Source organism: Manihot esculenta, chromosome 14 (genome assembly GCF_001659605.2).
Source record: "Manihot esculenta cultivar AM560-2 chromosome 14, M.esculenta_v8, whole genome shotgun sequence".
Classification (NCBI taxonomy): domain Eukaryota; kingdom Viridiplantae; phylum Streptophyta; class Magnoliopsida; order Malpighiales; family Euphorbiaceae; genus Manihot; species Manihot esculenta.
The window spans coordinates 23,382,249-23,454,337 of record NC_035174.2 but is presented as its reverse complement, the minus strand read 5'-3'; the positions used below and the strand labels follow the sequence as shown (position 1 = coordinate 23,454,337).

The window sequence follows — 72,089 nt, the reverse complement described above, 5'->3', positions numbered from 1 at the left end:
TTTGGAGGCACTTTAGGCTTCCGAAGGTGGCCTGGCCAGACCCTATAAGAAGCTCCATGGCCGAAAATGGGCGAGTTTCTTCCCCATTTCCGGCCAGAGGTGAGTCCATGCTCTCCCATGGTTGGTTTTGTTGATTTTCCTCAAATCTTTCAAGTTTTAACAAGTTTTAACTTGGTTTTGAAGATTTGTGAGCTTAGAACGAGTTTTGGAGACCTAAGGAGTTAGATCTCTCCCATCTCCGAGTTGGATCGCCTCTCTCTCGATCTTCAAGAGGTAAGAGTCGATTTTTAGCTCATTTCATGTTTTAAACAAGTTTTATGAAAGTTTATGGGGTAGAAATGCATGTTTAGGTTTATTTTGAGTTTTTGGTTAATGTTGAGTATATGGACAATGTGTGTTGTATATGCATGTTTGATGTGTTTTGATTGGGATTTAGGATAGTTTGAGGCCCCTATGAGCTTATGTATATGTGTATGCATGTTGTAGAATAGCTAAATGTATGATTGGAAAGTTTGGGAGGCTTTTGTGCATAAGGAGGCTGAGTTCTGCCATTTCTGGAAGAACTCAGGTTCGGCAGCCGAAGGGACTTTCGGCCGCCGAACCTACCTGTGGAGGCATGCTTTTGGCTGCCGAACCCTGCCCCTGAAAGTTGGACTTTCGGCTCTGGAGGGGAGTTTCGGCCGCCGAAGGTGCCGCCGAACATGCATGAGTTTCGTCTCTGGAAGGAACTTTCAGCCGCCGAAGGTGCCGCTGAAAGTGACTGAGTTTCGGCTCTGGAGGGACTTTCGGCCGCCGAACCTGCCGCCGAAAGTGCCCTGTTCAGCCTTCCTTTGCATGTTTTCTATGATTGTTTTAAGGTGTTTTAGGGAGTTTTTGGGGAGTAGTTTAGAGTCTTGTTCATGTATGTTTGGTCCCTCATTTGAGTCCACCTGTGTAAGTTCGGACCCGAGGAACCGAGGACCCCAGCAGTGAGTTAGTTGACTCAGTGTCTTTCAGAGCTAACTTAAGGTGAGTAGAATGACTCCTTATGTTGTAAAGTAAATTAATGAAAGTTTTAGCATGATTCACGCATCATGAATGCCATGAGATATATTAGGTTGTTTGCATTAGAATTCACGAATATGTTGCATTGCATAATTTGATGATGATGTGGATGGATGTTGGATGATCCTTTAGTCCTCGTATGATATGCTATGATGATGATACGATATGGAAGACCAGTGAGGCACATTCTACGCCCCTGGCACAGTTGGACTGTTATGTTATGTTATGCTATGTAAGAGAAAGACCAGTGAGGCCCATTCTACGCCCCTGGCACAATGTAAGAGAAAGACCAGTGAGGCCCATTCTATGCCCCTAGCACAGTTGGACTGTTATGTTATATTATGCTATGTAAGAGAAAGACCAGTGAGGCCCATTCTATGCCCCTGGCACAGTTGGACTATGTAGAGGGCTATTGGTGACAAGTTCATCCTTGATGTGATTTGTTTGTGATGTGATGCATTCCATACTATCATATGTTTTAAATGTTTTTATTATTCTGCTCACTAGGCTCTAGTAGCTCACCCCATTCTCTTAATCCCTCAGGTTTGCAGGTACGAGGCAGTCCGGGAAGTCAGCTAGAGTAGAAAGTTTGATGTATGTAATAGCTAATAAGTGGACATGAGAAAGAATATAATGTAATGATGTTGATTGAGGATTAGAGTTGTGCTTGACCCTAGTATATATGGTTAATCCCTTTGTATATACATGATCCATGTAATGTTTTAATGATGTTTTTGTAAACCAAGCTTAATGTATGTTATGATACCCCATTAGAGCATTTGATGAGGGCTCCAGTGTGAGGTTTATGTTTATGAGTTGTGCATGCACAGGATAAGCTTGGTAAAATGAAAGAAAAAGTTTACAGTTTTATGTTTATGTATGATCATGTATGGGATTAAACAGGTATACAGGATGTATATTAGGCTTGCTACGGGTCCCGGTGACCTTAAGTCGATCTGGATCCTAGCGCCGGTAGCAGTCCGATTTTCGGGTCGTTACAGGGAGCACGTGATTGATAAGGTAGAGGAGGTGAATGAGGCTATTTTGAAAGTTGTAGAGGAGAATGGATCACATCCACAGGATCTTTCTATGACTAATATTTTTATGCCTAGTTCATTTGTTCTTGATGTGCATGTTGTTGATGAAAACATCCATGACGAAAGTTTTATGCTATTTCTACCTATTCAAGAGGAGGTCTTTGAAGATGCATTGGTTCCTAAAGCTTCCCTTCCTGACATAAATATCAGCAAGATTCGATGATGAATCTTTTTTAAAAAAGGAGGGAATGATACAGATCCAATAGGGCAAATTTCTAACAATAGTGTGGAGCAAACTTATATCATTCAAATGGATCTAAAAGAAGTTCAAAATCATATTCATATGATCCATATATATTTGGGGCGTGCTTCAACTCATATGGGGCAGATTTGGTGCAACACTTGCAATCATAGGCTTAGGGAGCCTAATCAAACCTATGGGCCAAAACTACACAAAGGGAAGCCAAAGTGAAAATCAAGAAAGGTTTTTGTGAAGATTCAGCTTTTTCATGATGGGCTTGCTATGTTTTATTATTTAAACACTTGTTTTATTTTGATTTTGTTTGGGCTTGTACTCTGGCCATATTTTATCTTTTAAGTTTTAGAGTGTTGGGCCATGTTTTGGGCTTATGTTTTAATACTTATGAGTTTGAAGTGTTATTTTAGTGTGTGATTGGGTTTGGGCCTTATGTGTGATTCGGCCAGGCCTAATAAGAGTGTCTTAGAGTTTTATTTGTTTTCTCTTTACTATATAAAGATAAAAAACACTTGTAAGAGGCAGCTTTGAATTAAATTTTAGAATTCTTTTTCATACCTTTGGCATGTATTGCTTTGAGTGAGAGTGAGGATTTGCTTTCATCAATTGCAACAAGAATCTTGGCTAACTTATCAACTATTCGTTGTTGCGTTTGTCAGATTCTCAATTAAATCCTTCGATCATTGGTGTTTCAGCTTTTCTAAGTGTGGAGTGCCATTGGAGGTGGGTTTATTAAATCTTTGGATTCCATATCTACTTGTGTGTGTGGGTTTGATGCTTGTGCCATAGGGTTCCATGTCATGATACGAGCAATAAAATAATACGATGCTTCAGAAATTTAAAATGTGAAACTCCAAATTATGACAACTCAAGTTACTACTGCTTAATTCAAGACTTACGAGATGAGAATTATATTTGGAAAGTATGAGAGAAAAAGGAAACAAGTCACACTCTCTTCAACACATGTGGACGCACAACACAATTTCAGATCGCGTAATTCATGTATGGCCAAATTGCATTTAGGCCAGTTTTATTATTTTAGTATTTTAGTATTTTGTGGGATTTATTTTAAATTAATTTGGCATATATTAGAAGTCAAATTCGTGCAGCCCATTTAAGAAGGAGATTTCTCCAACATAATTTAGGAAAATGATCTTTAATGTAATCCAGGTTTTACTATTTGACTATATACCTTTCCTATATTGTAATTACACCTTCCTACAATAGAATTAGGGTTTTGAAGGCTATAAAAACACACTTAAGGTGACATTCACATGAGGCCAAAGAATAAAGATGATGTTATGAACAATATTTAGTTCTTCTCCATTATTTAGCAACTTATCAAGATTTAACCTTGTGGCATTCTAATATGAATCTCCTCCATGCTTAGTTAACTTATCAAGAATTTCTTGTAGTGTTCTCGAAGCTGGAATCGCTTGATTATCTATGTTTCTAATCACATTGGTTGGTTAGGGGTGTAATAGTGCAACCTTCTGGAAGATATCTTTGTTTTATTCTTTGTCAAGTTGTGTGATGGGGTTTTTTATCACATGTTGGTCCTGGGTTCCGCATCAGGTTAGCTCACAAGTTGGGTTCATATTAGTAAGTTCAGGCTGTAAGACATTCAAATTTACAGCAAGCAGAGTTATAACATGACCAAGAACTAGTGGACAATGATGTGCAAGAGTGCTGGACATCTGGCTTGCAATCTAGAACCCCAAATTTAGTTTGTGGTGATGCACCATACTCCACAGGATATGCAATTATGCTTTGGGGAGTATGCTGGGTGCATCTTTTCTCCCAGACAGTGTATAAGCAAGAAATTTGTGTATGTATTTTAAACATGGGTTGCTTAAATACAAGTCTTTTGATTTGGAAAAATATGCCTCATGAGGGTTGCTGCATAATTCCAGGTATACAGCAGCAGCATCAAAATTGCTGTAATAGTCACAATTACCCTAACACTTGCCTCACAAAGATAATCTAACGCACCTAGCTTTGGCTAGCCATGCTTCGATGATCGATGCCTTGACAAGTTTTGATTTAGAAAAGTAATTTGTATTGACTTAATTTTTAGGGATTGTTTGAAAAAGACAGCTTACATGGCAAAACATATATCCATACATTCACACATGCATAAGTACAAAGCGTAAAAGTAAACATGTCACTCATGGGCTACTGTACCTATAACTAAAAACTAATACCTATTACAAAATAGTCTTCTTCTTCGAGTTGGGCCAAAATGAATTAGCTCACAATTATTGGACCAATACAAGTTAGCTCTCCAACTTGGGCTCCGTCTTCAAATTTTATACTATAAAATTTAACATATATTACAAAATTGATAAACGACATGTAGGCCATATTTAATTTACAAAACCAAAATAAGTCCATGAGTGCACCATACAATGACATTCATCATACATAGCAATAATAATCATAGCATTTTCGATTTTATTTTTAGTTTAAGCCCATTAAGGAAATTATGTGTTTAGCCTTTTAGAATTATCCCGGTGAAGTATTTGGGCCTAAGCCCATTAGGTCAACCATTGACTAACTCATCTTATGAGTCATTCTTAAAACCTAGAAACCCAAAGCAACTTTGATTAATGCCATTAATCAAACAGCCCAATTTCTGATTTACATGTTTAGTGGTTTAACATTTAAAGCATAAACATATAATTTGCATATACCAAAAACATAAAATAAACAATTTAAATATATAATTGTATGAAATAGCATTCGCCATTAAAAGAGCAAAATTGATAAAATTCAGTCATGGCAAAACAAAACAATCGGCATACATATACAACATGCAAAAGTGTATATTATGAAGATGTTTCATTAAACATGTTAAGATTAACTATTGATTACTAAAATCATGTTTATCATTTAATTAAAATAATCATTTTAGATCTAATATAAATAATATTTGAATACCCTAAGTGGATTTAAACCTTACTAATCATATTAGAAAAGAAAATCCTAGCCGATTATGAAAAACCTCTTTTAGCTGATTATGTTCTTCATTATAGGGGCAGTTCTGAAAATATAATAATTCTGTCCAGATTTATTTTAGATCAAATAAACACCTAAATAATTTATAAAATACCTCCTATAAATCATAGAGAGTGTTTCTCTAACTCATATAAGTGAAAACATACAATGCAAAAAATTTCAGATTTGTTGTCTACACGTCTAGGTGAGTGTTTAAGCATGCAAACCATTTTAATACCATTATTAATCATGCAACCTGGTTCTGATACCATTATTGAAATCTTATGAGCTTAATATCAGATTGGTGCAACAGAAAAAAAAAATAATTTTAAGCCATAAGAACAAACAAGAGTCGATGCATGCAACAATAACATTAAAGGTGCAAAAGTTATCTTTACTGAATTGTTTGCAAGACTAGACTAAAATGAAACAAATCAAAATCATCTTTTTGATCTCCTCTCTAGTAGCAAAACGTGACCAAGGGACTGCCCAATGGTGACTCCCCTCTACGATTTCACACACTGAAATTTTTTGTCAAAGGAAGTGTGTTAGCACCTTGAATGTTTGCCTCTTCCTTTCGGTTTTGTGAATTTGTTTTAGGTAGAGGATTGAAAATCTGATCTCTTTCAATCCCTGATGTGTTTAGTGCCAAAAACTTAAGAGCAAGTAACAAAAAAATCTCTTCTTTTCTCTAAGAGGTTCGGCCAAAGAGAGGAGGTAGAAGAACTTAAAGTGTTTTCTCACTTATGTAGCCGCATCTTCTAAGATACCAATTAGAGTTTTTATTTTTCCTTTTATAGTCACTCAAATTTGATCTCAATGAGAAGAAAACCAGGACATAAAGTTTGATTTAATTTGAATACTAATCCAATTAGATATTGACATTTAATTCAAAATAAAATTGCTTAAAACAAACCCTAATCCTATTAGGACTCTCTGCTGCTTCAGTCATTGTCAGTAGAGCTTCGGCCAGAGGTGAGTAGAATAAACCTTTACGATTTAAAGCAAATAAATTATAAAGTTTTTAGCATGTTCATGCATCATGAATGCCATGTGATGAATTAAGTTGTTTGCATTAGAATTCACGAATATGTTGCATTGCATGTATGATGTTGATGTGGATTGGTTATTGGATGATCCTTTAGTCCTCATATGGTATGATGATGTTACGGCATGATATGGTATGGAAGTCCAGGTTGTACCCATTCTACGTCCCTGGCACTATGTAAGAGAAAGTCCAGGTTGTACCCATTCTACGTCCCTGGCACATTAGAATGTTACGATATGTTATGTTAAGAGAAAGACCGGTTGTACCCATTCTGCGTCCCAGCACTTTGGAATGTAGAGGACTATTGGTGACAATACCATCCGAGATGTGATTTGTTGTGATGTGTTGCATTACATGATGGCATGCGAATTTAAATGTTTTTTTTCATTATTATGCTCACTGGGCTCTTGTAGCTCACCCCTTTTCCCTAATCCCCCAGGATTGCAGGTACGGGCTAGACAGAGAAGTCAAGAAGAGTAAAGTCATGTATTTGTAATAGATAGAAAGTGGACATGATAAATTGTAAGATGATGTAAAGTTTGAATAGTCATGTTATGTATAATGATATTGAGGATTAGAAGTTGTGCTTGACCCTATGGATGTTGTTATCCCTTTTAATACATGATCTTAGATATTTTATGATGTTTATGTAAACCAACTCAACACATGTTATGCCACCCATTGGGGGCATTTATGAGATCCCACAGAGGGGTCAAGGTTATGGTTATGTTTATGTTTAGTGCATGCACAGGTTGAGATTGGTACATGAGAAAATGAATGAAAGAAAAGTTTTAATTTTTATGTATATTGTTGATCATGTATGGGATTAAACAGGTTTACAGGTTATGTTAGGCTTGCTACGGGTCCCGGCGGCCCTAAGTCGACCTGGATCCTAGCGCCGGTAGCGGTCCGATTTTCGGGTCGTTACATTAAGACCATTGATGATCTAGATAAATCAATTGCTTAAAGAAAAAAAGTTAGGTCTTCCTCAAAATACTCTATTTCTAAATTTCTCTCTTATGATTATTTGTCTCCATCCTATAGAGACTTTGTCTTGTCTATTTCCTTTGTGTCTATCTCACAGGATTGGAAGGAAGCTCTCAAAGATTCTAATTGGAAAGGAGTAATGATTGAAGAAATGAAAGCCTTGGCTAAAAATGAGATCTAGGACTTAGTATCTCTTCCACTTGGAAAACAACTAGTTGGCTACAAATGGATGTTCACTTTGAAACACAAATCAGATGGATCAATTAAAAGACTCAAGGCTAGACTAGTTTCCAAAGGATACACTCAAACCTATAAAGTGGATTACAAGGAGACATCTGCCCCTATTGCCAAAATGAATTCAATTAGAGTTTTGCTATCTTGTGATGCCAATCTTGACTAGGACTTAAAACAATTTGATGTGAAAAATGCATTCCTTCACAGAGACTTAGAGGAGAAAGTGTATATGGAAATCCCTTCTGGATTTGCAGATCAAAAAATATAAGGAAGGGTGTGCAGGCTAAAGAAGGCTTTGTATGGATTGAAGCAATCACCCAGAGCTTGGTTTGATCGATTTAGTAGACCTATGATTTTCTTGGCTATCAATAGAGAAATGCTGACCATACTATATTTATCAAACATCACAAGGGTAAAATTACTCTTCTCATAGTCTATGTTGATGACATAGTAGTGATAGGGGATGATACTGAAGAGATGACTTGGCTGAAAAAGCTTTTGGCTTAGGAGTTCAAAATTAAAGATCTAGAAAAGTTTCAATATTTCCTGAGAATCGAGGTTGCCAGATCAATGAAGGAAATTTTTATTTCTTAGAGGAAATACATTCTGAATTTTTTGAAAGAAAATTATACATTAGATTGCAAACCAGCAAAAACTTCCATTGAGAGAAATCACATTCTACAAGCAGGGATTGGTGAATCAATGGATATTGATAGATATCAGAGGTTGGTAGGCAGACTGATTTATCTTTCGCATACTCGACCAAACATAGAATATGCAGTCAGCTTAGTCATTTAGTTTATGCACGATCCTCGTGAGCCTCACATGCATTTAGTTTTTTGTATTTTGCGATACTTGAAGTCTGCTCTTAGAAAATGTCTCCCATTCTCTAAACACAATCATCTCCGCATACACGCATTCACAAATGTAGATTGCGATGGATCCCTTGGTGATTAGAGGTTGACTAGTGGTTATTGTACACTTATGGAAGGAAATCTTATCACTTGGAGAAGTAAGAAGCAAAGTGTTGTTGTTTGATCAAGTGCTAAAGCGAAATATAGAGCGATGGCATAAGGTATTTGTGAACTCCTATGGTTACAAAGATTGTTGGAGAAACTGAAATTGTTGGAGAGGGATAAACTTTTTTGTACTATGACAACAAAGCTGCCATTAGTATAGCTCACAATCTGATTCAACTTGACTGAATGAAGCACATAGAGATTGATCGATACTTCATTAAAAAGAAGTTACTAAATGGTGTCTTAAATTTAGATTATGTGACTTACGATGAACAACTAGTTGATGTGTTTACCAAAAGGCTCAACAACAAGACCTATCACTCCTTGGTTTGCAAGTTGAGTACGTGTGATATCTATGCACCAACTTGAGAGGGAGTGGTGACCAACATAGAAGATTCTTAAATAGGAGGATTCAGATCTTTAAGATTTGAATTAGGCTTGGTTATAGAGATTTTATTTTTAATATAAATATTTCTAATTAGGTTGATTATTTGTGTATAAATACTCAAATCTTGTAAAGATCAATTCAATTAGAATAGAATTAAAAATTACTCACAAAATTCTTCAAGAGAAACTCACGACCCATCCATTTACACAATATATTTTATATTTTATGTAGTTTTATTTTATGGCAAAAATGATAGAATAGAATTCCAAACATAAGCCATCTGATCCATCCACACGAACTAACAGTCCAACAAGTTGACCATCTTTTATAGAATCTCCACAATCTCCTAAATCCCTTTTATGAACAATTATAGGGAGATTATATATTGGATTCCTCACAAGATTTAGTAGGATGAGCAAATTGAGTTATCACATAACTCATTGCAATAAAAAGAAAGGTTTCTCTTAAGAAATTATGAAGAATATAATGAAAAGGAAGAGGAGGATGACCTATCTAATTTAAGGGTATGACAAAAATGTAAGACATTTAACTTAACCCCTAAATTGGGCTCCTTATATAGTGCCATTTAGGGGTTATTTACGAGTTGGAGATTTAGCATTTTCTAACACTTAAATTACTCCTAAAATCTCCTTAAATGGGCATTAGATGGGGTAATATTTCATCCTCCACATACTGTTCTTTTGGCTCGAATGAATATTTTTCATGTATCACATGCATAAGTAAAAATTATTTTAATTTAGTTAATTTAATTAATCACCATCATTTTGATCTGTTAATCACTTAATTATAATTAATTAAGTTAATTTATACTAATTTAATTAATTAATCTCATTGTCATTAATCACTATTAATGGACTTTTTGGCTCAACCAATATTTGGTTTTTGACTTTGATTAGAGATTTCACTATTAAGTGAATTGAGTCATTGTCCATTGAAAGTTTATCCCAATGAATAATTTCTATGGTCTTAAGAATATTATCTACATGTATGAAGGAGCCTTTTATGTTCTTGACGGTGATAATACCGGGACCTCAAAATCCAAAGCAATGGTTAGATATCTATTTATAACCACTAATTTTAGAATTAAATCAATTGTGGATAGTAGGAAAATCCAAAGCAATGGTTAGATATCTATTTATAACCACTAATTTTAGAAGTAAATCAATTGTGGACAGTAGGAGTGCAAACATATGATATGTCTAAGAAGCAAAATTTTCAAATAAGAGTTGCTCTAATGTGGGCAATTAGTGATTTTCCTACATGCTCAATGTTATATGGATAGAGCACTACAAGAAAATTAGCATGTCTCTATTCTATGGATTATTCAGATCATGGTGGAAAAGTTACATAGTTTGAAAATCACTGAAAATTCCTCCTTGAGAACCATACATTTAGACATAACAGGACAAATTTTCTTAAGGGAAAAGTATGCACATCAGAAGCATCTCCTATCCTTAATAGGGAAGACAAGTTATTACAGATAGATGATTTAGGGTTGAGGAGAGTACTAGATATTGATGGTGAAGCAATTAATGTTCCTATTACTAGAAATACTGGGTGGTGGAAACAAAGCATATTTTGGGATTTATCATATTGGTCTTCCAATCTCATTCGATATAACTTAGATGTTATGCAGATTGAGAAAAATCTATTTGAAAATATTTTCAACACAGTAATGAATATAGAAGGGAAAATGAAGGATAATGCTAAAGCAAGAAAAGATATGGCACATTTATGATGTAGAAAGGAACTGGAGAAAATTTTACAAATAGATAAATATTCCAAGGCTTGTTATGCGCTAGATAAACAACAGAAACACATTTTATGTAAATGGGTGAAAAGTCTTAAGTTTCCTGATGAGTATGTATCTAACATGGGAATGTGTGTTGATTTATAGAAATATAAACTTTTTGGCACGAAGTTCCATGATTATCATGTGTGTATGCAAAGATTATTACCCATAGCAATTTGTGAACTCCTTCCAAATAAAGTTTTGTAAGCACTGACTAAGTTTAGCTTGTTTTTTAAACAATTTCTACAAATATTAAGGTTCAAGACATAGAATGTCTAGCTGGAGAAATTTCAATTATTATTTGCAAATTAGAGCACATATTTCCTTCTGCCTTCTTTGACTCAATGGATCATCTTCCCATACATTTGTTGTATGAAGCAAAAATCGTTGTTCCAGTACAATACCAATGGATGTACCCTTTTAAGAGATGATAAATGACTTATTCAGTTTATATTTTTCTCTAGCTTGTCAAATGCATCATTGATGGGTGTTAAAGCCATCAAAAATAACTTACTAAATAATAATAAATATGAATTGCGTATAGTGATAATAGGATCAAATCCACAGGAAATGGACACTAAGAATTTCTAAACAATGACTAGGAAAAATAAACAATGAAAATAAAATAAGAGTTTTGATGATGGGTTAAAATAAAGATTAAAGCAATTAGAGGAAGTGATAATTAAAAGAGAAATAAATCAATATAAAAAAGTTCTAGTTGAAGTGTAGGATCCATTTCAGTGTGAGAATTGATCATCGATACAAAAATACTTTTATTCGTTTTAATAAATTAGTTATAGTTATGGAAGATGCTCTACATAACCAATCTCTCCTTAGATTTTAAACTAATTAGAAAATGTTAGCTAATTAACTCCTAGCCAACAAATTGTCAAAGAATATCTTTGAGATTTTATTTATCAACTGCTTTAAGCATTAGATAGATCTAATTCTAATGACCAGCTGCGTGGTGAGTTTGAGTTAAATTATGCAACTTTTTAGTTGTTACACTAATTGTTACTTGTGTTTGAATAATCTAAACAATTATAGACTTTAAGCATTCAAAATAACAATATATTACTTTGAAATTAAGAAGCATGGGCCTAAATAACAAAGCAATAATAATATGAAAAAATAGAATTTGCATAATTATTGAAGAATAAAATATGAACAATTAAGTTTAGATCTCCCAATTCATATAGAAACTAAAATTTTACCCTAACTTCAACTAGAAATAAAGAGTTTAGCCACTCATGGCTTTCAAAGAAAATAAAAAAGAGAGGAGAAGTGAAAAAGCATATTCGGTGCGGGAGAGATCAGATTATCTGCGGCTGTCCTCAACGCTTGGTTTATATAGGTGCTTAACCCTAGCAAAACCCCTTTTGGAATAGGAATTTTTTTCTTTGATTTAAATTAGGAATCCTTCCTTTAATATATTTTCTCAAGAATAGAATTCTTTAATTTGAGGAAGACTTGATGCTGCATTGATGGAGGAGAATTTGTGTGGGCCCCATAGCTTTTAATGAGAAGACTAGGTCTTTTTATTTTCAAATCTGGATTTTTCCCGCTACTATTCAATTTTGTGCAATCTGTTGATTTGTCCAATTGATTTGGACAAATCGCTTGGACAAATCCACTATCTGAAAAAATGGTTAACTTAGCCTGCAAGTTTAGGCAATCTCTGGCTTTTGAGACGATTTGGGCAAATCACTTGGGCAAATCCATTGTCTGAAAAATGTTTAACTTAACCTGCAGGTCTAGACAATCTCTAGCTTCTAAGCAATATGATCATTTGGAAGGTTTGCCCAAATTGTTTGATCAAGTCAGTTTTACTGCTTTTAAGCCATTTTTCATCAAATCTTCTTCTCTTTTTGCTTTTCTATGAAATATAGCTAAAAACACAAATTTAGTCAAAAAAATACTCAATTCAATGCTTAGAATAGTATGAAAAATATGTTGAAATTATGTTCGAACAATTATATATCTTTGTAATAGACTTTTGTTATATTTGTCATCTTTAGATTTTTGCGACACCTAAAGCAAAATGTAAAGATTAAAGCAAAGGTGAAAGGTTCAATATGTAATGCATACCTAGTTAAAGAAGCATCCAATTTCTGTACACACTATTTTGAACCTTATGTAAGAACACGAGATCGACATGTTCCCTATAATAGTGATGGTGGAGATGATGATGAAATGCAAGATAATTTATTATTTTTTAAGTATTATGGTCGATCATGTGGTAGAGCAAAAAAGAGAGTGTTGTCTGATGATGAATATAATGCTACACAAACATATATCATATTAAATTATTCTGAAATTGACACATTTGTTAAGTAAGTTTATACTCAAACTTTTGTATAAATAACTTTATCTAGTTGTGCATTTACTTTCCCTCTAACAATTATAATTTAATTATGTGTATAGTTTATTTGTAAAATATTAGTGATGTAGAAGTTAATGAAGCACTAGAAATAGGGTTTGCATATTAGTACAATCATATGTAAGTATATATAAACCGTTTCAATTTATAGTAAATCTATATAATATATAATAACAATGGTAAAATTTTATTGTTATGAGGCAACAAGTTCAAATATTGACAATAATTTCATTAAGGATTTAGCAGAAGGAACACTAAGAAGTGTGAAATCATATTCCATATACTTTGTAAATGGTTATAGATTTCACACAAGTAGTCATTGTGCTAATCAGTCTACGATAAATAGTGGAGTTTGCATTAAGGATTCAACTTATGGTAATAATTTCAATGGTTACTATGGTATTTTGATAGAGGTAGTTCAACCAGAATATCTTGTATTGCCAATAAAGAGAGTTGTTCTTTTCAGGTGTGAATGGTTGGATTTAACTCTGAATATTGGTGTTAAGATTCACAAACACTATAACTTAGTGGACATCAATCATAAATGAAGACTAAATACATGTGAACCATTCATACTTGCTTCCGATGTTGAGCAAGTGATTTACATCTTGTATCCTAGCTTGAAACCAGACAAGTTTGACTGGTTGTGGTGTGAAAAGTGAAGCCTATGTCTGTAATCATTATGTCTCATACAACCAAAATAACCCAAATGCCAAATCAAGCATTCTAAGAAGAAGAAGGAGAAGTTCTTCATGGCAATACAAATATACAATATGAACAAATTTGACCCTTAGATGATCCAAATGGTGAATCCTCAAAGCTTGCAGTTATTAGTAAAGAATAAAAAAATGATGTAGCATATCTAAATTCTTCAAGAGATAGCGCAACTGAAGATGAAGATGAATTTTTAGAGTATGACAATGATAGTGATAGTGAATAAGCACTTTGTAGTAGATAATAAATTATTTGCATACATTTTTCTTAATTGTGTCAAGTTTTACATGTTTATTATATATTTTGACATTATAAGAATTTGAAATTTAATTGTCAAATTGATGTATTATTTCATATTTGTTTTCCTTATTAACAATTCTCTTTTAACTCTATGATATTAATATTATTAATGGTTATTTTCATGCCATTTAACTTTATGAATAATGAGTCTATGACATGATATATGCGTAACAAATGTGAAAGCTAGGATGATATCGTTGTGATTGCAGGTTGTTTTGTTTAATTTCTCAAAACATCTCTATTTCAAAGGAGACTTTGCCGGATTTTTCATAACATTTGTAACAACTTAATTGTGAAATTAGTATTTTTAACATGTTGATTACATATATGGTTAGAAGTAGATATACTGTTTTCATAACTTAAATACGAGAACACCTTCTGCATCTGAAGGAGATGAGCATTTGATGCCACAGTCACATCCTTTGATGCATTCAAATGCTAAAGTGAACAAGCAAGAAATTACCCCTGCTAGCTCACATGGTTCACGTCCCATCTCTTCGATTGAGTCTTTAGAGCGAGATCGACTTGAACTTCTTGATGGAAATCGGTAAGTTAAATAATTTTATTTTATTAATTCATTAATGAGTACTAAATGCATATATAACATAGAGTAATAATATATATTTCTTGCACATGTTCAGGTTATCAGGTGGATCCAAATGCTCTCGGGTGATTTCAAATAGCTTTAAGGAATGCTTTGATATTGAGGGTGTCAACGGGAAAGGTGTCTTATAAGGAACAAAAGATTTTTATTGGGAAGAATTCAATGTAAGTATTTTTTACGATATTTTCATGTATTATAAATATGCTTTTAATTTAAATTGATAATAGTTTAATTAAATCATAATGTGTAGAAAAAGTATTTTTGGGATTCCACCACTGAGGCAGCAATAAAGGCTACATGGAAAAATGCAGCAGAGCGGTATAAAGACACCATGATGGATTTAAAAAATACGAGAAAGAGGCCCGCATATATGAGTGAGGAAGGATGGAAACGATAATAACAACAATGGAGTGATCCCAAGGCCATTCAACAGCAAAGCGAAACTCAAGGAATCGTTGTGGTGCATAAATGGTCTTGGACCATCTACACATATAGGTGGATCATTATTGAGAAGTACACCATAACTTTTATATTTGAATTTCTCATGTTTCTGCCTCTAATATAGTGTTATATTATAAATAAAATTACTAAGCTGATTATAACTTATACTGTACTAGTCCTATTGCGATTATAATAACTTAAAAAATATAAGTCTTTTTGGTATTTTTCTTTTTTCTCCCTTGTATTCTATGCATGTAAGATATGTAAGAAATTTTTATAAAAGTTTACAATTTTCTGAGTATGTTTGCTACTTTCCATTGGATTTTGATTTCTAATGCTATAATTATTGATAATCAAGTAGGAATTTTCGGTAGGTTGAATCTTTGTGTTTTTATAATTTTTGTTATTTGTTTATATTTTTTTTTCTTTTTGTATTTTGATCTTTTAGTTTATATTATTAACTTGTTTTTTAGCATTAAAATATGTGGTAGAAGGTGACTCAAGTTTTTCTTTGATGGCTAGGATTAGTCGAACCTCTTTTCCTTTCGCCAATGACCATATCAAACCGACCATATGAGGGTAGCCTGCAGATCTGCTTCAATAGAGTCCTAACAAGGTGAAGAAAACTATCAAGCTTTAAAAACTATTAAAAAAAAAACACCCTTCTAAAAGTAAGGACGTGAATTAGACTTCAATTTCAAGTAGCCTATTTTCAAGATTTGAGGGTTTCAGTTGAAGATAAATGAGATTGTAGCCAAGAAAGAGAAAAATCGATAAACCAAAGTCATAGGAGGGTGATAGCTAGAGCTCCATCACTCTATTGGTGTTAAGAGTCACTAGCCATAGCCTCCGAGTGACCTCAATATCTTTAGGAGCCACTACAGGTCCTAAAGACAATTCCTTTATAAACAAGCTATCAATCTATGACTATAAACTACAAAATCTACCAATTTATATTAGCTTGAGAGGTTAGAGGGAAATCCAAAAACAAGAGTTAGGGAAAAGCTAAGCAAGAAAAAGTCATAAGTTCAGTAAAAAAATCTCTCTCAAGGAAAAATTAGAGAGACATACTCCCTCTTTATTTACATTAATAATTTTTTTTACCAACATATTAATAGGTGAGGATTTGTTTGTAACTTAAAAAAAAATTATGGTTTACTCACAACGATAATTACAAAAAATTATCTTGTGATTTGATATCTTTTCAAGTAAGATTCTCTAATTTAAGTTATGATAAAAAGAGTTCTATGATTTCATTAACATAGTATTTTTTTCTCTAACGCCATTAAAAACAGCTGATGATGGAATCTTTTTTGAAATAGGGATTGGGGGAGTAGCATATGAAATCTCTCAAATTTAATTAAATGTATCTACCACCAAGTTAAGCATGTGAGTAGGGGTGAGCATTCGGTCGGTTCGGTTCAAAACCGAACCGAACATATTTTGGTCAGAAACTAAATCGAACCGAACCGATTCGGTTCGGTTCGGTTTGATCGGTTTTGATTTTTAATAAATTTTTTATTTTTTACACTTTATTTTTAATATTTTAAAATTTAATTAAAATATTTTAATTTTAATATAATTTAATTTCTCTATATTATTGAAAAAATATATTATTATTACTAATCGGTTCGGTTCGATTTTTTCAATCTTTTTATCAAAATCGAACCGAACCGAACCGAAATAACCAAAATTTCTAAAATTAAAAATCGAACCGAACCTAAATAAAAAAAAATCGAACTGAATTTTCAAATCGATTCGATTTAATCAATTTTTTCGGTTTGAACCGAATATTGAGTGGCTGATGTTTGCATTTAAAAGTTAATTAAAAATTATTTTTAATTAAGATAAATTATATTTTAATCTTTAAAATTTTATAAAATATATAATTTGGTTCATATATTTATTAAATTTAATTATAATATTTTATTTTATAATAAAAAAGTCCTTTTAATTATAATTAATCTCTATATTCTTACAAATTAGTCCTTAAACATCATAATTATTTACAAATAAATACTTATATTTTTTACAAATTAATTTTACACGTTTATTATATTTAATATTTTAATCTTTTTCCTTTCCAATAATTTTTTATTTAATTATAATAAAAATATTAAATTTTTTATTTAATTTTTATTTTATCATTTTCAACATATAAAATAAAAATTAAATAAATAATCTTCGCACAATATACATTTAAATTTAAGGCTAAAAAGTTATTTCTCATTTAACTTTTTCCTTTCCAATAATTTTTTATTTAATTAGAATAAAAATATTAAATTTTTTATTTAATTTTTATTTTATCATTTTCAACATATAAAATATTAAAATATAATAAACAAAAAAAATTAATTTATAAATATAAAAATTTATTAATAATTACAATATTTAAAAACAAATCCATAAAAATATTCAAATTAGTTTTAATAAAATATAAAATTTAAATTAAAAAATTATTTTATTTATTAAATAAAAATTAATAAATTAAATTTTAAAATATATAAATTAAAATATAAAATTTATTAAATATTAAAAAATAATTTACTAATGATATTTTAACTATAACAAAGAAAAAATCTCAATTTGTTAATGGCCTAGAAATACAGCACCATTCTTACTAGTTTTTTTCGTAATTATCATATATATATATATTCCGATCAGCCAAACTTCAGATTCCCCTTTCGTCAGCCAAACTTCAGATTCCGATCGAGAGATTCAGAAAGAAAATGGCTTCCCAAACCCTAACGGACCAAACTCCTATCACAATGGATCCAATTTTCCACATCCTTAAAATCGTCCCTTTCTCCGTCCTCCGCCCTCCCCGCCTCCGTCTGAAGCTGCCCACCCTTACTCTCCCCTCACCGATGACCGTCTTTGCCCTAGTCCTTCTCACATACTTCATGGTCGTCTCCGGCATTGTCTACGACGTAATTGTGGAGCCGCCGGGCATAGGGTCTACTCAGGATCCGGGAACTGGCTCCATCCGCCCCGTTGTCTTCCTACCTGGTCGCGTCAACGGGCAGTACATTATTGAGGGTCTGTCCTCGGGGTTTATGTTTGTGCTTGGTGGAATTGGAATTGTGCTTATGGATCTTGCGCTAGACAAGAATCGTGCTAAGAGCGTAAAGGTTTCATATGCCTCTGCTGGTATTTCGTCGCTGATCATCGCCTATGTAATGAGTATGCTCTTTATTCGCATTAAGATTCCTGCATATCTTAGATGAATTGGATTAATGTGACTGGGTTTTGTATGACTTTTGGTTTGCATTTCTATTTATGTCGCTGGGATTATGGATCTCTGACATTTATCTTCATGATTCTTGTTCTTGATCTCTATATGGTGGTTTTATTGAATAGCTATTCGCGCTAAGTTAGGAAGTCATACATCTTATCATTGTCTAAATCTCTCCGATAGTTTTTGTCAAATCTCATCTCTTCTACTGCTGAGCTAATGGTAAGTTCAGTAATTTCAGTTACTAATCGTTAGCTTATTCATCTCTGCACTCATAGTGATTAAATTGTGAATCTTTTTCGTTTAATTTCCATTTGCTGGATACAAGTGATGTGGGACTTGTTCTAAACAAATCATTGTACAGCTATTTCAGAGCTTTGCAAGCTACAAAATGATTGCAATACTTCTTAATGGGCTGGTTTTGTTAGAAGTTTGTCCTATGATGTGAATAATGTCATGTATAGTAACTTCGCCTCTTTTTTTCTTTTTTTTTTTTTTTGCTTATTTTGATGTAGCTATAAAAGAATAATTAAGATTGTTACTAACTAGAAATTTGCTTAGGAAACAAAGCAACCGTTAAAGGCTTCAGATTTTGCACCTGACACCTCAATATTACCAAGGTTTCCTCAGCATCACATTGGGCTTGGCATTGTTTTACAATACCCAAAAGATAGCACAATTAGTGGAAAATCTTAGAAAAGAATTCTCTTTCATTAATTGAAAGAAATGTTGAATTTTCTAGTATTCTATCTGAGTCCAACAAGGACGTAGATTCCAGACAAAACTCAAGCATCAAATAGGTCTTAAAGTGCAATGGGAAAAGGGTAAATTACTAGATACAAGTGATGTAAACTAATGCAGACCTTTTATGGAAATTTTACGATAGCTTAAATTCATCTACAAAAATAGACTAATTTTGAACTGCCAACCTCTACTTAGAGCCTACTAGAGACTGTGGTTCCAACCTACGTAGGGAAAAGTATCATTTTAGATGATGTTAAAAGGAAATGGTTTCAAAAAGTTGTTTACTTGTTTTAGGAGTATTTATCATGTCAAATTTATCTTAAATTTTATATTTTAACCTCCTCTAACTAATATATTTAAAGTGGTGCTTTTCGCAATAGCACTTTAAACAATGATGTAAAGAGGATCCTTAAGCTTCTCATTGAAGCTTCCCATCATTGGCCTTTTGGCAAATCATTAAGACTTGGGCAGTAGAACTATCCTTGGAATCCAAATTATCTTCTCATTTTTATCTTTTGTTGGTTCATCCTGGCGTAACCTACGCCAATAATGTGAAAGCTTAGAACTACTTCTTACTGCAAATCTTTTGTCATAGGAAGTTTTAAAATTTCTAAAATCATTCGCATGCTGGAGATTGTCTCTTATGTGCAACATTATTCATATTTACGAGATTTGTAACTATTAACTGTATGATTTTGATGTGCATTTGTTAATGGGTATATTTTACTAATTAAAAAAGAAAAGTCCGTGTTTGGTGGGTTTGAGATGAATTATTGCAAAAATTGAGTTTGGAACTGTATTCTTTGGGGGGATTCTGTTTTTGCAAATTGGTTATCGCTTGTATGGAATACCTAGGCCAAATTTGAAAGCATGGATATGATAATTCTTAATGCTCTTGCCTTTGATGGAGACCTTTTGAGAAGGATATGATCAAAGCTTTTTATGTTGACTAGGATTCATTTTCTAGACAATCATATAATAAAAGTGACGCAAGACTTTACTATGTTGGTAATTATGTTTATTTGAAGGCTAAAAAAGTGTATAAAATTGTCGTTATTTGCAGTATTATTGGGATATAACAAGAAAAAAAAAAAAAAAAAAAGAAGGAAAGGATCAGGTGCTGTTTTGCGTTGTGGATTTTGGATGCTATGGTACTATAGAATAGCTTCTGAAGAAATTTGAAGTTGGTTAACGAGACATTAATTAGTGGTTGTTGCCTTGGCACTTAATTGATGCATTGATGGAAATTTGCTTTCAAAGTCAACAAAAATAATGTAACTCTTTAATTTTACACCTAAAATACCTTATGTGCAGTTCAATATGCATCACATTAACTTAAAGAACTAATGGCATCCTAATCTTTATAGGATTCTATCATTTAGAAGATTCATAACATTGATAAATTTCCAAACAATAAGAACACCCTACATATTGTTTCTAAATGATGGCCGCCCTCTCCCCTTCCAACCATTTCTTTTGGTTCGTTGTTTTGGTACGGTGGAAATTGTCAAGGGGAAGGGGGGCAGCTTGAGTTTTGAACTCATGGCTTCTTGTACTGCCAGCACAAATAAATCCTAAACTATGACACTTAGTAATCATTTGAAAATAACTCCTAATGGTGGTTGATAAGATGTGAGTTATTTATTATCTAGTCTCTAATCCATCTTTTTGTGCAGTTCTGAATGGTGTGTTTTTCTAAAGATGGAAGTTTTTGTTTCCTAACTCCTAAGAATCTATGATGCTATTGTACTACCATGTGCATGTTTTGTTTCCGTGAGATTCTACAATATCTGACTTATGAGATCTTTGCTGTGTTATGTGGCATTTGAGGGTGCTTTATGGTTGTTGAAGGCTGCCTTGATTCATTATCAGCTGATAGCTTGTCTCTTGATTTTGCAATGCCTACCAAAACGTAGATCAAAATAGTGTCAGTGAGTAGTATTTTGTAAATTATTTATTTGGTAAAAGGCCTAGTTAGAAATTAAAGTTTGCCCAATAGTTATAGACCATTGTTTTTTTTTTTTTAAATTTATAAATAACCCCTTCGGATTTTTAGTCAAATAAAACGAAATACATCTTATTTAAAAGAAGCAAATCCTTGAAATAATAGATCAATTAAGTTATTACTGTCAATTTTATATTTATCTACTTTTCGTTAATTAAAATTTCAGAAATAAATCTAATTAAATTTGACTATTTAAGTCTAATTTAAAATTTTGGGTCTACTTTTATTGAGGGGCAAATAATTTTTAAAATAATATAATGTTATTTTTTAATAATAGAATATTATTTTTTATGATTTAAAATATTAAAAATTTAATATTTTAACTAATATAAAAATTTTAATTATAAATATAATAAATAATTTTTTAAAATTATAAAAATAAAGTTTTATTATATAAAAAATATTTTTCTTAAGAAAAATAATATTTTATTATTAAAATAATATTATATTAGATGAGGATTTATTTATTTATTTTAAATTAAGTATTCAAAATTAAAAAAAGTTGAGGAAATAAATAAAATTAACATTATTAACATGAGAGGCGTATTATAAGGGTAAAAGTAGGGGTGAGTATTCGGTCGATTCGGTTTAAAATTGATTCGGTTTAAAATTGAGTCGGTTTGGTTTAAAATTGATTCGGTTTAAAATTGAGTCGGTTTGGTTTAAAATCGAATCGAATTGAATAAATTAAAAATCAAAATTTTAGTGTTTATAAAAATCGAATCGAATTAATTTTGATCAGAAATCGAATCGAATTGAACTGGTCTGATTCAGTTTGATTTAGTTGATCGGTTTTGATTTTTAATAATTTTTTTTATTTTTTACACTTTATTTTTAATATTTTAAAATTTAATTAAAATATTTTAATTTTAATATAATTTAATTTCTCTATATTATTAAAAAAACATATTATTATCACTAATCGGTTTGGTTTGTTTTTTGATTTTTTTCTGATCAAAATCGAACTGAACTGAAATAATTGAAATTTATGAAATTAAAAATTAAACCGAACCGAAATGTATAAAAAATCGAATTGAAATTTTTAAAATGGTTCGGTTCGATTGATTTTTTCGGTTTGAACCGTATTTTCTGGCTTTATACAACAGGCTGAGTTGAGGGCTTTTAAATATGAGGCATCATAACTAAAACCATATACACTTCTAACAAAAATGTACTGTATACTTGCACTCTATCTAAAAAGAGGATTAATTTTCTCCTATTGTCACTGAATTTTAGTTATTAATTTATTATAATTGAGATTTTGATAGATTTTTCAGTAAAATGCATATATAATTTAAAATAATAATAAAAAATTTATTTACGCAAAAGAAATATTTTTTTGGCCATTTAAATAAATTTATAAAGAACTCTTTTACTTTTTCACTAAAAATTATAAAAAGTCTACTGAAATAAGTCCTTAAAAAATCTAGATAATGAAGCATAAAAAATGTGAAGGATGAGTTTTTTCATTTTTTTAAACTATGTGATCTAAATCTTTTTATTTATTTTTAATGAAAAATATTAAAAAATTATTTATTTTTTATTAAAATTTAATTCATTAAAAATAAGTAAAATTATCTATTTTAAATTATTTTTAAAAATATTTCAACATTATATTCATTATAAAAATTACCTATTATAAAAAAATTATAATAACTATTGCCATTCAACTCTTTTTAATTTTATTAATATAATTTAAAAAAAAAACTTATAGGCTTATATTTTTTTAATCACATTAAATTAAAAAAAATATATATTAATGCAAGTTGTTTTTATATAATACGTGCTATTAGCTCTCATATATTATGATATTTTTGTAGTTTTTTATATTTATTTTAAATATTTAACTGAGTAGACGGTAAGTATTTTTTTAATAAAATTAATTAAATATTTTTTAATTAAAAATATATAAATGAATTTATAAAGAATATATTTTGATAATTATTATTTTTAATAAAATAATTATATAATTAAAAATAATAAATGTGTAGTATAAATATTTTGTGTGAAAATCAGAGTGAAAATTGACTCTATCGTACTTTTAGAATGAGATAAAAAAAATAATTTAAAAAAATATTACATTACTGCACTTTAAAAGTACGGTAACGTAATTTGTACAATTTAAAATGCGGAATTCAGTATTTTAAAATTTAATTAATTAATTATTATATTATATTTTATTAATTTATTTTATTTTATTATATTTTATTAATTTATTTTATTTTATTATATATTAAATTTATATAAATATAATTATAAAAATTATATTAATATTATTATAAATATTAGTTATTTTAAATTATTTATAATATAATATTTATTTTATTGATTATATATTAAATTTATATAATATAATTATGAAAATTATATTAATATTAATATTAATTATTTTAAATTATTTATAATATAATATTATATTTATTTTATTAATTATGTATTAAATTTATATAAATATAGTTATAAAATTATATTACTATTATTATAAATATTAATTATTTTAATTTATTTATATTTACATTTTTTTTGAAATGGGTTTATAATATAACATTATATTTTTTATATTTATTATTCTGTATTTTAAAATTTAATTATTATTTAATTAATTATATTATATTTTATTAATTTAATGATATATTAAATTTATATAAATATAATTATAAAAGATATATTAATATTAATATTAATTATTTTAAATTATTTATAAAATAAAATAATATTTATTTTATTAATTATATATTAAATTTATATAAATGTAGTTATAAAATTATATTAATATTATTATAAATATTAATTATTTTAATTTATTTATAATATAACATTATATCATTAATATTTATTATTTTATTTTATTATTTTTATTACAATTAATTTATAAATATTTAATTTTTAAAACAGTAACAGCTTTTAATTTTTTTTTTAAATTTTAAAATAGTAAAAAGTCTAAAATTTTTTTTAGGTGTTGTTAGTTATATAATTTTTTAAAAATTTTATAATAATAAAAATAATAAAATAAAATGATAAATATGAAAATATAATATTATATTATAAATAAAATAACATAATTAATATTTATAATAATATTAATATAATTTTTATAATTATATTTATATAAATTTAATATATAATAAAATAAAATAAAATAATAAAATATAATATAATAATTAATTAAATAAAAATTAAATTTTAAAATGCGGAATTCTGCATTTTAAAGTGTAATAAGTACATTACTGTACTGCAACCTCACTTTTAAAATGCTGCAGAGAATTCGAAAAAAAGTTTTTTTGAACCAGGTTTGAGATTTTTTTTTTTTCAACTTGAAAAAGGTAAAAAGCCCACACATCCTTATTCTCTCCCCGGGCACTGTCGACGGCGTTGAACAGCCGGTTTATCAAGGCGATAGTTTTCAATATATTCTTGCTCCTCACTACTCTTTCTAATTGCTCACCCTTTTGTTCTCTGTGAACGTTGTTAATCATCATACCCCAGAACGCCGCCAAGAATCGACAACGACAGCTCCTAGGTTCGGCATCTTTAGCTCTCTTTGTATTTATTTATTCATTTAACTACTTGTGATGGATTTCAGTTTTTTTTTTTTTTTTTTATAAGTTTAACAAATTCTTAATTTGAAATGATCAAGAAAAAGGGTCTGAATTTTTATTTAGTTCTGAAACAGCATAGCTATTGAAGCTTGGAAACCGAACTCTACTTTTTCGTGCTTTGTTTGGCAGAAGGAAAAATAAAAGAAAAATCAAGAGAGACAGAAAATGGAAGAATCTCAAGAAAGAGAAGAGTGGACTCTTGTTGCAAGAAAACCATATTTTGGACTCCCAACTGCTTGCCCAATTTGCTTGCCTGTCTACATGTATCTCAAATTAGCTAGGTTTCCCTTTCGCTTGGATTTCAATTCCACTTATCCAGATTCAGGTATTCTCCACGCTAGTCATTGCTAATATCCTTTTCATTTTTTCTTTCGGGTGCTTTTGAAAACAATACTTTTTAACCCTACTTCTTATGAGGTCTACAAAATCCCAAATCCCAGATGCTCTACTTTGTCATTGCTGTGAAAGTATTTGCATGATATGCTCTGCAATTCTCTTTGAGGTCCAACTTTTATTGATTCGAATTTTCAGCTGTTTTAGATTCTGACAGTTGATATTGCATTGTTCAATTAGGAATGCACTTTTTTTGGGTGTTGTGATGCATGTTTTGGTGAAATAATAACTCAAGTCATTGAACTTGCTTTTCTATAGCTAAAATAATCCTGAAGGAGGATCATAAACAATAGGGAGGAACTTAATTGGTTAACATCTAAGATTAGGGTTTGCATTGAGTCATACAAAGCCTGGCTGCTATGGTATGTTCTGCATGCACCTTCCTCTGCTGGTTTTGTTTCTAATTATCAACTTATAGTTCAATACTTAACTATTCAAAGGGGTTGAAAGATTATGTTTTCATAGTGGCTGATGATGGGACCAAAAAGGGGGAAGGGGAAATGAGAAACAGAATAAAAAGGATAGTGATATGTAAATTCTCAATAATCAAATAAAATTGTCTCGTAAAATATTCCCACTCACTTGTTTCACATGCAGAAATTAAATTTTTAGTTTTCTGAATCTATAAAATGAACTGTACTACAGATAAATGCTTATTGCATCAATCATTGGATAAATATTTGTGTGGATTGATTCTTGTACTTGGGTAGCCATCTCTTGGTGTTATTTACCTTTTTTTTCCTGTGCTGGACTTTTTGTTTGTTTTAAAATACGTCTGTACACTGTTTGCCCTATAATTTTTGTATCCTGTTCTGCATGATAGTTGAGTTAAAACCATTTCGTATGTGAAGATGACTAGGATAATTTCTAGATAGTCTAGAATCCTTTTTCTCCTTATCTAAGTGATGCATTTTTTAAAAATATTTATCTCAAACTTGAAATCCAATCATTTTTCTTATTGAGTGAAAAAATGTGATCTACTCTCTTGCCCTTTTTATTTCCTCTTTTATTACCATATAGATTCACTCTTTTTTATGTCTTTTCAAGGCTGATTTCTTATACAGATATGGAGTTGCATGTATGATAATATCTGTTATTGGCATGCATACATTCTTGTTGAGTGCATGGCTTGAGAAGCTTAAATTTGTAGTGGTTCACCTTTGTCTTGGTTTCTCTTGCCATCCCTGCCTTCTATTGTTATTGCTTTCATGAGCCACTTCTGTGTTATAAACATTGGTTATGTTGCCTTTGTTCCTTTTTGTAGTTTTGATCAGTTGGACTAGAGGTACATGGTGTATTTCATTGAGTATAAATATTTTGAATATATGCCGGCAGTATTTCTTCTATCATGATCTGGAAAGTTCATTATCTTATAATGAGATTTCAATTATCTATACGCATTTTTTCTTCCTTGGCAAACTGTCTTTGCTTGTTTTCAATTGCAAAAGAGCTGGATTTACTCACCTTGAGTCTACTGTATGTGTAAAGATTTGTGTTTTTTTGAAAACCCATTTGCATACGTGAATTTGTAAGTATATAAATGTCAATGTAATCATCAGAGGACTTTTCAATCTTTCTGTGCTAGATCAAATTCCTTACATTGAATCTGGTGTTTATGTGGCCTATAATAATGAGAGTGGCGGGGTTATTCAACATTTGAAGGAAGATGGTATTCTTAATCTGGATACTGAATTCTGCTCCATCCCAGAATGGATATCAATGGAAGCGATGATTAGCTCCTGGCTTGTAGATGCAATCACTTATGAGCTCTGGTTGGGTTCTGATGGAAGTTCTGCTTTCAAGATTTATTATTCTGACCTTCCTTGGTTAATAGGAAAGGTCTTATTTGCCAAGCAAGAGTACACTGTTAAGCAGCGACTTGGGATAACAAAAGAAAATGCTGAACCAAGGGAAAAAGAGGTTGTCCTTTATCATAGATCTCCTTTTTGTTTTTGCAAGTTCTTAATATGTCCAAACACACATGTGCACATTCATATCCGTGCGTATTTTATAATGTTCATTTCTTCAATAATGTTGAAAATCATGCACCTGGAAGATGATAGTACTTAAATCTTATATAATTTGCTCGTCTTTCTTTCTTTTTTTTTTTTCATGTTTGAAATTATACATGCTTATATGTATAGGTTATGTACAGATTTACAAGAGAGCAAAAATTGCATATGGAGCTTTGTCAACCAGATTAAGAGAACAGGAGTTTCTCTTTGAGGACAGGTGACTCTTCTGAATTTTTTGGCTTCTCTACTTATGTTGTCATTTAGATTTTAGGTTTAAAATTAACATGCTAATGCTACATCAAATTGCATGGTTACTTTCATGCAGGCCATCAAGTTTGGATGCATTATTCCTAGGGCATGTGATTTTCACCATTCAAGCATTACCTGTGAGTCTGTCACAAATTTCCTCATGTGATTGTTGTACAAGCTGAATGGGGGTACTGGATAAATTATGTGCTGATTTAGGTTAATTGATTATAGTCAATGAGACTAAAACTGTTGAGATGTCCAGTCAATGAAATTATCTTTTATCATTTTTCACCTTCTACAATGCTGAAAACATGATTAGCCAATTGGATACACATACTGCTAGCACAACATGTAAACTATGTGAATTTACAACATTATTAGTTGGTAGTAAATTTTGATATTTATTTGAGTTGTTATTATACGTGATGCTTTCGGAAGCTGTTGCTGGTTGGAGGATTGATATTTGTAACTTCTATAAACTAGCAGCCGAAGTTTGGCTCATGTACAACTGGCAGGATCTTTTATGACTTCACTTATTTTGCCATTATTTTTCAAGCCTATATAAGCTCCTATAACTTTCTGTTGCAAAAAGAAAAAGAAAAGCAAGCCTCTACAAAATTCCACCAGTACTATTTTCTTCCATGATTGACAGTTCCAACTTCATCTGTTATCATGCTTTGTTTTGAATTAATTGTACCTTGTTTAGAAATAATGCCATAGACATTTGCCTCTATTGTTGTTGAATATACATGTCCATATCATATACATATACATAATACCTACGTGTATATTTATGGCCTAATTATCCCCAAAATCCATTTCTTTGCGTCTGGTGTCACTTTTTGCCTATTCTTTTATTTTTATCACTTTTAGCCTAATTTCTAAGGTTTTTATTTTTTTATTGCAGTGTTCAAATTTGAGAATTGGGACTGCTGACATGGCAATAATATTAATACTTTTATATACCAATTGTTGATGTGGCATAAAGTCTAATAATAAAAAATCTAAACATTCTTGATTTTCATCAGTTGTAGCATATTTTGAAGGATTTGTTTTAATTAGAGCCAGGTAATTAATTTTATAATACATTAATCAAAATTAATATTTTATTACTTCATGAAGGAAAAAAGTAATATTTATGATGCGTTTATGGAATTTATTTGTTAAAATAGATAAAATATTTGTTTCTAAATATTAGAAATTTATATAAAAATGCCAACCATAACAATAAATAAAAAGTTATTTAATTACAGAAATAAGAAGAGAGGGAATTTTTTTATTATTACTAAGTAAAATGAGTATTAACTTTTTATTATGCGATATTTAAGCTTATGGCTTTTCTTAAAAAAAGCAACAATATTAATTTCAATTAATTAAAGTCAAAATTAGTACTTGGCTATAATTGAAACAAATCTTTAGAATCGGGCTATAAATGATAAATATCGGAAAGGTTTGGATTTTTGTTAGTATTAGATCTTATGCGACATCAGCAACTATCTATAAAATGTTAATATTTTCACCATGTCAGATCGATATAAACAGCCTCAACTCAGCTTCCGCAATTGGCTATAAAAAAAAACAGAAACCTTTGAAATTAGGCTAAAAGTGACCTGAAGCATGAACTATTGGGCCTTTGGGAGTTGGGACGACTAGGCGTATGTGTATGTATAGATGTATGTATACATATATTCAATTGAAGACATAGAGAACACAGATAAAATATCCTTCTTTGTATTGGATTAGCATATTAATTATCATTCTGTATTTCTGTTGTTTTGGATATTTTACGTTAAAGATCAGCATTTTCTTGTTTCCTTGCAGTAATTATGAATACACTAACTTGTATATATGAACAAGTAACATGGTATCCAAATGACAGAAGTTTTATGGCCATGATTCTGGATACAAGTAGGCAGTAGCAGTATGGAGACACATTACTGCAATTATAATATTTTAGGATGACGTACTAAAAGTACAAAGATGATACTGTACAAGTAGTTAGAACATACCAACAGCTTTATTTGCTGCAATCAAGACTGAGTTCAGAGGTGTCGCTTGGTTAGTTAGGACATGCTCTTCTACACTATTCTCTGCTTGAAGAGGTGATTGAGATGGAGAAAAATAGGACTTTAGTTTTTGGAATGTAACATTCATGCAAAAACTTTCTTAGAAGTTGGAAGATAATACTCATAACCTTTTTGAGCTGTAGAGTAGCAAACACATGGACACTTAAAAGGTTAGACTCTAGCTTGCTCATGTTTTTCCTATGGATGACACTTCAGCTGGAAGAATATAAGAACTAATACCTTGTATGATCCCCAAATAACTTTTAAAGTTCAATGTTGTTAAAAGCATTCGATTAATGAGACATGTGGCCAAAAGCATCTCCGGGTAGGCTTTTGGAATATTCATGATGAACACAAAGGATCAAATAACTTATAGCAAATGCCTCTCTTTTTTTCCCCTTTCCTTTAAAGGGTCTATTTTGAGCAACTTTATTCACACAACTTGATGCCAAATTCTATGGGAATTAAGATAGTCACAAAAAGATATACTTGGTATCATTATCAGTTTTTTTTTGTGTCGGCATTAATTAAGGTACATATCTTTTTATTTTGCATAAATCACTTAGACCCACCTGCACATTAGAATGAATAATATTGGAAGGAAGAAAACTTATATTATTAGTAGAAGCATAAGAAGATTTTGATTTGGTCTAAATCTTGCTGCAAACTGAATTTCTCTCATAGGGTACATCGTGCATTACTTCCAATAGTCAAAATTATTCAATGTTCATTATCCCTCCATTAACTACATCACATGTGGTATTTTTGCTTTCTAAGTATTGGTGGAGAGGCAAAAAGAGAGTGGATTGTGTGGATTTTTTGTGGTTAGCCTTGTATTCTTATGAATTGTCAAGTTACTTGCTTGGTCTGTCATGCTTTATTGGCCAAATACATCTTTACATATCTGTACTATTTAAATTAGTTCATTAAATACCTGAATTAAAATTTTAACCTATTAATCACCTAAACTTAGATAAATTATTACAACTAGACACCAATTAACCATATAATTGATTATTTGTTAAAAGAAATAAGAAATAGTTTGACTTATTACTAACTGTGCTCAAAATTTTATTGATTGGACTTTAAATTTTCGTAAAATGATAAAATTACTCTCATCTAACCTTATCAATTTATAAAAATTCAGAATGGAATCAACAACATTTAAAGTACAATCAGCAATGTATGTGATCAACTTTTACTTTTTTATGAAAAATTTTCAATAGCAGGATTAATTTGTGTTCAATTATTATAATTTGTATAAGTTCAAGTGTTCAATAGGTTATGATTTTAGTTCAGGTGTTCAATATGGGTTAATCCCAATTAGTGTAATGGTGTAAGTAACTAAGTATATATTCAGTATGCTTTATTTATCATTTTACAAAAGTATATTTTTTCTCTGCTTCATATTGGGTTTGGTGGAAATCCTAATTAGATGCTAGAGACTAAATTTGGCTAGGTGGGAGGTGAGATATTGTGCAGGGACCATTTACATGTGTTGTTTGCAATAACACATTTATTTGGGGATGCAACATTAGACTATGCCAAATTCTAGTCCAAGTAATCAAACTGACATCCACATAAAATTTTAATCATCTTATTGTGGCCATTCGAAATTTGATGACCACAAAGTGATTCAATGACAATTTTAGTGACCATTAATGAATTTAAGCCTATATTTTGAAGGTTTTATGTTGGGGAAAGCATTTGAAATGTTCATTAAATAGTTTTGGAGTTTTCAGTTTTACAACTATAACTTGTCAAATAAATCTTAAAAATCAATTTTAATTGCCTGTAGTTGATATATTAAGATTATGCATTGTTCAACAACTACCCAAACAAAACATGAAAGCTTAGTAAATCTTTAACTGAGATTTTGCATGGAAATGCTTTAAAGCTTTGACTCTAGGCTTGTGAGCTACATTTTAGCTATGGGAAGAACAATTAAATTGGATATATAAAATGTATGAGAGAAGCAAAAAAGTTGTGCAAATTGGACTTACTAATTGTAATGGCTAGTAGCCAGCAACTTTATGCAATGACCATCATGGTAAGCGTTTCTAAAACTCCATGCAATAGGGATAATGGTATTGGAAGGCCAAAAGTCTACTATACTTACATATCGTAATGGTGATATTCAGAGTCCTACGCTTTCCGTACTTGTGCAATGTCAACTATATCTGCATTGATAACTGAGGATGGGACCTGCTACTTAGCCAGTGGGCTAGGTACATGAAAGTTAATGTTGCCTAAATTAGTATCTCCTTCACTGAAATAGGTCTTGTAGCAGTTTAGGTTTCAATGTGATCTTTTTCTTGATTCAAATCCTTTAGTAGGCTTCAATGCTTCAATGTTTCTGATTCACCTCAAGGCTATTCATCTCTTGATAATGGATACTGTTTAGATTTATGTTTGATGTTTACAGTTTAATAAACATAAATTTGTGAAGAAGTATTATATTATAATTGTACCAGTAGATGAGAACATGGATGAGTGGGAGATGCTTGATTCATGTAAAAAGATAATGATTTGTTATATTTCACAATAGAGATTACAACTTATTTATACATGAGAGACGATATCTAAGCAGGAAGGAAAATCAAGTCTATGATTATACAATCCCTAAGATTAAGGGACTGATCCATCTATCAATATTCACTTCCTATATAACATTCCCCCTCAAGTTGGAGCATAAATGTTAATTATGCCCAACTTGTTACATATATAATTAACTCGAGTTCCATTTAGAGCTTTAGTGAAGATATCTCCTAATTGTTTTCCAGTTCGGATATGTCCTGTTGATATTATCTTTTGTTGGACCTTTTCATGAACAAAATGACAATCAATCTCGATGTGTTTAGTCCTCTCGTGAAATACTGGATTGGAGGCAATGTGGATTGTTGCTTGATTATCACACCACAACTTAGCAGGTACCGAATTTGTGAATCCAACTTCTTTTAATTGTTGACGTACCCACAAGACTTCACAAACGGCTTGTGCCATGGCTCGATATTCAGATTCAGCACTAGAACGGGAGACCACATTTTGCTTCTTACTTTTCCATGAGACCAAGTTACCTCCCACAAAAACATAATACCTAGTAGTTGACCTCCTATTAACCTTCGAGCCTACCCAATCAGCATCAGAAAAGCATTCAATATTTGAGTGCCCATGGTTACCATAGAGTAGGCCTCGCCCTAGGGCCCCTTTAAGGTAACAAAGAATCTGTCTTAAAGCATCCCACTAGCAATAGTAAGAGAGGACATAAAGTGACTTACCATGCTCACTGAATATGCAATATCAGGACGAGTCACCGTCAAATAATTCGGCTTGCAACTAATCTTCTATATTTTTCAGGATCTGCAAATGGCTCACTGTCTTCTGTGGTAAGTTGAAGGTTAGGGGTCATTGGGGCACTACAAGGCTTAACACTCAATTTTCATATTTCTGCTAACAAATCAAGAACATATTTTCTTTGAGATAAGAAGATGCCTTTCTTACACCGCATAACTTCGATTCCCAAAAAATATTTCAATGAACCCAAATCCTTTGTATGAATTCTTTTAGGGATGTGATGTCAGCAATGTCACTTCCTGTGATAACGATATCATGCACATATACTACAAGCAAAATTACTCCACTATCAGAATTTTTATAAAACGCTGAGTGATCACACTTACTCATCTTCATTCCAAACTGTTGGACCACCTCATTAAAGCTGCCAAACCATGTCCGAGGACTCTGTTTAAAGCCATAAAAGGATTTTCGAAGTCTACAAACCTTGCTTTATTCCCGCTGAACAACAAAACCAGGTGGTTGCTCAATATAAACCTCCTCTTGAAGATTACCATGAAGAAAAACATTTTTAATATCTAGTTGATGCAAAGGCCAATCTTGTGTAGCTGCTAAGGAAATAAACAATCGAACAGATGCGAGCTTGGCAACTGGGGAAAATGTATCAGAATAGTCAACTTCATAAGTTTGTGCATAACCTTTGGCCACTAAACTGGCCTTGACTCTAAACACCCATTTGCACCCAATAGCCCGCTTTCCTGGGGGTAAGGACATTAACTCCCAAGTACCATTAGTGTCAAAGGCCATCATTTCCTCTTCCATTGCAGCACGCCAACCAGGATGGGACAAAGCCTCAATAACAGTTTTGGGAACTAAAATAAAATCTAAAGCAGTGACAAAACAATGAGAAGAAGAGGATAATTGATATAAGATAAGTGCAAGTACGTTTATCTTTGCGAAGAGCAATGGACAAATCCAAATCAGACAGTGAAGGATCAGTGGGAGCAGGATCTGTTGACGAAGAAGCGGGTAGCGGAGCGGAGTCAGAGTCTAAGCGTTTGGAATATACATGAAAGATGGGAGGGCGACCTGGCACATGGGCGAAAGGTGTAGGAGTAGTCTGAGGAGACAGAGAGCGAACAATATATAACAAGAGGTCATTTTCCTCCCCCTGGGTGTTATAAACAGATGATGGCGGAAAAAACGGAGTGGACTCAAAGAATGTTACATCTGCAGACATAAGATACCGATTCAGATCAGGAGAAAAACAACGATACCCTTTCTGACGTCGAGAGTAGCCAAGGAAGACACATTTGAGTGATTTGGGATCCAATTTAGTAACCTGTGGACGAACATCGCGAACAAAACAAGTACGCATAAAGATACGTGGCTCAATAGGAAATAAAGATTTAGTGGGAAACAAAATATTATAAGAGACATAACCATGAAGGATGAAGGAAGGCATGCGATTGATAAAAAAAAAGCTATGGATACAACATCAGCCCAAAAACATTTAGGTACTTTCATTTGGAATAAGAGGGCTTTGGCTACTGTAAGAAGATGTCGATTTTTTCTTTCGGCAATTCTATTTTGTGAAGGAGTGTCAACACAAGATGACTGATGAAGAATCCCTTTTTGTAACAAATAAGATTGAAATTCCCTAGAGAGATACTCTTTAGCATTATCACTTTGCAATATATGAATAAGAATATTGAATTGGGTTTAGATTTCAGCATAAAACGCACAAAAGATAGAAAATAATTCTGAACTGACTCTTCATTAAAAATAACCAAGGAGTACGAGAGAAATCATCAACAAAAGTAACAAAGTACTTAAAGCTAGACACAGTAGGACAAGGACCCCAAACGTCTGAATGTATTAACTCAAAGGGGGACGAAGCCCATTTATTGACTCGAGACTCTGAAGGTAAACGATGATGTTTGGCAAATTGACAAGACTCACAATCTAAAACAGATAAAGAATGAAACTTTGAATATAACTTCTTCAAAGCCAAGAGAGAAGGATGCCCCAAACGATAATGAACATCAAAAGGTGTTAAACGCGTGGAACATGTAAGAGATCTAGGTAGTTGCTGATCCAAGACATAGAGACCCTCTGACTCACGCCCTCTACCAATAATCTGTAGAATGAGACACAACAATTCAATGCACGATTGAGTTTACTCAAATTAAACGTGAACTTAGAGGGACATAACATAGACGATACAGAAAGAGAAAGAGTTAAGTTGACATGACCAGAACCCATGACAAAAGATTTAGTACTATCAGCAAGAGTAACATAAGAAGCCGATGCATGAGACTCAAGATTGGACAAAAGTGTAGAATTATCTGTCATATGATCGGTAGCACCAGAATCAATAACCCATTTGGAGGATGAAGACACAAGACATGCAGTAGAGTTACCTGACTCTGCAATTGCAATGATAGAGGAGGAATTAGAGAATTTCAGAGATACCTGGTATTGGGTGAATTGTGCATACTCAGCTGCAGATATCAAAATCCCCTGATAAGGGGCCTCAACTGCTATATGCGCCAGAAGGACAATCAACCCAAAATAATTAAAATAAACAAAGGATCATATGAAGAATACCGATAAACAGTACTCGTGTATCCGTGAACAGTACCGATGAATAGTACTCGTGAACAGTACCGATGAATAGTACTCGTGAACAGTACCGATGAATAGTACCAAAAAAATACCTTCACCCAACACCTGAACGGCAAACAAACCTCAGATTTGACAAGGGGACGGTGTGGCGACTCCAGCGATGGTGAGATCCAAATGTTACCCTTTATGGGTGACCCAAATGAACAAAGCCCTAAGTCTCCTAATTTTTTTTTTTAAAAACTTGACGAGAGAGAAAAGAAAAAAAAATCTCAACGAGAAAGACTCTGATACCATGTAAAAAGATAATGATTTGTTATATTTCACAATAGAGATTACAACCTATTTATACATGAGAGACGGTATCTAAATAAGAAGGAAAATCAAGCCTATGATTATACAATCCCTAAGATTAAGGGACTGACCCATCTATCAAGATTTACTTCCTATATTAACATATTTACTTTCTATAACAATTCAAGTTGCAATTGAGATCAAACAATTGAGAATTTTAGTATTCTTTCAGGAATACCCAATAGACGTTCTTTGTTGTTGCATGTAGAAAGATAATATTTGTTGTTGTATTTCATAATAAAGATTACAACCTATTTATATATAAAAAACAGTATCTAAACAGGAAGGAAAATCAAGTCTATGATTATACAATCTCTAAGATTAAGCGACTAACCCATCTATCAATATTTACTTCTTGTATTAATATATTTACTTTCTATAATCTATAACACTCTCCTTCAAGTTGGAGCATAAATGTTAATCATGCCCAACTTGTTACATATATAATCAACTCGTCCCGTACAACTTAACAGACATCGAATTTGGAAACCCAACTTCTTCCGATAGTTGATGTACCCACAAAACTTCACAAACGGTTTTTGCTATGACTCGACATTCAGGTTCAGCATTAGAACGGGAGACTACATTTTCTCAGCTTGGTAAAATGCTGCGAATAGAATTTCAAATCCGTGAACAGTACTCGTAAACAGTACCCGATGAACAGTACTCATGAAAAGTACTCGTGAACAGTACTCGTGAACAGTACTGGTGAACAATTTCCGTGAACAGTACCCGATGAATAATTTTCGTGAACAATACCCGATGAACAGAGCCCTAAGTCTTCAAATGTTACCCTTTATGGATAACCTAAATGAACAGAGCCCTAAGTCTCCAAATGTTACATTTTATGAGTAACCCAAATAAACAGAGGTTTAAGTCTCCAAATGTTACCCTTTATGGATAACCCAAATGAACAGAGCCCTAAGTCTCCAAATGTTACTTTTTATGAGTAACCCAAATGAACAGAGGCCTAAGTCTCCAAATGTTATCCTTTATGAGTAACCCAGAACAGAGTCCTAAGTCTCCAAATGTTACCCTTTTATGGGTAACCCAAATGAACAAAAGCCTAAATCTTCAAATGTTACCCGTTTATGTGTAACCCAAATAAACAGAGTCTTAAGTCTCCAAAAGTTACTCTTTATGGGTAACCCAAATGAATAGTATCGAAAAAACGCCTCCACCCAACACCCAAACGACAAACGAACCATAAATCTGACAAGAGAGTTGCAAAGTGACTTTGGCATCCTCTTTAGGTGAACGGTGAGAGACAAATATTATCCTAGATGGATAACACAAAAGAACAGGAGTCTTGAATCTCTAAAAATTTAAAACTTGATGAGAGAGGAAAAAATAAATTTCTACGAATCTGACTCTGATACCATGTAAAAAGATAATATTTGTTGTTGTGTTTCATAATAAAGATTACATCCTATTTATATATAAAAAACAGTATCTAAATAGGAAGGAAAATCAAGTCTATAATTATACAATCCCTAAGATTAAGCAATTAACCCATCTATCAATACTTACTTTCTATATTAATATATTTACTTCCTATAATTTATAACATTGCAAAATACATTACTAAAAGAATGTGCTCAATGTAATACTATTGTGCAGGAATATATGGGCACCCTTTTCATTCTAAGCCTATTAACACTTATCATACAAGTTGTCGGGGGTGGGGGGAAGGGAGAGAGAGAGAGATAGCTGTAATATTTTAGTTATAAAAGATTTGTATTCTTGAATATCTTAATAAACTCCACAGTAATAAAACACACTTTTAAAGTATTATTCTAGTCTTATGTTTGCTGAAGAATTTTTTTGGCCAGCATCCCAAATCATTGGACTTCTACTAAATTGCAATGCGCTAAATATCAATTTTGTCTTGTTAAACTTTCTTTTACGTTTCAACAAGATCACATCTGATTAAATTCTAGAAGAAAAAAAGTTCTCCAATTTTGACATGGTCAAGTCCTAGGCACACCTTTAATTGTGCAGTTAGATTAATATATTTTTCTCAATTTTCAAATTTGGAATCCCACCCTATTTTATTGGAATCTGGCAATAGTGTCTGTTCTGAAATTCAAACTAAGGTTTAGTGATATTTGTGTATGAATTAAACTGGTGGTGCCCATGTTAGATGATAAATCTAGTGTTCGTGACTGAAATCTACTCTTCAAAACAATTAAACTTTGATCTACAGGCAGTTCATTTGTTGATCTTATAATGGTTTTTTTGGTGTAATTTCATGCTTTTAAAATTGCATGAGATTAATTGTTATACTCTTCAAAACAATTAACCTTTGATCTAAAGGCAGTTCATTTGTTGACCTTATAGTGGTTTTTCCGTGTAATTTTATTCTTTTGAAATTGCATGAGATTAATTGTTATACTTGTTCAATTTATAATTTGATGCATTTCAAGCTCTCTTACCTTGTTAGCCTGATCCATTTCATCAGGAAGCATCAGTTCTTCGGAGTTCACTTTTAGAGCATGGTAATCTCATAAGATACGCTGAAAAACATAAAACTAATTTCTTGGATGCGGGTTCATCGTCATCTTCTGTCCCGCGGTTCCCATCAGATTCGTCATCATCGACTCCAAGAAGAGGTCCTTCAAATTTTAGTAAGATGTTTTGCAACTTTTGGACTTGGATTTTGCATTTTTAATATTGTCCTTAAAATTATATAAGATATTTTTCCACTTCTGAACTTGTTTTTTGCAATTTTAGTGTTAGCCCTCAAATTCCAGTATGATAATTTTCAACTTCTGGACTTGCATTTTCTTTTTTTCTTTTTAAAGTTTGTTGATAGTATTTGAGTAGTTGTCGGATTAATGAAAAGCAGTCTGGAGGTATCTTTTAAATCATTTATTAAAGATACTTCGAAATAAAATTGCATTCGGATATTAATGGCTAGAAGTGAACTTGTCAAAACTTCTTCACATACAATTTTGAGGTATTATGACATACTGTTTATCTTTAGGTTCAAAGCCTAAGAGAAAACCCAAGCAGGAAAAGACTGAAGAGGAGAAAACTTTCAAAAGAAGGGCAAAATATTTTTTGGCAACACAGGTGGTAGCTATTTTACTTTTTCTCTCTGTCATGGGTGGATATGACTTTTCGGAAGTGGATGTTGGTGATAACGATGAAGGCTATGGTTATGACTGAGAAGAAATTAATTTGTTTGCTGAGATTTCTGCTGTGATGCCCTGATCGTAAGTACCAGCATCGCAAGAATTCTTTTTTTTTTTCATTCTTTTAATTTCGTTTCTTTTGACATTGTTATTTTCCAAAATAATTATCCATGGAAGCCACTGGATTTAGTTAGTTGTGCAATAGATCAATCTTTAAAAGTGATTCTGAAGGGAAAATTTTTAACAGCAGATGGATGTTTCAAGTGTTTCTAAAGAGGAATTCTTAGTAGTTGGATTCTAATATCTAATTTTTGAAATCTTTGTTGTTTTTGTGGGATGAATTAATATTGCACGAGCAAATGAGGATAATTTGTTATATTAGCCATCTCTCTCCTCATATTTTATATATCTTGTCAAGTTTTAGCAGCCTTCTGGTTGAGCTATCTTTCTTATCACTCGATGTAACGAAAGCTGTAATATTGTTATTAAAATACGTGTTGCTTTATGAGAATTTTGATGTAATGATATGATAATTATATCGTATAATCAATTATACTGATGAGTCTTGTGTGTTTATTATGTAGAAAATATATGTAATCTGGTTACTTATTGCCTTTTTTTTTTTTTATCCTTTACATTTGATGTGGCCGTCAGTTCAGCCGGATCCAACAGCTGCTTCAGGTATGGTAAATCCATCAATCTGCATTGTTCAGCTGATGGACCCTTTGAACAACTGCATTGAGAAAAGCGGTAAACGTGATTGGCTGTTACTGTTTTAAACTAAAAAGACCACTTTACTGTTTTTTTTTAACACACAAATATAATTATTCAATAAATGTAATTATTTTATTCAACTTATATTTTATTATTTAATTTTGTTTATTTTAATTCTGAAATACATAAAAATTATGTATTTATTCAAATAATAAAATAAATGATTTTATATCATAAATTAATTACATTATTTATTTAGTAGTAAAATAAATTATATAAATATGCTCTTTTTAGTCAATTTATATGTCAACAACTGTAGTTATATAAAATTTTACCAAATACTTAATTTATTTAAATCCTTATCTGCTATTACTATTAAAATATAAGTCTAAAACATGGTCCAACACTCTAAAATTTAAAAGATAAAATATGGTCAGAATACAAGTCCAAACAAAACCAAAATAAAGCAAGTATTTAAATAATAAAACATAGCAAGCCCATCATGACAAAACTGAATCTTTACCAAAAACCTTTGTTTAGTTATGGCCCGTAGGTTTGATTAGGTTCCCTAAACCTATGATTGCAAGTGTTGCACCAAATCTGCCCCAAATGAGTTGAAACACGCCTTAAATGTATATGGATCATATGAATATGATTTTGAACTCCTTTTAAATTCATTTGAATGATATAAGTTTGCTCCACACTATTGTTGGAAATTTGCCCTATTAGATCCGTATCACAACCCCTCTTCAATTGAGAGGTTTAGATGACATGTGGTTGCTGCGCAAGGTGGGCAGTATTTTTTGCATTTCTGCTGTAGGTCCTGTTGTCCCAAGGCATGAACAAGTGTTTGGACGAAACACAACTATAAGGGAAGAAGACCAGCAACCAACAGTAGCTGAACAGACTGCAGCAGCTCATCTTGACAGAATTGAAGCCAGAATGGCACATATGGAGAGCATGCTGCAATTGCTGGTGCAGCACCTGCTGCCAGCTAAACACAGAGGCACCTAGTTTGGCCAGCTGTTTGCCCAAACAGCTGCCCAAACAACCACACTAGGGGGAGTAACTCAATTTCTCTTTTACTTTAATATTTTCATTGCATTGAGGACAATGCATAAAATAAGTGTGGGGGTGCAAATATGAATTTTCTAAATTTTAATGTTCTTTTTTAGAATGTTGTTTTTAAGTAGTTTTGATTCTTTTTTAGTCTTAGATTTCTTTTTAAGTTCATATAATTTTTGCCTTAAAAATTTTTTTTTCCCACATATTTGAAATCCTTTCACACACATACACACACATGTTCATATAGCCACATTTTTTTTTGTATGCTTTACTCAAACACTATAGGCTATGTTGAATGAGCTTTCTTTCCATGACCCCATTGATGTGATAACTCTTTAAATCTAAGTTGAATCAATTACAATGAGTTATATTTATTTTTGGGAATTTCTTTTTGAATTGAATCTGAGCTTACTATGGTGAAAGATGTATGTCATTACTCATTAGAGAGAATAATGAAAAAGTGAAAAATGTGTGAATAAGGAAATATGACTTATTTTAGCAATTGGTGTTTGATTTGCCCAAATTATTGTGAAAAAGAAAAACTCAGCAAAAGCAAAAAAGCACAAAGCACAAATTAAAAACCTAATCCAGTGGTAAAAAACTATGAACAGAGCTAGTAGCCACTTGAATAGGTGACCAATTGAGTAACCGGGGGTGGGTATCACAAATATGCACCTTCGCGTCAAAAGATTAGTGACTTTTTCAAGCAAGAACAAAAGTGCAAAAAGCTGAAAAGAAAAGAAAAGTATTGCAAATAAAGGGCAAGTCACTCCAAGAGTTATAAAAGTCTAACTAAATAGAATTTATGCAAGAATAAGAAAGTCTCTCTCTTGAGGAAAGCAACGCTCAACCATGGTAGGTAAAAGGAAATGAGGAAAGAGGGAAGTAACCTTGGTGCATGCGTACTTCACTACAATGCTTCAAATTAGGGGTCTAGGGTAAGAGGTTAAGTGGAAATAAGGATCAAGTAGTAAAGAAAGCTTGTTTAACTAAGTTTATTTGCTTGAGGACAAGCAAAAGACTAGGTGTAGGAGTATTTGATCAAACCAAAATTAGGTCCATTTTTCATGCTATTATTGATGTTAAATTACACATTTTCTATCTAATTTTATGGTTTTGATCTTATTTTGCAGAAAATGGGGTAAAATGATGAATTGATGAAAAATGTCCTAAAAGTGTTCAAAAGATGGTTTGGCCAAAGATGCTTGGTCAAACCACCCTCAAGAAATGGTTAAGGAAGCTACTTAATTGAATGGAAGGAAAAGCCAAGAAGACAAGATGGTGTGCCAACAGCGGTTTGCCTAAATAGTTGCCCAAACCAGATTCTGCAGTATAGAAACAAAGAATAGACTGGATGTTTGCCCGACTATTTGCCCAAACAAACAGGTTTTGCAGTAGAATTGTGCAAAAACGCAGGAAAGCTAGAAATTCAAATTTTCAGAGTTCTATCCTATCTCAAACACATCAAGACATATCAGCAGCATATCAAACACCTACCTACACCAACCCTAGTTGCCGATTAACCCCAATCACAAAGAGATACAATTTCAGAAGGAATTAAAGTCCTAAATGGAGAAGAATTCCATCTAATCAAGTGCTGACCTAGGGTTTTCCATTCAGCTATAAATACATAGCCTTCTAGTAGCCAAAGGATGACGAAATTTCGGATCATCACCATACAGCAGCCTTGCCGCAACTGCCCTAGCAGGCCGAATTACTTTTCTTTGCTTTCTTTCTTTATTTTGATATTAGTTTCAGCCATGAGTGGCTGAAACCTTAATTTCTAGTTGAAGATTAAGTGAAATTTCAGTTTGTTAATGGATTGAGAGATCTGAAACTATTGTGTTCATGTTTTATTTATCAATATTTATGCAATTTCATGCTTAATTCTATTGTTATCTTGCTGTTTAGATCAATAGGGCCCATTGATTCTTGATTTCTAAGTAATAATTTGTTAGTTTGAAGAGTTTAAGTCCATAATTGCTTGAATTATTCAAACACAAGTAACTCTTGGTGTAAAAACTAAGGAAATTGCATAACCTAGCTCAAGATCACCATAGGTTTGGTTAGCTAGAATTAGGTCTCTCTATTTCTTAATACAATTAATGGTTGAAAAGCAAAAAATCCCAAGGACGTTCCTTGGCAACTTGTTAATTAGCAAACGATTCCTAATTAATATATGCTTAAGGAGGGATATGGTTGTGAGAAGCATCTTCCACAACCATAACTAATTTATTGAACCAAATAAAAGAATCTTAGTCTCAATGATCAATCCCAATAACTGAAATGGATCCTATACTTTAACTAGAATCTTCTCATCATTGAATCTCTTTTATTTCATTCATTGCTTTTCTTTATTGCTTTCAATTTTAGTTTAGTTCATCGATCTACAAAGCCCTCCTATTTTTACTTTTTAGTTTATTTTCTTGGTCATTGATTGAAGAATCAGTAAGTATCAATTCCCTGTGGATACGATCCTTTTGCCACTATCTACAGTTGTAAAATTATTGATAACCAAAAAGGTTATTTTTGACTGCTCTCGATAACCGCATAGTCACTTATCCCTTTCCTGTAACCCCAGGTTTGCAAGACTAGAGTTAGCTCGAGAGTTCAGCAGTGCTTTATGGTATAGTTCTGATGTAATAGTTATAGTTGTGGACATGTAATGTGTACTATGGATTAGAATTGTGCTTTATCTGAATTTTCTTTTATAATCCCTTTGTTCATGATCTTATTATGTAAAAGTTAAGTTTAAGCTATATTTGAATCAAACTGAGGCATATAATGATAACCTTACTGGAAGATTTGATGAGGGCTCTAGTATGGGTTTATATTTTTAACTATGTTTGTATGCAGATGTTGAGTTTTGGTTCATGTGATGGAAATATTTTTGTATATTTTTTTATCATGTATGGGATTATATCAGATATAACATGATATATAGTAGGCTTGCTATGGGCTTTAGCGAGCTTAAGTCGATATGAACCATGATGCTAATAGCGGTCTGGTTTTTAGGTCGTTACAACTTATGGCTTCAGCAGTTTCCAAACTATAAGTTGTCTAATCTTCATGCTTTTGTTTCAAATCACTCTCCTATTTGCACTTTAGATTTGAAAATTTTTTGTTAACTAAGCCTGATATCTATGGTTTAATAAAAAAATACTTGATAAAGTTCTGAAGGTAGAAGGATTAGTGATCGAATAAGTCTCTGTGCTCATAATCTACTATCTTGGAGTAAGGGTTTCTGCACTAATTTTCATAAGAGTCGTATTCATTATGACATTAAAGCTATAAGAGATAATAATGATGATAGTGCCGTGTTTTTTGCAAATGGTTTAAAGGAGAACCTAAACAGGGTTGTTCTTGATGAGGAGAGGTACTAGAAACCGCACTCCAAAAACTTTTAGCTAAAAGAAAGGGGATAACAATACTAAATATTTTCATGCTCAAGCAAACACAAGGAGACAAACTAACTTCATTTGATTTCTTGAATAATGGTGCTAGTGAATAGGTGTCTGATAAGGAAGGTATAGGTACTATAGTTGTGGATTATTTTAATAACCTGTTTTCTTAGTCTAATGGTGAATATTCAGGTGTTATTGATCTTATTTAAGCCGGTGGTGAGTACACAAGCTAATAACAATCTTTTAGCCCTAGATAAGGCTTCGGGCCCTGATGGTATGAATTTTGTGTTCTTTCAAAAATTTTAGGATATTATTGGGAACTTTGTAGTAACTTCTTACGAGGATTAGTTACGGGATGGGAGTTTCCCTGAAACTCTAAATAATACTGCTATTGTTCTTATCTCTAAGAAGGAAAACCCATCATACTTGAAAGATATGAGACCGATATCTTTGTGTAATGTTTTGTATATAATATTGGTGAAGGTGCTTGCTAATAGGCTAAAAGTGTTAATACCAGATATTATCTTGTCTTCTCAGTGTGCTCTTATGCCTAGTAGGTTAATCTCTGATTATGTTGTCATTATATTTGAAATTATTCATCATATGAAAAGGAAAACAAGGGGAAACGGATCATAAAATTGATATTAGTAAAGCTTATGATAGAGTAGATTGAAATTATCTTAAGCTGATAATGTTGTGGATAGGGTCCAATAGTAGGTGGATTAATATGATCATGATGTGTATCTCCACGGTTAAATACTCTATAGCTCTAAACAATGAGTTTGGTCCAATCATACCGAGGAGAGAGTTAAGATAGGGTGATCCATTGAGTCCTTATCTATTTATTTTATGCTCTGAAGGGTTGACAACTTTATTTCAAAATGTAGAACGTCGTGGGCTTATTCATGGCACAAGGATTTATTGCAGGGCACCTACTGTGTCCCATCTATTTTTTGTTGATGACATTTTTTTCTTTTTTAGAGCAGATGAAAGATAATCTAAACACATTGAAAATATCTTGAAAACTTATGAATGTGCTTCAGATTAAGTGATTAATTTTCATAAGTCATGTATATTTTTTAGCCCCAACTGTCCTAGCCAAAATAGAGCTCAAGTCTCTTCAATTCTAGGTTTGCATCATCCTCTTGATCATGGAAGATATATAGGATTGCCTTTTTTAATCGGGCAAAATAAAAAGCAAGTATTCTCATTTTTGAAATATAGAGTATGGAAAAGAGTGCGTAGTTGGAATAGAAAATTTCTATCTAGGGCAGGCAAGAAGATCTTGCTTAAATTAGTTGCACGAGCTATTCCTTCTTATGTGATGAGTATTTTTGCTATCTTAGTATCCTTGGGGGAAGAACTTGAGAGGATGATGAATTCTTTTTGGTGGGATTCTAATGGTCATCAAGAGGAAAATTCATTGGTTATCATGGCAAAAGATGTGTCTGAGTCGAGATAAGTGGGGTTTGGGATTCTGAAACTTGAGGTAATTTAATTTGGCTATGCTTGGTAGGGAAGGCTGACCCTCTCCCTCTACCTCTGCCACTACTCTGAGGCATGGCTGGAGCTGCTGGCTGAGCCACGCTACCTGAGGTCATCTGCTGGGATGGTGCCATTAAGGTCGCTGTAGGACATTCCCGTGCAAAATGTCCCTCCTGCCCACACTTATAGCAGGCTGTAGATCCCAACCGACAAACTCCTTGGTGCGGCTTCCCACATCTCATGCAAACTGATCTGCCTGTGCCAGAGCTTGAGCCATTACCCATTCCCAGACTAGACTTGATCTTGCTTCAGAACTTATTCTTCTTGCCCTTGAACTTTTCTCCCTTTTTGCTGCCAGAAGCTGCTGCACTGGGGGTCTTAGAACCCGAAGACTGTGCCACCTGCTGTTTTACTGTCCCCTATATAATGGCACTTACTTCCATCTTCCTGGCTGCATCCACTATAGAGTGGAAACTCTCTTTCTCTGCTGGAAGAATCAAGGAGGAATACCTGGGATGAAGTCTCATAGTATATCTCCTTGCCTTCTTTTGGTCAGTGTCATAAGCCTGACCCACATACTGTAACAGATCTAGGAACTTATCAGTGTATTTATCTACACTCATCCCTTCAGTCTGTCTCAACTGCTCAAATTCTATATCTTTCATCTCCCTGAAACTGTCAGGAAAAGCCCACCCTGCAAACTCATTGGCAAACTCTTCCCATGTCATGCTGTCCAATATGGGGTTCACATAATTCTTATACCACTCTTGAGCTTTCTTACATCTTAGAGTGAACCCTGCCATCTCAATGGCTCTGCTATCATTAGCTCCTAACTCGTCGGTTATCATCTTAACCAACCTGAGGTACTCAAAAGGGTCGTCTCCCGTGTTGAACTTGGGAGCATCCAACTTTAAATACTCTGTCATCTTCACCCTACTTCCCCCAGATGAGCTAGGCTGAGGTACTTGGACAACAGGGACTACTGGTTCTGGTGGTAGGTGGAGATACTGTATCTCTTGATTCTGGGTGTGCTGAACTTGAATGGAAAGGCGTGGGAGGATACATGGAATATGGTGGGTAAAAAGGAGGATAAGGCATATAAGGCATGTAGGTAGGATATGGGGTAAAGCTAGAGTAATCCGACGTACCTTCCATCGGATACCCTGGGCCCTATGGAAAGGGTGGATAGGGGGGTGTATAACCAAACCCCGAGGCCTGAGCGCCTCCTTGAGATTCTCTCATACCCTGACTTTCTTCTCTTTCTTGATCCACATCCACAGCCTCCCTCACTTCCTCTGATCTCCCTCCTCTGTCTGATCCTCTTCTGCTCTCGTCAAAAGACCTTCTAGGGTCCCTTGACGCACCCTCCCTGCTTGATCTCTGAGACATTGCCCTTGGCAACGCAGGAGGACGAGCATCCATACCCTCATTCTCTGGTGGGACTCCAATCAATCGAGCTGATCGACGAGTTCCTCTCATCTTAACTCTGGAAAGCAGCACATAACATAGCATACATTAGCATACATCACATATCAATAATGCACATGCATAGAAGCATAGCATCTCACATCATCATATAGACAGGACTCAACATCCTATCCTAGTGGACATGTTTTCCTATTGTGCTTGACCATCTATAACCTCTATGAGCCCGACACTCTCTCTATAGGTCCGACCATATGAACTTAGGGCTCTGATACCAATCTGTAACGACTCGAAAATCGGACCGCTACCGGCGCTAGGATCCAGATCGACTTAAGGTCGCCGGGACCCGTAGCAAGCTTGCTGCACTCTCTGTGTACCTGTAAAATCCCATACATGATCACACATAACCTGTAAAAGCTATAAAACTCCGCTCAATACCATGGTTCAACCTGTGCATGCACTAACTATGTACACAGACCCCTTACCAGAGCACTCATCAAAGCTCTAGCTGAGTCCACACAGTATATGTTAAACCTGGTCATCCATGCTCATCAATTAGACATATACATAAACCGACCATGTATACAAAAAGGGATTTACATCACATCTGGGTCAAACACAATACTATAAAAAACTCTGTACAACTGTTACATAAACATCTCTTTATAACATTACATGTCCACACTATACTATTACACATCTCATTACTCTTTCTCTTCCTGTAACCTGCTGAACTTCCCCTGTACACTGAGCCTGCAAAACTGGGTTAGGAGAGATGGGTGAGCTAAAAAGCCCAGTGAGTAGAAACAATGAAAACAGTTCATTAATTACATGCTCTCATGAAATGCATCACAGCAAAAACATTTCACATCACGAATGGACATGACCACCAAAACTCCCTCATAATGCCCGACCCATAGAGAGCTCACACAGGACTTTCACATACAAGTGCCCAGCCCACAAAGGAGCTCACACAGGTCTTTCGCATACAGTTGCCCGGCTCTCAAAGGGCTCACACAGGACTTTCAGTATGCCTGGCCCGGCCAGGTCTTATAACATCTCTAGGGCTATTGGGGTCGCCTTGGTCCATCCACATCATCAACATATTATGCAATGCGTCATATTCGTGAAACTAGTGCAGTCAACCTACTACATATCATCATGATGCATGAACATGCTTTAGACATTTGATTTCTTAAAATAAAAGATTAAGTTTAGTTCTACTCACCCCTGGCTGACTCTGAACTAACTCTGTAAACTCTGAAGCAGTACTCACTGCTGATCTCTGCGGTTCCTCTGGTCCGTACCTACACAGGTGGACTCAAATGAGGGACCAAACTAGCTCAAGAACATCACTATAAAACTCCTCAAAAGCCCCCATAAACATCCTAAAACAACCACATAAAGCATGCAAAAAAGGCTGGACAGGGCACTTTCGGCGGCCGAAAGTCCTCTCCAGAGCCGAAAGTCCAACTTTCGGGTGCAAGGTTCGGGGGCTGAAACACACTCCAGAACCGAAAGTCCACAACCTTCGGCGGCACATTCGGCGGCTGAAACTCCACTCCAGAGCTGAAGGTCCAAACTTTCGGGAGCGAGCTTAGGCAGCCGAAACTACCTCCTTAGCATGTTCGGCGGCCGAACCCTTCTTCGGCGGCCGAAACTAGGTTCTCCCGTAAAGCAGAACCCTGCTCCAACTCATGCACAACTCCTCCAAACTTTGCTCAAACATGCATCTCAACACTTCACAACAAGCATATACTCAAGTACATGCACAAAGGGGTCCAAAACTAACTTAAAACCCCAAGCAACAACATCAACACAACACATAACATGCTTTTGCACCAAAACATACAAAAACCCTACTTAACCTAAACATGCATATCTACCCATAAAACCTTCATAAAACCTTTATAAAACATACAAGAAGCTAAGGATCTACACTTACCTCTTGAAGATCTTGAGGATAAGTAATCCTAATGTGGAGATATGGAGGAACAGGCTCTCAAAATCTCCAAGCTTCCACAATAAGCATATACTCAAGTACATGCACAAAGGGGTCCAAAACTAACTTAAAACCCCAAGCAACAACATCAACACAACACATAACATGCTTTTGTACCAAAACATACAAAAACCCTACTTAACCTAAACATGCATATCTACCCATAAAACCTTCATAAAACCTTTATAAAACATACAAGAAGCTAAGGATCTACACTTATCTCTTGAAGATCTTGAGGATAAGTGATCCTAACGTGGAGATATGGAGGAACAGGCTCTCAAAGTCTCCAAGCTTCAAAACTTTGCTCTTTTGCACAAAACCTTCAAAACAACATAAAAACTTCTCAAAACCATGAAAAATTTGAAGAAAACATGAAGATCACCTAAGGAAGATCATGGTCTCACCTCTGTGACTAGGAAAGGGAAGAAAAATCTTATCCTTCCACCGACCTATGGCCTTTTATAGGTGGCTGGCCAGACCACCTTCGGCGGCCAAACGTGATCCTGAAAGCCATGCATGTTCGGCGGCCGAACTTCACCTTCGGCGGCCGAACCTGGCTTTTCTTCCTTGGTTCTTTTCTTTCAAAAACTCATTTCCTTTACACTTAAAAACATTAAAACACTTAAAAACCTTTAGAAAATATATCTATTACCCTTCTAAAGGGTCCCGACATCCGAGATTCCACCGGACGGTAGGAATTCCGATGTCGGACTCTAGCCGGGTATTACACCTAGTGATATTAATTGTATGATACCCTTAAGTATTTTCTAGGCCTTTGGATAAATGGGTATGGCATTGTACCAAGAATGGTTTGTACTTTATGAAATTTGGATATCATTTGCTGGCTAGTTTGGATGAAAATTTATATCATATGCCATTCTGAGATCGTGGAAGAATCTTTGAAAGTTATAGGTACCACCAAAGGTGGATCGTGGAAGAATCTTTGGAAGTTACAGGTACCACCGAAGGTAATAAATTTCATTTGGAGGGTTCTTAAAGGTATCCTTCCTACTAATTTGAACTTAGTAGTTGTTGAGTGTTGGAGGTTGCTGGGCTTTCCTATTTCTGTTTAAAATGTCTCTAATAGTTATGCTTTGATTCAATTTATCTTGGGTTTTCTTTGACACTTTGCTACAGGTAAGGCATCTATCGTTTTATGGAAACTCTAGAATAAAAGGAACTCTTATGGAATGATCATCGACCAAACCCTCAAAATCTCATTCGATTAGCTAAGGAATCTCCTATCATCTTAGTTTGAGTGTTCAGTCTTCTATAGGTACTTACCATGGCACTTCCCCCTTGTTGTGTGTAGTCAATGGCAAGCACCAAGTGTTGGATGTGTTAAATGTAATGTGAATGCAATGGTATTTAATCAATTTGGAACTATCAGTTATGAAACCATTTTACGAGATTCCTCTACTCATTTATTACAGCTTTATCTGAATATTTGAGGGATAGTGTCCAATCTAAAATGGCTGAAGCTTTCGTCCTTGATGAATATCTTATATGGCTTATTAATTGTGGCTAAACTTTGTAGATATTTAGTTAGATTCGAAAGTTGTGGTTGATATTAATTTATCATAACAAGATTTACTTCTCTAAATTTTGTCAACTTGCTTATGATTGTAGGTCTATTTTTAAGTAAAAATAACAGTGAATTTTATTTTGATTAGACAACAAGTTAATAAAACTGCTCATGTCTTACTTAGGAAAGCAACTAATCTTACTTATTGATTTTTATATCATGAGTTTTTAGTAATTTTTTACATATTAATATTATTTCAAGTTTTTTTACTTAATATTTTAGATTTTAAATTGAGTATACAGAAAGATTTGTTGATATGAATGAGCTTAAATCTCCTATGTTAATTTTTTTATATAATTAATAGAATTTTAAATTTTAAAAAAACTATCTAAATATAAAATAATATTAAAAAATAATTACTTAAAAAAATTGTTGAAATAAAGTCTATAAATAATGATAAACATCACATGCCTCAAGCTTGGTTCAAACATACACCATTACTAAAATTTTTATATAAGGATCATGTTGACAGGAATTACAAAGATAAAAACTAGGGTAAAACACAATTCTAATCCATTAAACAATACATGTCCACAACTATTCTATTACATTAGGCTATACCAGCTACTATGCCGACTTCCTGAGCTATCTTTGACCCTGCAAGCTTGGGGTTAGGGGAAATGTAATACCCGGCTAGACTCCGGTATCGGAATTCCTACCGTCCGGTGGAATCTCGGACGTCGGAGACCTCTAGAAGGGTAGAATCATGTTTTATAAAATGCTTTCATGAATTTTAATGGTTTTAAGTATGAAACTAAATGAGTTTTTACCTGAAAAGTCCTTGGAGGAAAACCCAGGTTCGGCCGCCGAAAGTCAAGTTCGGCCGCCGAACATGCATGCGTTTTGGAGGCACGTTAGGCCCCCGAAAGCATGAGTGAGGGAAGTCCGGGTTCGGCCGCCGAACCTCATGTTCGGCCGCCGAACATGGCATGCATGCGGAGGCACATTCGGCCCCCGAACGTGGTCTGGCCAGCCACTATAAAAGGGTCCCTTAGCCGAAAACGGGCGAGCTTTTCCCCATTTTCGGCCAAGGTGAGCTTTCCGCAGTCTCTCACCCATTTTTGATGTTCTTCCTCTAAATCTTTCGAGATTTTCACTTGTTTTCACTTGGTTGTGAAGATTTAAGCTTTTGAAACAAGTTTTGGAGCTTTGGGAACTCAGGAGCTCATTTTCGTGGATCTCCAAGTTTAGGTCGTCTCCCTCTCGATCTTCAAGAGGTAAGAGCCGATCTTAAGCTCCTTATATGTTCTAAATAAGTTTTATGCAAGATCTAAGGGTAGAAATGCATGCTAGGGTATATGTTGAGTTATGGGTATATATATTGATGTTTTGAACAATGTGTGTTGTTTGAGTATGTTTGAAGTGTTGTAGATGGGGTATATGCATGTTTGAGGCCCCTAGGAACTTGTATGCATGCTTTGGTTGAAAAATATGCATGTTTGGAAGGTTTGGAGGCGAAATGTGCAAAGGGAGCCAAGTTTCTGCCCTTTGGCAGAAACCAGGTTCGGCAGCCGAAGGTACTTTCGGCCGCCGAACATGGCTGGGGAGGCAGGCCTTTCGGCTGCCAAAGTTGCCCCCGAAAAGAGACTTTCGTCTCTGTCTGGCACTTTCGGCCGCCGAAGGTGCCGCCGAACCTAGCCGAGTTTCGTCTCTGTCCAGGACTTTCGGCCGCCGAAGGTGCCGCCGAAAGTGCCCTGTTCAGCCATTTCATGCATATTTTCTGTGATGCTTTTATGATGTTTTAGGGGGTTTTTGGGGGGTATATTAGAGTCATGTTTATATATGTTTGGTCCCTCATTTGAGTCCACCTGTGTAGGTTCGGACCCGAGGAACCGAGGACCCCAGCAGTGAGTTCAGCTGCTTCGGTGTTGTCAGAGTCAGCCAGAAGTGAGTGGAACTAAACTTAATCTTTTAAATTAAATGTTTTATCATGTTTCATGCATCATGATTATGCAATAGGATGATTGCATTAGTTTCACGAATCTGCCGCATTGCATCAATTGTTGTTGATGTGGGTGAATGTTGGATGACCCAATTAGTCCAAGACAGGAAGACCAGGACCCCATGCTACGGCCTGGCACAGAGTAAGAAAGACCAGGCCCCAGTCTACAGGCCTGGCACAGAGTAAAGCACGGTTATGGGACTCGAAGACCAGGAGCCCAGAGGAGGCCCTGGAAAAATGGTAAGTAATGTATGTATGACAGGAAGACCAGGACCCCATGCTACGGCCTGGCACAGAGTTAACTTGGACTATTTGGTGACAAGTTCACCCAACCCTTATGTGAATTGTTTGTGTTATGATGCATTTCATAGAGCATAGTGTTAACGTGTTTTAATAGCTCTGCTCACTGGGCTTTTAGCTCACCCCTCTCCCTTTTCCCCCAGGCTTGCAGGTACAGTATAGTGCGGGAGTCCGGATAGAGTAAAGAAGTCATGCTTATGTAATAGCTAGCAATGGACATGATCAAATTGTAATGTAAAAGTACAGTATAGTTATGTAATGAGTTGTATGGATGTTAGTATGTGCTTGACCATAGAATGTTGTATCCCTTTTATACATGATCTTAGAGATTTTGATGATGTTTATGTAAACCGACTCAACAGATGTATGTCACCCATTGAGGGTACAGATGAGATTCCACAGAGGGATCAAGATTATGTTAATGTTATGCACAGGTTGAGTTTGGTTGATGTTCAATGGAAAGGAAAGTTTTAATTTTTATGTATATTGTTGATCATGTATGGGATTAAGCAGGTTCACAGGATGCATGTTAGGCTTGCTACGGGTCCCGGCGGCCTTAAGTCGACCCGGATCCTAGCGCCGGTAGCGGTCCGATTTTCGGGTCGTTACAGAATGGTATCAGAGCCCTAGGTTCATATGGTCGGACCTAGAGTGTCGGGCTCATAGAGGTTATAGAAGGTCAAGCACAATAGGAAAAGATCATGTCCACTAGGATAGGATGTGGAATCCTGTCTTGCATGATGATGTGAAATGCCATGATAATAAGCATGTGCATTAATGATATGCTATGATATGTGATGTATGTGATGAGGGTTCATGTGTGCCCACATGAACCATATAATGCTAATGTTTATGTGTTGTGTACTGTCTTTCAGAAAACAGGATGAGAGGAACTCGTCGATCTGCACGATTGACTGGAGTGCCGCCTGAGGATGAGGGCATGAGTGCCCGTCCTCCAGCATTGCCTAGGGCAATGTCTAGTAGGTCCAATAGAGAAAGAGCAGCAAGAGACCCTAGAAGGTCTTTGGATCTGGGTAGAAGCAGATCAGTCAGAGGAACAGTTCAGGGAGGAGCGTCAGAGGATATGGGGGATGATATGGACGTAGAACAGAGGAGGGATGGCAGTTTGGGAGTCAGTATGTCAGAAGAAGGAATAGGAGAGTCCCAAGGAGGCACTCAGGCCTCGGGATTTGTACAGCCACCTCACTACCCACATTTCTCACAACATCCCGGGTATTCGATGGGAGGTACATCGGATTACCCTAGTTTCACCCCTTATCCCACACAGATGCCATACCCACCATACTACCCACCATACTCTCAGTACCCAATGTATCCACCTCCACCCTACTATCCAAATCCAGCAAACCCTACCTCAGAAAATGTTGCACCATCTCCACCACCTGCAGAACCAGCAGCCCCAGTTGCTCAACCACCTAGACCTAGCTCAGCCAGTGGGAGCAAGGTCAAGATGACAGACTATATGAAGCTGGGTGCTCCCCAGTTTGAGACAGGTGATGATCCGTTCGTGTACTTGGAGCGGGTCAAGGCAATTACAGATGAGATAGGGGCGAATGACAGTATAGCCATTCAGATGGCCGGGTTCACGCTTAAGTGCAAGAAGGCACGAGAGTGGTTCAAAAATTATGTGAACCCGAGAGTGGACAGCATGACTTGGGAAGAGTTTGCAAACGAGTTTGCAGGATGGGCATTCCCTGATAGTTCAAGGGAATTGAAGATGATAGAATTCGAGCAGTTGAGGCAGACTGATGACATGAGTGTAGACGAATATACCGACAGGTTTATGGAGTTGCTGCCATTTGCAGGGCAAGACCTTAGCACAGACCAGAAGAAGTCGAGGAGGTATATCATGAAGCTCCATCCCAGGTATTCCTCCTTGGTACAGTCAGCAGATAGAGAGAGTTTTCACGCCATAGTCGACATGGCTAGGAGAATGGAGGCTAGTGCCATCATTCAGGGGACAGTTAAGCAGTCAGTGGCACAAGCTTCTGGTTCTAAAACTCCGGGTGGGGGAAAATTAGATCCCTCTACCCTGAGTGCAGCAGCTTCAGGCAGTAAAAGATGGAGTAAACCCAAGGGTAAGAAGAACAAGTTCTGGAGTAAAGTCAAGTCCAGTCTGGGATTTGGGAGTGGCTCAAGCTCTGGTGCGGATAATGCAATTTGTGCAAGGTGTGGTAGGCCACACAAGGGAGTATGTCGGTTTGGGACGAACGCCTGCTTCAGATGTGGTCAGGAGGGGCATATAGCTCGAGACTGTCCAAGAGCGGCTCCAATGGCTCAGTCCCAGCAGACAACTTCAGGCAGTGTAGCGCAGCCAGCAGCTCCAGCCATGACTCAGGCCAGTGGCAGAGGCAGAGGGAGAGGGGCAGCCTCTTCTTCAGCGGGTTTCAGAGGTGAAGGTCCATCAGCTCTGGCACGGATCTTCACAATGACACAGCAAGAGGCAGATGCATCTAACACTGTGGTGGCAGGTAACTTAATTATTGGTTGTTCAGATGTATATGCCTTGATGGACCCTGGTGCATCTCATTCATTTATTGCTCCGAGAGCCGTTCAGAGGTTGGGGTTGATGATCTCTGAGTTAGAGTGTCCTCTCTGGGTCAGTGGACCCAAGTGTGATCCATCAGTGGCAGAGTCAGTCTGTCAGTGTAGTCCAGTTTTTGTTGAGGGGAGATGCATGTCCGCCGACCTTGTGGTTCTAGATTTGACAGATTTTGACGTCATTCTAGGGATGGACTGGTTATCTACCCATGGTGCTACCTTGGACTGCAGGGACAAGGTAGTCAGGTTCAGAGGTCAGGATGGATCAGAGGTTGTCTTCAGAGGAGACAGGAGGGGTACACCTAGAGGTATGATCTCAGCTCTTCAGGCTCGTAGGTTGCTTAGGAGGGGATGTCAGGGGTATTTGGCTCATGTGAGAGAGCTAAATAGTCAGGTTAGAGAGCCCGCCTCGGTGCCAGTGGTTAGAGAGTTCTTAGATGTGTTTCCAGACGAACTACCAGGTTTACCACCTGCTAGGGAGATAGAGTTCGAGATTGAACTGATGCCTGGAACCCGACCGATCTCTATCCCTCCCTACAGGATGGCGCCAGCAGAATTGAAGGAGTTGAAGGAACAGTTACAGGAACTGGTAGACAAGGGCTTCATCCGACCGAGTACCTCACCCTGGGGTGCTCCAGTTTTGTTTGTGAGGAAGAAGGATGGATCCCTTAGACTTTGTATCGACTACAGGCAGTTGAACAAAGTCACTACCAAGAACAAGTACCCATTGCCAAGGATCGACGATCTATTTGACCAGCTAGCAGGAGCGGGTTGTTTCTCCAAAATAGATCTGAGATCGGGGTACCACCAGTTGAGAATCAGGGAAGAGGACGTACCAAAGACAGCTTTCAGGACCAGATATGGGCATTTTGAGTTCCTTGTGATGCCGTTCGGGTTGACTAACGCCCCTGCAGCATTCATGGATCTCATGAACAGAGTGTTTAGCCAGTACCTGGATCACTTTGTTATTGTCTTCATAGATGATATCTTAGTGTATTCCAGGAATGCAGAGGAGCATGCCCATCATCTGAGGTTGGTTCTACAGACCTTGAGGGAACATGGCTTGTATGCCAAGTTCTCCAAGTGTGAGTTCTGGCTAAGGAGCATTTCGTTCTTGGGGCATGTAGTGTCAGAGAATGGTATTGAGGTAGATCCCAAGAAGACAGAGACTGTGGCTAACTGGCCTAGACCCACTTCAGTGACAGAGATCAGGAGTTTCTTGGGTTTGGCAGGTTACTACAGGAGGTTCGTACAGGACTTCTCAAAGATAGCAGCTCCTCTGACTAGACTAACCAGGAAGAATCAGAAGTTTCTGTGGACCGACCAGTGCGAGGAGAGTTTTGAAGAGCTCAAGAAGAGGTTGACTTCAGCACCAGTTTTAGCTCTGCCATCTAGTGGTGAGGACTTTACAGTCTTTTGTGATGCGTCCCGAGTGGGACTGGGTTGTGTGCTTATGCAGAATGAGAGGGTGATTGCTTATGCTTCTAGGCAGCTAAAGAAGCATGAGTTGAATTACCCCACACATGACCTTGAGATGGCAGCAGTAATCTTTGCACTCAAGATGTGGAGGCATTACCTCTATGGAGTAAAATGTGAGATCTTTACAGATCATAAGAGCCTGCAGTACATCTTGAGTCAGAGAGATCTGAATCTGAGACAGAGGAGATGGGTAGAGTTGCTGAGTGACTATGATTGCAAGATTCAGTATCATCCGGGTAAGGCGAATGTCGTGGCAGACGCTCTAAGCCGGAAGTCACTAGGCAGTCTATCCCACATCACGGCAGAGAGGAGACCAGTGGTGAAGGAGTTTTACAAGCTCATTGAGGAAGGTCTACAGTTGGAGTTGTCTGGTACAGGTGCCTTGGTCGCTCAGATGAAAGTGACACCCGTGTTTCTGGAGCAGGTGGCTCAGAAACAGCATGAGGACCCAGAGTTAGTGAAGATTGCCAGGACTGTTCAGTCAGGCAAGGACAGTGAGTTCAGATTTGACAATAGGGGGATCCTCCGCTATGGGAGTCGATTGTGTGTACCAGATGACATTGGGCTAAAAGGAGACATTATGAGAGAGGCTCATAATGCAAGATACAGCATTCACCCCGGAGCCACCAAGATGTATCAGGATCTAAAGAAGGTTTATTGGTGGCCAGCTATGAAGAGAGAAGTGGCACAGTTTGTGTCAGCCTGCGAGATATGTCAGAGGGTGAAGCTGGAACATCAGAAGCCGGCTGGAATGCTTAACCCGCTACCCATTCCAGAGTGGAAATGGGAGAATATAGCTATGGACTTCGTAGTGGGGTTACCGGCGACGTCCAACAGATTGGACTCCATATGGGTGATTGTGGACAGACTCACCAAATCTGCTCACTTCATCCCTGTCAGGAGTGGCTATTCTGTGGACAAGTTGGTGCAGGTGTACGTTGATGAGATAGTCAGACTGCATGGGGTTCCTGTTTCGATAGTGTCAGATAGAGGGCCCCACTTCACCTCCAGGTTTTGGCGGAGTCTGTAGAATGCCATGGGTACTAGGTTGGATTTCAGTACTGCCTTCCACCCCCAGACTGATGGACAGTCAGAAAGGACCATCCAGACTATTGAAGATATGTTGAGAATGTGTGTGCTGGACTTCGGCGGTTCTTGGAGGCAGCATCTACCTTTGGTGGAGTTTGCCTACAACAACAGTCATCATGCTAGCATCGGGATGGCTCCATATGAAGCTTTATATGGAAGGAAGTGCAGATCACCTGTTTGCTGGGAAGAGGTAGGAGAGAGGTCCTTAGCAGGACCCGAGCTAGTAGAGATCACCAGCAGGGTGGTGCCCATGATCAGAGAAAGAATCAAGACAGCTGCAAGCAGACAGAAGAGTTATGCAGACATCCGCAGAAGATTAGTAGAGTTTCAGGAGGGGGATCTGGTATTGCTTAAGGTGTCTCCAATGAAAGGAGTGGTTCGCTTTGGGAAGAAAGGTAAACTAGCCCCACGATACATCGGACCCTTCGAAATCTTGCAAAAGATTGGGAATGTATCGTACAAGCTGGATTTACCTGCTTCAATGGAGAGAATCCATCCGGTTTTCCATGTTTCTATGTTGAGAAAGTTCATGTCAGATCCGGGCAAGGTTCTTAGTGAGCCTGATGTGGAGATCCAAGAGGATCTCACCTATGTTGAGCAGCCAGTACGGATCCTAGACACCCAGATCAGGAAGCTGAGGAACAAGGAAATCCCGATGGTGAAAGTCCTTTGGAACCACCACAATATTGAGGAGTGTACCTGGGAGACACGGGAGTCCATGCTCCAACAGTATCCCCATCTCTTTTAAGGTTAGATCTTTATGTGTTTATGTATATATGTTATGTTGATTGCTATGCATGTGCTAGTTGAGGAACATTCGGGGACGAATGTTCTTAAGGGGGGGAGAATGTAATACCCGGCTAGACTCCGGTATCGGAATTCCTACCGTCCGGTGGAATCTCGGACGTCGGAGACCTCTAGAAGGGTAGAATCATGTTTTATAAAATGCTTTCATGAATTTTAATGGTTTTAAGTATGAAACTAAATGAGTTTTTACCTGAAAAGTCCTTGGAGGAAAACCCAGGTTCGGCCGCCGAAAGTCAAGTTCGGCCGCCGAACATGCATGCGTTTTGGAGGCACGTTAGGCCCCCGAAAGCATGAGTGAGGGAAGTCCGGGTTCGGCCGCCGAACCTCATGTTCGGCCGCCGAACATGGCATGCATGCGGAGGCACATTCGGCCCCCGAACGTGGTCTGGCCAGCCACTATAAAAGGGTCCCTTAGCCGAAAACGGGCGAGCTTTTCCCCATTTTCGGCCAAGGTGAGCTTTCCGCCGTCTCTCACCCATTTTTGATGTTCTTCCTCTAAATCTTTCGAGATTTTCACTTGTTTTCACTTGGTTGTGAAGATTTAAGCTTTTGAAACAAGTTTTGGAGCTTTGGGAACTCAGGAGCTCATTTTCGTGGATCTCCAAGTTTAGGTCGTCTCCCTCTCGATCTTCAAGAGGTAAGAGCCGATCCTAAGCTCCTTATATGTTCTAAATAAGTTTTATGCAAGATCTAAGGGTAGAAATGCATGCTAGGGTATATGTTGAGTTATGGGTATATATATTGATGTTTTGAACAATGTGTGTTGTTTGAGTATGTTTGAAGTGTTGTAGATGGGGTATATGCATGTTTGAGGCCCCTAGGAACTTGTATGCATGCTTTGGTTGAAAAATATGCATGTTTGGAAGGTTTGGAGGCGAAATGTGCAAAGAGAGCCAAGTTTCTGCCCTTTGGCAGAAACCAGGTTCGGCAGCCGAAGGTACTTTCGGCCGCCGAACATGGCTGGGGAGGCAGGCCTTTCGGCTGCCGAAGTTGCCCCTGAAAAGAGACTTTCGTCTCTGTCTGGCACTTTCGGCCGCCGAAGGTGCCGCCGAACCTAGCCGAGTTTCGTCTCTGTCCAGGACTTTCGGCCGCCGAAGGTGCCGCCGAAAGTGCCCTGTTCAGCCATTTCATGCATATTTTCTGTGATGCTTTTATGATGTTTTAGGGGGTTTTTGGGGGGTATATTAGAGTCATGTTTATATATGTTTGGTCCCTCATTTGAGTCCACCTGTGTAGGTTCGGACCCGAGGAACCGAGGACCCCAGCAGTGAGTTCAGCTGCTTCGGTGTTGTCAGAGTCAGCCAGAAGTGAGTGGAACTAAACTTAATCTTTTAAATTAAATGTTTTATCATGTTTCATGCATCATGATTATGCAATAGGATGATTGCATTAGTTTCACGAATCTGCCGCATTGCATCAATTGTTGTTGATGTGGGTGAATGTTGGATGACCCAATTAGTCCAAGACAGGAAGACCAGGACCCCATGCTACGGCCTGGCACAGAGTAAGAAAGACCAGGCCCCAGTCTACAGGCCTGGCACAGAGTAAAGCACGGTTATGGGACTCGAAGACCAGGAGCCCAGAGGAGGCCCTGGAAAAATGGTAAGTAATGTATGTATGACAGGAAGACCAGGACCCCATGCTACGGCCTGGCACAGAGTTAACTTGGACTATTTGGTGACAAGTTCACCCAACCCTTATGTGAATTGTTTGTGTTATGATGCATTTCATAGAGCATAGTGTTAACGTGTTTTAATAGCTCTGCTCACTGGGCTTTTAGCTCACCCCTCTCCCTTTTCCCCCAGGCTTGCAGGTACAGTATAGTGCGGGAGTCCGGATAGAGTAAAGAAGTCATGCTTATGTAATAGCTAGCAATGGACATGATCAAATTGTAATGTAAAAGTACAGTATAGTTATGTAATGAGTTGTATGGATGTTAGTATGTGCTTGACCATAGAATGTTGTATCCCTTTTATACATGATCTTAGAGATTTTGATGATGTTTATGTAAACCGACTCAACAGATGTATGTCACCCATTGAGGGTACAGATGAGATTCCACAGAGGGATCAAGATTATGTTAATGTTATGCACAGGTTGAGTTTGGTTGATGTTCAATGGAAAGGAAAGTTTTAATTTTTATGTATATTGTTGATCATGTATGGGATTAAGTAGGTTCACATGATGCATGTTAGGCTTGCTACGGGTCCCGGCGGCCTTAAGTCGACCCGGATCCTAGCGCCGGTAGCGGTCCGATTTTCGGGTCGTTACAGAAAAGGGATAAACTACAAAAGTCTAGTGAGTAGAACATAAAAATAGTTTAATAAATATATGCTCATATGAAATGCGTCACAACACAAACAATTCACATCAAGATGGACTTGTCACCAAAAATCCTCTACATATTCCAAGTGCCCGGCCCTCGACGGAGCTCCTCAGGATTTTCGCTTAAACATAACAAACATATCCAAAATGCCAGGGGTGTAGAATGGGTCTCGACCTGGACTTTCTCTTACATATTACTAGAGGCATAGAATGGGTCTCGACCTGGACTTCCGTATCATATCATATCATAACATCTCGAGGGCTAGTGGGTCATCCAATATCTATCCACATCAACAGTAAATTATGCAATGCATCATATTCGTGAATTCTAATGCAAGCATCCTAATATATATAAACATGATATTCGTGATGCATGAACATGCTTAAAAGAGTTTGATTACATTAAAACAATATATTAGTTCAGTTCTACTCACCTCTGGCTGACGCTCGCCTAACAGCGCAACTCACTGAAGGTCTCTACGGTCTCCCAAGTCCGATCCTACATAGATGGACTCAAATGAGGGACCAAACATAATTATTACATGACTCTAAACAACTCTCTAAAGACCCCCTAAAACATAACAAAACATGTATATAAAGCAAGCAAAAGAAGGCTAAGCAGGGGACTTTCGGCGACAGGTTCGGCGGCCGAAGGTCCCTCGCAGATCTAAAAGTCAGCAACCTTCGGGGGCGGGTTCGGCGGCCTAACCCCTTCACAGATCCAAAAGTCCATGTTTCCGGGGCCAGGTTAGGCAGCCGAACCTTGCTTCGGCGGCCGAATCTGGGTTCTCCAGTAAGGCAGAACCCGATTCTGCCCTATGTACACAACCACCCAACTCCAATCCTCACACCCAACAACTCAAAAACATGCATACACACTCATCATGCATAAGGAGCATAAAAACTAGTCTAATCCCCAACAAGCATCCACAAAAACAACACAAGAGCAATGTAATACTTTGCTAGACCCCGGTATCGGAATTTCTATTTTCTGGTGGAATCTTGGATGTCGGAAACCTCTAGAAGTGTAAAATATATTTTTATAAATGTTTTTACATGTTTTTATGGTTTTAATGAAGAAAGAAGTTGAGTTTTTGAAAGAAAAGGACCAAGGAGAAAAACCCAGGTTCGGCCGTCGAACATGGTGGAGTTGCGGAGCCACTTTTGGCCCCCGAAGGTGGTCTGGCCAGCCACCTATAAAAGGCCCCCTGTCCGAAAATGAGCGAGTTTTCTCTCTCTATTTTCGGGCAAGGTGAGTCTCCGCCACCCCTTTGATGATCTTGTGTTTTCTCCTCAAATCCTACAAATTTTTAACAAGTTTTAACTTGGTTTTGAAGTTTTTGAGCAAAGAACAAGGTTTTTGAAGCTTGGAGACCCCGGAGCTCAATTTCTCCCATCTCCGAGTTTGGATCGCCTCTCCTCTCGATCTTCAATAGGTAAGTGGAGATCCTACCCTTCTTTCATGTTTTATATAAGTTTTGAGGGGTTTTAGAGAGTTTTAATGCATGTTTAGAGTAAATGCTTAATGTTAGGGTTATGTTAGTTTTATGGGAAATGTATGTTTAAAGGCATATTTAATGTGATGTTTGTTAGAGTTTAGGCTAGTTTGAGACCCCTATATGCTTGTATGCATGTTTGGGAGTGTTGTGTATGAGTTTGGAGAGTTTGGGAAGCAAAAATATGCATGAAAGGCTGAGTTCTGCCATTCTGGAAGAACTCAGGTTCGGCTGCCGAAACCATGTTCGGCCGTCGAAACCATGTTCGGCTGCCGAAACCATGTTTGGCCGCCGAACCTGCCTGTGGTGGCATGTTTGGCCGCCTAAGCTCGCCCCCGAAAGTTTGGACTTTCGGCTCTGGAGGAGAGTTTCGGCCGTCGAAGGTGCCGCCAAACATGCATGAGTTTTGGATCTGGAAGGGACCTTCGGCCGCCGAAGGTGCCACCAAAGGTGCATGACTTTCGGCTCTGGAGGGACTTTCGGCCGCCGAACCTGCCGCCGAAAGTGCCCTATCCAGCCTTCCTTTACATGTTTTTTATGAATGTTTTGTGATATTTTAGAGGGGTTTTTAGGGAGATGTTTAGAGTTTTAATAGAGTTGTTTGGCACCTCATTCGAGTCCACCTGTGTAGGTTCGGACTCAAGGAACCGAGGAGGCCCACAGTGTTAGCTGTTCAGAGTCAGCTAGAGGTGAGTAGAACTAAATTTTATGTTTTAAAGTAACTGAATTTTGAGCATGTTCATGCATCACAAATGCCATGCTATGTATTAGGTTGTTTGCATTAGAATTCACGAATATGCTGCATTGCATAATATGATGTTGATGTGGATGGATATTGGATGACCCATTAGTCCTCGAAATGATATGATGATGATACGGTATGGAAGTCCAGAAAGGCCCATTCTACGCCCCTGGCATAATGTAAGAGAAAGTCCGGAAGACACATTCTACGTCCCGACACATTGGAATGTTATGTTATGTTATGTTTAAGGGAAAGACCAGAGACCCATTCTACGTCCTGGCACTGTTGAATTATGTAGAGGGCTATTGGTGACAAGTCCATCATTGATGTGATTTGTTTGTGATGTGATGCATTTCATGAAAGCATGTGTTTTATATATTGTTTTATGGTTCTGCTCACTGGGCTTTGTAGCTCACCCATTTCCCTTAACCCCCAGGTTTGCAGGTTCAGGATAGACTAGGAAGTCTCCAAGGGTAAAAAGTTTAGTGTATGTAATAGTTTAGTAGTGGACATGAGAAGGATTGTAATGTAATGTAACTTGATGTAATAATGTATATTGAGGATTAGTATTGTGCTTGACCCTAGTGTTTATAGTTAATCCCTTTTTGTACATTGATGTCATTGAGTTATCTGGGTCCTAGGTCTACACCAGTGAATATTGTCCGCTTTGGCTCAAGGCCATACAGTTTTGCTTAAAACGCGTTCACTGGGGTTTCAAGGGCAGAGACTTATAAGGCCTTCTCCCTTTCAACCTCTTTCCGATATGGGATACCTTTGATCCACCCGCATAGGGGGTCCTTCCCCCCATACAGGCCTAAGCGTACTCGCTCTGCGCACCGTACTCTCAGGCCTGTATGGGGGGAAGCACCCCCTATGCGGGTAGATCAAAGGTATCCCACATCGAAAAGAGGTTGAAAGGGAGAAGGCCTTATAAGTCTCTGCCCTTGAAACCCCAGTGGACGCATTTTAAGCAAAACTGTGCGGCCTTGAGCCAAAGCGGACAATATTCACTGGTGTGGACCTAGGACCCAGATGACTCAACGTCATCAAATGGCGCCGTCTGTGGGAATAAATCCTGGTCCTCACGAGTACGGTGTGCAGAGCGAGTACGCTCTGGCCTGTATGGGGGGAAGGACCCTCTATGCGGGTGGATCAAAGGTATCCCACATCGAAAAAAGGTTGAAAGGGAGAAGGCCTTATAAGTCTCTGCCCTTGAAACCCTAGTGGACGCATTTTAAGCAAAACCGTGCGGCCTTGAGCCAAAGCGGACAATATTCACTGGTGTGGACCTAGGACCCAGATGACTCAACGTCATCAAATGGCGCCGTCTGTGGGAACAAATCCTGGTCCTCACGAGTACGGTGTGCAGAGCGAGTACGCTCTGGCCTGTATGGGGGGAAGGACCCCCTATGCGGGTGGATCAAAGGTATCCCACATCGGAAAGAGGTTGAAAGGGAGAAGGCCTTATAAGTCTCTGCCCTTGAAACCCCAGTGAACGCGTTTTAAGGAAAACCGTGCGGCCTTGAGCCAAAGCGGATAATATTCACTAGTGTGGACCTAGGACCCAAATGACTCAACGTCATCAAATGACGCCGTCTGTGGGAACAAACAACCCTGGTCCTCACGAGTACGATACGCTAAGCGAGTACGCTCAGGCTTGTATGGGGGGAAGGACCCCCTATGCGGGTGGATCAAAGGTATCCCACATCGGAAAGAGGTTGAAAGGGAGAAGGCCTTATAAGTCTCTGCCCTTGAAACCCCAGTGGACGCGTTTTAAGCAAAACCGTGCGGCCTTGAGCCAAAGCGGACAATATTCACTGGTGTGGACCTAGGACCCAGATGACTCAACGTCATCATACATGATCCATGTAATGCTTTTAATGAAATGTTATATGATGAACCAAGCTTGATATATGTTATGTTAACTCACTAGAGCATTTGATGAGGGCTTTAGTAGGGGTTTTATGTATATGGTTTTAGTGCATGCACATGTCAAGCTTGGTAGATGAAAAGTTTAAAATTTTTATGAAAATGTATGATCATGTATGGAATTATATCAGGTACACAGGTTGTACGTTAGGCTTGCTACGGGTCCCGGCGATCTTAAGTCGATCTGGACCCTAGCGTCGGTAGCGGTCTGGTTTCCGGGTCGTTACAAGCAAACATTCATTAATAACTTAACTCATACCCTAAAACTTTAGATCTACTCATTAACCAGTAACTCCTTAAAACTTATTTAAAACATAGGAAAAGCAAAGATCTAGACTTACCTCTTGGAGATCTAAAGGTGACAACAACCCCAACGTGGAGATGAGGTAAAACGGTCTCCGGAGGTCTCCAAGGTTTAAAAACTTGAATTCAAGCTCAAATCTTCAAAAATAAGAGAAAACTCATAAATTTTCTGAGAGATTTGAAGAAAAAGCAACAAGAAAATCAAAGGATGGCAAGGACTCACCTTTGCCCGGAAATGGAGAGAAAAACTCTCTCATTTTCAGGCTGAAGGCCTCTTATAGGTGGCTAGATAAGCCACCTTCGGGGGCCGAAAGGGAAGGTCCCGCGGCAGCACCACCTTCGGCGCTTGAACTTGAAAGTTCGGCTGCCGAACTTGAAGGTTCGAGTTTTCCTTCAAAACTCTTTTCTTTCTTTTTAACACAAAACTTCTAAAAGAAAACGTTTCAAATTCATTTTATGAAAACCCTATTTTATCCTTTTAAGAGATTTTAGTCTTGAGATTCCGGATTTCAATGGAGATTCTATCGGAAGGTTAGAATTCCGACACTGGATCTTAGCCAGATATTACAGGTAGTGTCCAATCTAAAATGGCTGAAGTTTTCGCCTTTATAAATCTCTTATATGGCTGATTAATTGTGGCTAGACTTGTAGATATTGAGTTAGATTTGAAAGTTGTGGTTGATATTGTTTTACCAAAATAAAATTTATTTCTCTAAATTTGATTAACTTGTTTATGATTGTAGGTCTATTTTTAAGTAAAAGTCACACTGGACTTTGTTTTGGATCAAGCGATAAATTAATAAAACTACTCATATCTTATTTAAGAAAGCAACTAGTCTTATTTATTGATTTTTATATCTTGAATTTTTGAGTAATTTTAACATATTGATATTATTTTAAATTTTTTTACTTAATATTTTAAATTTTAAATTGAATATACAAGAAGATTTGTTGATATGAATGAGCTTAAATCCTCTATGTTAATTTTTTTATATAATTAACAGAATTTTAAATTTAAAAAAAAACTATCTAAATATAAAATAATATTAAAAAATAATTACTTAAAAAAATTGTTGAAACTGCACGAATTAATTTGTGTAGGAAAGGAGAAAAAGGGTTGCGAAAAGTGGCTGACCCTTTTATGTGGAGGGATTGCCCAGTTGCCCCCACCAAACTACAATTTGCCCCTTCTCAGTCGGCGAATGAAAATTTTCCTGTCGATGCCTGTCACTGAGACCATCTTCCCCACTCTTCCCAATGGGTCCCACGTCGGCACAAGCACCATGACAAATGACAATTACTTCTCACAAACATTATTAAAATCCGAAAACAATAATAATTGTCCTAAAATAATCCTTTTTATGTGGCTACAAGTCACCCACGTGTCCTTCTCTCACTCGTCAGCACCGAGATTTCCTCTTCTCTGACTAGATAGATAGAAATCAATCGCAAAGCTATCAGAGAACCAGCTCTCAAGGACTAGCCCACACCCCAACATAGAAAAAAAAAAAAAAAAAAGAAAATAAAAGAAAAACCTCTCCATTTCACTGACATTTCGGACTCTACACAGTTTCACTGCAAATGGGAGTCGAAATCCAGGGCTTAGACACCTGCACCGCCGGATGGACCGTATCCGCCCGATGCTGCGACTCCTGCAAGACGGCAACAGCTGCTGCGTTCTGCCGAGCTGACTCCGCTTTCCTTTGCCTCAATTGTGACAGTAAGATCCATGCGGCGAATAAGCTCGTGTCTAGACACGAGCGCGTGTGGATGTGCGAGGTTTGCGAGCAAGCACCGGCCGCCGTCAACTGTAAGGCTGACGCTGCTTCTCTCTGCGTGACCTGCGATGCGGATATCCACTCCGCTAACCCTCTTGCTCGCCGTCATGAACGCGTCCCTGTCGAGCCTTTCTTCGACTCCGCTGAGTCCATTGTTAAATCTTCGCCGTTTAATTTTCTAGTGCCTTGTGATCAAAATGGTGGCCCCACCGGTTACCACCTGCATCATGAGGATGATGTGGAGGGTTTTTCGTGGCTGTTGCCTAATCCTACTACCCTGAGTTCCAAATTATGCATGGAAAATCCTGAAATGAAGGCTGCCGGAGATCTGATTTTCCCTGAAACGGATCCGTTTCTTGATATGGAGTTTCACCCGAGCCATAGCGCTGCTACCGATAGCGTGGTGCCTGTGCAGACCAAACCAGCTCCAATTCCAGTCATCAACAACGAAGTCTGCTACGACGTCGATTTCTGTAGATCAAAGCTCTCTTCCTTCAACTACACGACTCAGTCTCTTAGCCAAAGTGTAAATATCAGTCTAAGCTAATCACCATGTGTATTGATTCAAACTTTAAATTTTTCTTTTCTTTCTGAATTCTTTCAGATTTCTTCGTCATCGCTTGATGTAGTAGTTCCAGATGGGAATTCTATGTCCGATATATCCTACCCATTTGGCCGAAACTTGAATACTGGTGCCGATCCAAGCGCACCCATATCGACTTCTACCACAAATCAGGCAGCGCAGATGTGTGGGATTGATCGGGAAGCTAGGGTATTGAGGTACAAAGAGAAAAGGAAGAATCGGAAATTCAAAAAGACCATACGCTACGCTTCCCGCAAAGCATATGCCGAGACCAGACCGAGGATCAAAGGCCGGTTCGCGAAACGAACTGAAATTGAATCCGAGATGGACCGCCTATACAACTCTCCCTCATCGGTATCTTTCATGTCCGATGGCCAATACGGCGTCGTACCATCTTTTTGAAATATGGATTAGGGGGAACGATCATTAATTAATATGATTACGAGAAATGATTTGGCAAAGCATAAATATTTGGTGTATGATAAGTAGAAATTAGTAGAATAATCATGTGGGGGTGTCAATTAGTGTTGATTAGGGATGTCCGTCGGTGTAAATTAGTATGTTTTCTTCTCTGAAATTTGCTATCGATCCAGAAAGCCCATCCGGTTTTTCTCTCAGGGCTTCTGTATTAGTTTATCTTTTAATAAAGATTTTGCTCTTTTTGGCTTTTCCACACTTTTGATTTATTTTTTTTTAAATAAATGAAAATTAGTCCAAATAAATTTGACTACTTTCTCTTAAACACAAATAAATTCAATCTTAAAATTTCAAGGTCAAATACACCATGAGATCTTATGAAAGAGGCAGATATATCCACTAATTGTCATAAACTAGCCTGTGTGTTACAAGTATTTAGGAAAATATTAAAATAATATGAAGAAATCATAATTTAATAGCTTCAATAATAATATTTTTAATTCCTAATTTGTTATGAAAAATTTTGTAAAAAAAAAAATTTAAATGAATGATTGTAAAATTATTTTTGATTTCATCTTCATGAAAAAAAATTTTGAATTTTTTATTTTAAACAAAAATTTTATAAGAAAAAAATTTAATTTAATTAAATTTTTATAAAATTATTAATTTTAAATAGAGGATAAATGATATAAGAGAAGCTGGAAAAGAAATGAATGATACATTCAGTTTATTCGATTGAAGGTTTATGTTCGGAGAAATGATATCCTTTACTTCATCCTCCTATCTACATCTTTTAGAGGTCAAAATTAATTGATGTAGGTTAATCAAATTAACATTCAAATTCTTCAAAATTAATGTGTAATTTTGCATTAATTGGTGTCTGACCAATCACACCAGCACTTTGCCTTAACCTAAGAGAACTACTTGCATTATTAGCCTTATTTGTCGATTTTGATGACGTCTCTCAATCCCTTAACTCTTCTCCTTTTGTAGTTTCCTTTGTCTAGATTGTATTAATTTTACTATTTATCATAAGATGAACTTTAAGTGCTCTTTCTCCTTTTAGATAGAAACACTTGTTATCACTAAAATATAACTTGAATGGTTATGCCACTTTTTGTTACATGAAAAAAAATGCTTGAGAGGGTAAATTTTCTTTTATCTATTAGTACTAAAGAAATAAATATACAAGTCATAGCTACTTAATACATGTTGGTTAGTCGCGAAGGGATTTTGGGTAAGAATTTGCTCGCAATTAATTAGTATTTTATAATGAATTAAAATTTAAAATTTTATTTAATAAAATTACATGATATTAAAAAATATATACATTTAATTAAAATAAATTTTATCCCTTCATTTAATACTCGATGGATATACCAGAGTAAATTAAGAGGTATATATAAATCAATCATCTCTTTCTGCCCATTAAGTTTATACACATATTCTTTTTATGATAAAAGATATTAGTGTCATCTTTTTTAGAAACGCTCATTATTAAAGACTGTAAAATCAAACAAGATTAGAAAAAAGAAATCAATTTATTTGAGTTCACTGCTCTTTTTTATTGAATTAAAATCTCTCAAGTTAATTTTGTATGATGTATGTGACGTTGTTGAAATCAAATTGATGATGTGGTCGAATTGGAGAGGTATTGTAATTGGCTAAATCTATGAGAAAGAGAATATGAGGTGGTGGGTGCCCATGACTACTACTTCGACGCTCAAGTCAGTAATATGGAGAATGAGACGAATATGAAACTTGAGAGTATTTGTGTTTGAGAATCGTATACCTTTGCCTTTGTGATTCTTCTCCTTTTATACTGCAAAAAGATGGAGATACATATAGCATTTCTTGATAATTCAGTGATAATATAGTCGGCTGCTTGATAAGGGATATCGCCAGCTAATAACTCAGTGATCCTACGATTACAAACGTAACAGTAATAGGCTGGACTGTGCTTGATAACGGTAACTTTGTGCCGAGACTCGCCCTATCCAGATGAGAGCAAGTTTTAACGATAAATCGAGTATTAGGGTGTCCGGGTCTTCCTTTCTTTAGTGGGACTATGTTACCTTTTTATCAGATCCTTACTACGTGGACCTGCTTAGTGGTGACAGCTCATTACTTATCTCGGACGATTGTTATGTAGCATCAAAGGTCCTCCCGCTGGTCTTCGATTATTCATATTCAAAAGTGATAGTTGTATTAGTGTATTTGTCATAGGCCATTATCTTGGACCTTTTTGCATGTCATTTTGTTTATTAATCATAGTGGTTTTATTATCGTTATTATTTATTTGTATGTTACATAATAATGATTAATATCCCCGGTAGTTTCTTATTATTATGATGATAATAATAAAATATGACTATTATGATTATTGATTGATAATCATGAGATGATTATGTGTATGTTGATATAAATCAATAATCATAGATACTTGTTAGAGAACGAAGTATTAGATGAACCCACGTTGAGATCACTATATAAATTATTGTCATAAGTGAATATCAAGATACTTATATTTTAATAATTTGACTTGAGATTATCATAGTTTCCAATATAAGGACTGTTATGTTTTGACATAATCAAACATCGTCTTTAATCGGATAATCATAAAGGTTATGATTGAATAGTAGAAATTATGTAGATGATATTGAACAATCAAGATAGAATTTTTCCATCTCTTTGAGAGAGATATCTTCTGGGCTTTTCGATAAGTGAGACTGAGAAATGCATGGCCGTGCTCAAATGAATTGATAATGTGATCAATATTATTTAGTTTTATTAGTCTACTTAGAGATCGAGAAATCATAAGTTTGAACATTATAAGTTTGACATTAACCATAACTTATGTTCAAACTAGATATCGTGTGACAAAGGGATTAATACATATTCTGTTTATTAAGCTTTATTGGACTATCGATCCTCATTTTAATTGGATAGTCATAACGTCTTTGTAACGACCCAGAAATCGGACCGCTACTGGCGCTAGGGTTCAGATCGACTTAAGATAGCCGGAGCCCATAGCAAGCCTACTATACATCCTGTGTACCTGTTAAAATCCCATACATAATCATACATTAATACAAAAACTTAAACATTTTATGAACCATGGCTCGACCTGTGAATGTATCAAAACTGAAAACATAAAACCCATACTAGAGTTCTCATCAAATGCTCTAGTATGATAAACATCACATGCCTCAAGTTTGTTTCAAACATAACTCATAATTAAAACTTTTACATAAGGATCATGTTAACAGGGATTACAAAGATAAATTTAGGGTAGAGCACAATTCTAATCCATTAAACAATACATGTCCACAATTATACTATTACATTTATCTATACCAGCTACTATGCCGACTTTCTGAGCTATCTTTGACCCTGCAAACCTAGAGTTAGGGGAAAGGGATAAGCTACAAGAGCCTAGTGAGCAGCACATAAAAACAGTTCATAAACATATGCTTGTATGAAATGCGTCACAACACAAACAATTCACATCAAGATGGATTTGTCACCAGTAACCCTCTACATATTCCAATAGTGTCCGGCCCTCGACGGAGCTCCTTAAGACTTCCTCTTAAACATAACATAACATATCCATAATGCCAGGGGCGTAAATGGGTCTCGACCTGGACTTTCTCTTATATATTGCCAGGGGCGTAGAATG

The 72,089-nt window shown here is 35.8% G+C and overlaps 3 protein-coding genes across 11 annotated transcripts; all 3 read left to right on the top strand.

Annotated features, from left to right (window-relative positions):
• The first annotated feature begins 17,899 nt into the window (after positions 1-17,899).
• LOC110630959 (putative oligosaccharyltransferase complex subunit CG9662) lies at positions 17,900-18,601 on the top strand. The gene has a single exon (XM_021778622.2). The coding sequence runs from the start codon at positions 17,992-17,994 to the stop codon at positions 18,487-18,489; it is 498 nt and encodes a 165-aa protein (XP_021634314.1). The 5' UTR covers positions 17,900-17,991; the 3' UTR covers positions 18,490-18,601.
• Positions 18,602-24,515: 5,914 nt separating this feature from the next.
• On the top strand, positions 24,516-42,647 carry LOC110600574 (mitochondrial outer membrane import complex protein METAXIN). 9 transcript variants are annotated; one of them, XR_006348459.1, is made up of 9 exons: positions 24,516-24,766; positions 24,920-25,170; positions 26,824-27,158; positions 27,394-27,470; positions 27,579-27,639; positions 38,303-38,468; positions 38,828-39,059; positions 39,638-39,659; positions 40,513-41,299. XR_006348459.1 is itself a non-coding variant. In XM_043950298.1 (8 exons), the coding sequence occupies exons 2-7, from the start codon at positions 25,011-25,013 to the stop codon at positions 39,010-39,012; spliced, it is 984 nt and encodes a 327-aa protein (XP_043806233.1). In that variant the 5' UTR covers positions 24,516-24,766; positions 24,920-25,010; the 3' UTR covers positions 39,013-39,059; positions 41,891-42,647. The 9 variants fall into 9 exon arrangements, 5 of the variants coding, with proteins under 5 accessions (XP_043806233.1, XP_043806231.1, XP_043806232.1 ...); XR_006348457.1 differs by having other exon boundaries at positions 39,638-39,728; XR_006348458.1 differs by having other exon boundaries at positions 39,633-39,659.
• A 24,452-nt stretch (positions 42,648-67,099) lies between these two features.
• On the top strand, positions 67,100-68,666 carry LOC110600274 (zinc finger protein CONSTANS-LIKE 5). The gene is made up of 2 exons (XM_021737086.2): positions 67,100-67,936; positions 68,015-68,666. Exons 1-2 carry the CDS (start codon positions 67,214-67,216, stop codon positions 68,393-68,395), a joined length of 1,104 nt encoding a protein of 367 aa, XP_021592778.1. The 5' UTR covers positions 67,100-67,213; the 3' UTR covers positions 68,396-68,666.
• The last annotated feature ends 3,423 nt before the right edge of the window (positions 68,667-72,089 follow it).

Excerpts from the sequence above, each read along its gene's own strand:
- LOC110630959 (XM_021778622.2), top strand. The coding sequence starts at position 17,992 with ATGGCTTCCCAAACCCTAACGGACCAAACTCCTATCACAATGGATCCA.
- LOC110600274 (XM_021737086.2), top strand. The coding sequence starts at position 67,214 with ATGGGAGTCGAAATCCAGGGCTTAGACACCTGCACCGCCGGATGGACC. Across the intron at positions 67,937-68,014 it reads CTCAGTCTCTTAGCCAAAGT|ATTTCTTCGTCATCGCTTGA; the intron begins GTAAATATCAGT and ends GAATTCTTTCAG.
- LOC110600574 (XM_043950298.1), top strand. The coding sequence starts at position 25,011 with ATGGAAGAATCTCAAGAAAGAGAAGAGTGGACTCTTGTTGCAAGAAAA. Across the intron at positions 25,171-26,823 it reads TTCCACTTATCCAGATTCAG|ATCAAATTCCTTACATTGAA; the intron begins GTATTCTCCACG and ends TTTCTGTGCTAG. Across the intron at positions 27,640-38,302 it reads TCACCATTCAAGCATTACCT|GAAGCATCAGTTCTTCGGAG; the intron begins GTGAGTCTGTCA and ends CCATTTCATCAG.